This window comes from Phyllobates terribilis, unplaced genomic scaffold, assembly GCF_046119375.1.
Source record: "Phyllobates terribilis strain yellow unplaced genomic scaffold, ASM4611937v1 Scaffold_3__8_contigs__length_932513732, whole genome shotgun sequence".
Classification (NCBI taxonomy): Eukaryota; Metazoa; Chordata; class Amphibia; order Anura; family Dendrobatidae; genus Phyllobates; species Phyllobates terribilis.
Genome location: NW_027362763.1, coordinates 305657557 through 305729645, shown reverse-complemented (window position 1 = coordinate 305729645; position 72089 = coordinate 305657557). Strand labels below are relative to the sequence as shown.

General features: G+C 43.2%; 1 protein-coding gene across 5 annotated transcripts; it reads left to right on the top strand.

The window, feature by feature from the left end:
* Window positions 1–17032: 17032 nt before the first annotated feature.
* ZMAT3 (zinc finger matrin-type 3) lies at window positions 17033–63664 on the top strand. Of its 5 annotated transcripts, none has more exons than XM_073674938.1 (6): window positions 17232–17372; window positions 27323–27666; window positions 40654–40755; window positions 46220–46386; window positions 54716–54810; window positions 60739–63654. In XM_073674938.1, exons 2-6 carry the CDS (start codon window positions 27394–27396, stop codon window positions 60945–60947), a joined length of 846 nt encoding a protein of 281 aa, XP_073531039.1. In that variant the 5' UTR covers window positions 17232–17372; window positions 27323–27393; the 3' UTR covers window positions 60948–63654. The 5 variants fall into 5 exon arrangements, with proteins under 5 accessions (XP_073531038.1, XP_073531039.1, XP_073531040.1 ...); XM_073674939.1 differs by lacking the exon at window positions 17232–17372 and adding an exon at window positions 17403–17516 and having other exon boundaries at window positions 60739–63656; XM_073674940.1 differs by lacking the exon at window positions 17232–17372 and adding an exon at window positions 23583–23690 and having other exon boundaries at window positions 60739–63656.
* The last annotated feature ends 8425 nt before the right edge of the window (window positions 63665–72089 follow it).

Here is a 72089-nt window from a genome sequence, read left to right as displayed (position 1 = left end):
CGCACAGAAAATTTCTGTTTCAAATACGCATCGTGCGCACGTAGCCTTAGGGTGCTCTGATTTTTTTTTTAGATATAGGTTGTCTTTGTGATGGTTACAGGGGCTTTTGGCCTTACTCTTTTAATTTGGCAGCACATATTTTATCTCTAAAACTATTAAAAGTTCTGTTTTATACCTCACTTACTTTGCTGTTGATACATTGAATTGTGTGAGAGTACCTTCAGTGGATTTGTTCCCACTTTTTGCTGTACAGATTCGCATTAGGTAGCATTCACACAGGCACTGGATTCATGTGAAACGCTGTGATTCTTGTGAAACAATGTGAAATTTATTTCTACAGGTTGCTCATGTTTATGCAAACCATAAACATAAATTCCTAGCCTTGTCCAGGAGCTAACTACATAAAATAGACACAGGCTATTGAGACATGGCTGAACTAGTCCCACTTCGGTCAAACAAAAACAAAACAGCTATTGTTCATAGCTACCAGTGATACTTGTAGTATGGTGCACATGGCCTGTGCAGTCTCTCTTTAGCTCCAATATCACCCACTCTGGTCAGATTCCCCCCAGCAGACTGACTAAAGTGAACACCTAGCCTGATTATACGCAGAGCCAACCAGGTGCAAATAATCAGAACCTGCAGAGCTAGGATTTAACCCTGTCCTACCTGGCTTTGCTACAATGCTCACTGGATTTATATCAATCTCTTTTCATATGGTTACATTATTCTTAGATGCAAATTAAGAACACCTCAGCTGCAGCAAAAAAACATAATTCACACTTCAGCTGCAACGCCGAAAAAACAGGTCAATATAGGATATGGTGATGACAATGTAAACTTTATTGATCAAGCAGTTGGTGTGCGGTGATCATGCAACAAGATGAAAAACAGGCGCACATCCAGATAAAACAATGGTGTGAACAAATGTAAAACATGGTATAATAAAAGAAAGGGATTGCATGCTGTGTAATAGGATCCACATCTGAATTGGCGGATAATATAACATGGTAACATGACGAGAATAACACAGACCAGAGAAAGTCAATATCTAGAACACAATAGTATCTAAATACATAGATAATAAATGATAAATGTGTATGATGGTGGCAGGCGAAGAAGACTCCGAGTCAGCAAGGGGGTTGCTAAGTTGTTTTATATTTTTTATGTCTTTGTGTTATTTATATGATAAAGAAATGTTTGCTGTGTGTAATCCCTATGGCCGTTATTGTATGCCGGTTCTCGTACAGGCTCTGCCTAAAGCCCCCGTCTCACATAGCGAGATCGCTGCTGTGTCACGGTTTTGGTGACGCAACAGTGACCTCACCAGCGATGTCGCTATGTGTGACACTTTGCAGCGATCAGGCCCCTGCTGTGAGGTCGCTGATCGCTGCAAAGTGTCCTGGACCATTTTTTGGTCGTTGCTCTCCCGTTGGTCAGCACACATCGCTGTGTGTGACCAGCGGGAGCAGCGATCAGGCTGGTAACTATGGTAAACATCGGGTTACTAGGGGCACACGCGCACTTAGTAACCCGCTGTTTATCATGGTTACGAGCCTGCTAAAGTGAGCGGTAACCTCCCGCTCACTGTAGCAGAGTGGTAACCATGATAAACAACGGGTTACTAGGAGCGCGTGTGCCCCTAGTAACCCGATGTTTACCATAGTTACCAGCCTGCTCCTGCTTCAGCAGGCTCGTAACCAGGAGCAGGACATCGTGGAAAGATTCTTTCCACGATGTCGCTGCTCCCCTGATCGTTGGTGAGCCTGCCTGTTTGACAGCTCACCAGCAACCACATAGCGACGCAGCAACGATCCCTGACAGGTCGTATCGTTGTCGGGATCGCTGCAGCGTCACTAAGTGTGACGGGGCCTTAAGGCCGTCCCTGGGATGCGGGAGGTCTGCCCAGAAGGGGAACCATACAATAGGTAGGGATTTAGTTACACTACACTGCTTAGACACTAGAGAGAGTTAATTCAGTGGTTGTATCATTAACTGGGAGGGGTTTAGAACAGTTTTTACAGAAAACAAAACCGGGTTACAGACAGTCTGCTTAGGTTTAGATGAAATCATAAGTTTACATACACTATATAAAAAGACACATATGCATGTTTTCTCAATATCTGACATGAAATCAGAATAAACCTTTTCTGTTTTAGGTCAATTAGGATTACCATAATTTTTAATATTTGCCAAATGCCAGAGTAATGAGAGAGAGAATGTTTTAAGGCATTTTTATTATTTAAAAATTTACATACATTTCATTAGTATTTGGTACCATTGCCCTTAGACTGAATGACTTGGGTCAAACGTTTGGGATATCCTTTCACAAGCTTCTCACAATAGTTGGTCGGAATTTGGGCCCATTCCTCCTGACAAAACTGGTGTAACTGATCCAGGTTTGTAGGTCGCCCTGCCTTTCCAGATTTGCCCATAAATTTTCAATGTGATTGAGATCAGGGCTTTGTGATGGCCACTCCAAAACAGTGACTTTGTTATTCTTAATCCACTTTATTACAATTTTGGCAGCATGCTTCGGGTCATTGTCCATTTGGAAGACCCATTTCCGCCCAAGCTTTAACTTCCAGGCTGATGTCTTGAGATGTTGCTTCAGTATTGCCACATAATCTTCTTTTCTCATGATGTCATCTATTTTGTGAAGTGCACCAGTCCCTCCTGCAGCAAAACAACCCCACAACATGATGCTGCCACTCCATGTGTTTCACATTTGGGATGATGTTCTTTGGCTTCCAAGCTTCTCCCTTTTTCCTCCAAACATAACGATGGTCATTATGCCCAAAAAGTTCAATTTTAGTTTCATCAGACCACAGGACATGTCTCCAAAAATGAAGGTCTTTGTTCCTGTGTGCATTTGCAAGCATTAATCTGGCTTTTTTATGTTTCTTTTGGAGTAATGGCTTCTTCCTGACAGAGTGGCCTTTCAACCCATGTTGATACAGTACTCATTTCACTGTGGTTATTGACACAATCTTAACAGCTTCCGCCATCATCTTCACAAGGTCTTTTGCTTTTGTCCATGGGTTGATATGCACATGTTGGACCAAAGCACGTTCATCTCTGGAACACAAAACCCATCTCCTTCCTGAGCGGTATGATGGCTGGACATTCCCATCTTGTTTATACTTGCGTATAATTGTTTGTACAGATGAATGAGGCACCTTCAGGTATCTTGAAATTGTACCCAAGGATGAGCCAGACTTGTGCAAGTCCACAATTTTCTTCCTGATATCTTGACTAATTTCTTTAGACTTTCCCATGATGCTACACAAAGAAGCAGTGTGTTTCAGGTGTGCATTAAAATACATCTGCAGGTGTGTCTCTAATTAACTCAGATGTTGCCAAAAAAACTATCAGAAGCTTCCAAACACATGACATCATCATATGAGCAGTCCAGAATTGTTTAAAGGCATAGTAGTCTTAGTGTATGTAAACTTTTTACTTTGCAGTAAGTAATAAAAATGCATTAAAACATTCTCGCTCTCTCATTATTCTGGCATTTGGCAAATGTTAAAAAATATGGTAATCCTAATTGACCTAAAACAGGAAAAGTTTATTCTGATTTCCTGTTAGATATTGAGAAAAACATGCATATGTGTTTTTTTATATAGTGTATGTAAACTTCTGGTTTCAACTGTACTTATATCTTATATTCATTCCCCACCTAACAAGCACAGGGAAAATAATATACACTGGTTTATATGGGACATGTGTTCATTCCCTATTATCTACTGTGGTACATCGGCTCACTCGGCTATGCATTGAGGTTTAGACAGAACACTGTCTCTTTAAATTTTCAGTTGGTTTATTTGAGCAGCATAAACCAATGTAAAGTTCAGGAAAAGAAACACAGCCCATCTGGCCTAACGGCAAACAAAATAAGAAAAGAGTCCTGAAAAGTCCTTGCCCGGCCACTCCGGTTTAGTAAAAACCACACAGTTCAGGATTAGCAGGAAAAAACACACGCTCCTCTCTCTGGAGCTGGCGTCCAGATACTGACCACCTCCTGAGTCAAAAGGCTGTTTTTTGATAGCCCCTAAACCACGCCCTGGAGTGGAGATAGGGTGGGTAGCTTCCCTCCCAGCACTTAGCTTTCCACCTGTAAAGCATGCTCTTGTAACTCTGGCTATTAACCCTCTCTGCACCTAATGTGCAGGAGAAACCTCCATGTTTTACATCACTGAAGCAAAAAGTCTCAGAGATACGTATCTCCCCTCCGGTGTTCTGCCAGGGACTTCGTCACATATTCCCCCCCCTCTGCCCAAATCCGGGGGTTTGGGCACCTTCAGACACCAGACAGGGAATTCTAGAGAGGGCATCAGCATTTCCATGTAGTTTCCCGGACCTGTGCTGTACATGAAAATTAAAGTCTTGTGGCGCTAGGAACCACCTAGTTACCCGGGCATTTTTACCTCTCTTTTCTCTCAACCATCTCAACAGGGTATGGTCTGATATCAGTCTAAACTTCCGGCCTAGTAGGTAGTATCTACGGCCCATTTTATGGTTAGACACTCTTTTTCCACTATTGCGTAGTTTTTCTCGCAGGACAAGCGCTTCCAACTTAGATAGAGAATGGGATGCTCTTCCCCATTTATCTCTTGAGAGAGTATGGCTCCTAGACCAACTTCTGAAGGATCTGTCTGGACAATGAACTCTTTCTCAAAGTCTGGTGCGACCAGGACCGGCTGCTTACACAGTGCTAGCTTCAACTGTTGGAACGCCGTCGCTGTTTCCTCCATCCATTTCACTATTGTTGATCTGGTGCCTTTGAGGAGATCCATGAGTGGCGCGGCCATCATGGCAAAATGTAGGATAAGCCACCGGTAATATCCCACCATTCCCAGGAACTCTCTCACTTGCTTTTTGGAGAGCGGTTGTGGACAGTTCTGGATTGCGTCCACTTTGTTGACTTGTGGCTTTATCTCGCCTCTCCCGACGACATAGCCAAAGTTCTTGGCTTCTTCCTTTCCAATGGTGCATTTTATCAGATTTATTGTAAATCCTGCCTTCCTTAGAGCATCCAGAATCGCCTGTACCTTAGGTAGTTGACTAGCCCAGTCTGGGCTAAAGATCACAATGTCGTCAAGGTAGGCTGCAGCCTACTTCTTATGTGGGGCTAGGATCCGATCCATAGCCCTCTGGAAGGTGGCTGGGGCCCCCTGCAGTCCGAACGGCACCCGAGTGTGTTGGAAACACCCATCAGGTGTCGACTTGCCAGTAGCCCTTCGTCAGGTCGAGAGTGGTGATAGTCGATGAGATAGTCGACGCGGGGCATCGGGTATGCGTCACACTTGGACACCTCATTCAGTCGGTGGTAGTCATTACAAAACCTCCACTCCCCGTTTGGGTTTGGCACGAGGACGATGGGACTCGACGATCCACTCATCCACTCATCCACTCTTCAACTCCTCTATCACCCGAGGTCTAGCATTCTTTTCACCTCGGTTGAGATCATCTCTTTGCGTGCTTCAGGAATCCTGTAGGGCTTCAGGTTCACTCATATATGCGGCTCTGTTAGTACGTCATGCTCTACCACCTGAGTACGCCCCGGCAACTCTGAGAACAGGTCACGATTCCGCTGTAGTAGTTCTCGACATTATTGCTTCTGGGCCGGCGATAGAGTCTCTGCTATCGTGACCTCTTCCACTTTGCCTCTGGGAGCGGCTCCCAGACAAGGAGCTTCCACAGGTTCCCGGTCTCGCCGCTGCTTGAGCAGGTTCACATGGTACACTTAATGCATCTTTCTTCAGCCAGGTTGGTGGACTTTATAATTAACTTCACTGATTTTCTCCACCACCTCATACGGGCCTTGCCATTTGGCCAGGAACTTGCTCTCAACGGTAGGGTTTAGGATCAAAACACGGTTCCCAGGTTGGAACTGTCTCGGCCTCGCCGATCGATTATAGACCCTTGCCTGTGCCTCCTGCACCTGGAGGAGATGCGCCTTCACGACAGGCATCACTTTCGCCATTCTTTCCTGCATCTGGGCGACATGTTCAGTGATGCTCCGGTGTGGCGTAACCTTGGCTTCCCAGGTTTCCTTAGCGATATCCAGGAGCCCTCGCGGATGTGGTCCATACAGTAACTCAAAGAGGAAAATCCAGTGGAGGCTTGCGGAACCTCTCTTATCGAGAAGAGCAGGAACGGCAGCAGGTAGTCCCAGTAACGTCCATCCTTCTCTATGACCTTCTTTAGCATCGCTTTTAGGGTTTTATTAAAGTGCTCTACTAGGCCATCTGTCTGCGGATGGTAAACGGAAGTTCGCAGCTGGGTAACCTGGAGGACACTACACAGCTCCTTCATTTCCTTGCTCATGAACGGGGTCCTTTGATCAGTTAGTATTTCCTTCGGCAGACCGGTCCTGGCAAATATATGGACAAGTTCCCTGGCTGTGCACTTACTTGATGAGTTTCTTAGCTGTACCACTTCTGGATACCGGGTCGCATAGTCCATGACTACCAGAATGTATTGGTGGCCCCGGGCTCATTTGACTAAGGGCCCCACTAGGTACATAGCAATTCTCTCAAGGGGGACCTCTATCACCGGTAGTGGAACTAAGGGACTATGGAAATGGGAGGTGGGTGCGGTTATCTGGCAGGAGGGGCAGGACCTACAATAGTCTAAGATTTCCCGGTAACATCCTGACCAATAGAACCTCTTCATTATTCTCTCCAGGGTTTTCTCAACCCCTAGGTGTCCCCCCAGAATATGTGAGTGGGCCATGTCCAACACCCTCCGACGGTATGGCCCTGGAACCAACAGCTGTTCCATACCTCTTCACCTTTTAGTTTAGTTACCCGGTATAATAGCTCCCCCTGAACTGCAAAGTGTGGGTACCTGGTGTCCGCTCCTGGCTCTTGAGCAACACCATTACAAACAGTAACATTGTCCCACGCCCCTTTCAAGGTCAAGTCCTGAACTTGAGCTGACCCAAAGTTCTCTCCGGGCACCTCTAATTCAGGGAGGTAGGCCACCTCGGTCACAGTCTTGTCCTCGTCGCCTGCAAGAACACACAGTGGGAACTCATCTACTTCCGATGTCAACCGGGGTATTTCTCTTGGGTCATGGGTTTTGTCCACGTGACTCAGTCTGGATCCCTTCCCCCACAAGTCCCAGATAAAGGGAAAATCGCGCCCCAATATGAAGGGATGTCAGGTCCCTGACCACCCCGACCTCATGGGATTGGACGCCACAGTCTGTTCCGACTGTCACACTGGCCACTGGGTAATTATTGGCGTCCCCATGTATGCAGCGGGTGCCCACAGTTTTGGTAGGGAACAGCTGGTGGGGAAGGGTGACACTGATTATCACCAGACTCCCAGAGTCCAATAGTCAAAGCACCCTTACTGTTCTGGTGGAAGTACCTCTTGTTCTGCTACCCGTTCAAAAACAGAAATGCCTCCACATCATTCCCTGGGGTCATCTCTTGCATGACTCGTCTTACCATTTTCCGGATGCATGCACCATCTTCTGGAGTTGGGGGAGGGGCTGCCGGCTTCCCACGAACCGCCTCTGCAAGAAGCTCAATCTGCTGTTGCTGTCGGTACTGGTCTTGTTGATACTGCTGCTGTTGATGGTACTGATCTTGTAGCTGTTACAGCTGCTGTTGTTGGATCTGTTGCTTCAGTAGTTATTTGTCTCCTGCTGCTGCTCCCGTTGCTGCTGCTGTATGTTCTGCTGGCTCTACTGGTGCTACGTTTGCTGCGCCTGCTGTGCCTGCAACAAATGCTTAAGCAGGTCCTCCATTTTGTCCGGCGTCACTTGCTGGCTTACGGCCGCCTCACCCAGGACATTCAGCGCCTCTTATAACAGTCACACGTGTTTGCTGGGAATGCTGCCAGCATTCTCCACCAACTGTGGTAGATCGGCTCACTCGGCTATGCGTTTTGGTATAAACAGAACTCAATGCAAATCTCTTTAAATTTTCAGTTGGTTTATGTGAGCAGCATAAACCAATGTAAAGTTCAGGAAAAGAAACACAGCCCATCCGGCTTAAAGGCAAACAAAATAAGAAAAGAGTCCAGCAAAGTCCTTGCACCGGCCGGGGTCCGGCCACTCCGGGTTAGTAAAAATCACACGGTTCAGGGTTAGCAGGAACAAACACACGCTCCTCTCTCTAGAGCTGCCCTCCAGATACTGACCACCTCCTGAGTCAAAAGACTGTTTTTTATAGCCCCTAAACCACACCCTGGAGTGCAGACAGCACTTCCCTCCCAGCACTTAGCCATCCACCTGTAAAGCATGCCCTTGTAACTCTGGCTATTAACCCTCTCTGCACCTAATGTGCAGGAGAAACCTCCATGTTTTACATCACTGAAGCAAAAAGTCTCAGAGACACGTATCTCCCCTCCAGTATTCTGCCAGTGACTTTGTCACACTACATATTTTCCATGTTCATCCCCCACCTAACAAGCAAACTGAATATAATATACACCTGTTTATATGGGATATGTGTTCATTCCCCTATTATCTACATATATTCCATGTTCATTCCCACCTAAAAAGCACAGTGAATATAATATACTCACGTTTATATGGAATATATGTTCATTCCTCTATTATCTATATGTATTCTATGCTCATTCCCTGCCTCTCAAGCACAGGGAATATAATATACATCTGTTTATATAGAATATGTGTTCATTCCCCCATTATCTATATGTATTCCATGTTCATTCCTCACCTAACAAGCATAGGGAGCAGTGGCGTACTGCCAATGGCGGCAGGCCATGCCACTGCTATGGGGCCCTTGAGACGGGGGGCTTGGTGTCAGCGCTCGCACCGCCAGTCTGGCGTACGCACAAAATGATGATGATTGTGGAAGTGTCACCTGATGCTCCCCTCTCCACCTCCATCATCATTGCTCGCGCTAACTGCCGGAGCTCATGATGATGGGGTGGGGGAGCATTATACTGTATACAGGACCATGGGGGGTGCATTATACTGTATACAGGACCATGGGGGAGTATTATACTGTATACAGAACCATGGGAGTGTATTATACGGTATACAGGACCATGGGGGGAGCATTCTACTGTATTCAGGACCATTGGGAAGCATTAAACTGTATACAGGACCTTGGAAGAGCATTATACTGTATACAGGACTATTGGGGAACATTATACTGTATACAGGACCATGGGGGGGCATTATACTGTATACATGGCCATGGGGGAGCATTATACTGTATACAGGACCATGGGGAGTGCATTATACTGTATACAGGACCATTGGGAGTGCATTATACTGTATACAGGACCATGGGGGGTGTATTATACTGTATACATGACCATGGGCGGAGCATTATACTGTATGCAAGACCATGGGGGAGCATTACACTGTATACAGGACCATGGGTGGAGCATTGTACTGTATACAGGACCAAGGGGAGTGCATTATACTGTATACATGACCATGGGGGAGCATTATACTGTATACAGAACCATGGGAGGAGCATTATACTGTTTACAGGACCATGGCGGAGTATTATACTGTATACAGGACCATGGGGGGAGCATTATACTGTATACAGTACCAAGTGGAGTGCGTTATACTGTATACAGGACCATGGGTGAGCATTATGCTGTGCACAGGACCATGGGGGAGCATTATACTGTATACAGGACCATGGGGAATGCATTATACTGTATACAGGACCATGTGGGGAGCATTATACTGTATACAGGACCATGGGAGGAGCATTACACTTTACAGGACAATGGGGGAGCATTATACTGTATACAGCACCATGGGGGAGCATTATACAGTATACAGGACCATGAAGGGAGCACTATACTGTATGGCGGACCATGGGGGGAGCATTATACTGTATACAGGACCATGGGAGAGCATTATACTGTATACAGAACCATGAAGGGTGCATTATACTGTATACAGGACCATGGGGTGCGCATTATACTGTATACAGGACCATGGGGGGTGCATTATACTGTATACAGGACCATGGGCGTGTGAATTATACTGTATACAGGACCATGAAGGGTGCATTATACTGTATACAGGACCATGGGGTGCGCATTATACTGTATACAGGACCATGGGGGGTGCATTATACTGTATACAGGACCATGGGCGTGTGAATTATACTGTATACAGGACCATGGGGGGAGCATTATACTGTATGGAGGACCATGGGAGAACATTATACTGTATGCAGGACCAATGGGGAGCATTATACTGTATACAGGACCATTGGGTAGAATTATACTGTATACAGGACCATGGGGGGAGCATTATACTGTATACATGGCCATGGGGGAGCATTATACTGTATACAGGACCATGGAGAGTGCATTATACTGTATACATGACCATGGAGGGAGCATTATACTGTATGCAGGACCATGGGGGAGCATTATACTGTATACAGGACCATGGGTGGAACATTATACTGTATACAGGACCAAGGGGAGTGCATTATACTGTATACAGAACCATGGGGGAGCATTATACTGTACACAGGACCATGGGGGAGCATTATACTGTATACAGGACCATGGGGAGTGCATTATACTGTATATAGGACCATGGGGGGAGCATTATACTGTATACAGGACCATGGGGGGGAGCATTATACTGTTTACAGGACCATGGGGGAGCATTATACTGTATACAGAACCATTGGGGGAGCATTATACTGTATACAGGACCATGAAGGGAGCATTATACTGTATGGCGGACCATGGGGGGAGCATTGTACTGTATACAGGACCATGGGAGAGCATTATATTGTATACAGGACCATGAAGGGTGCATTATACTGTATACAGGACCATAGGGGGTGCATTATACTGTATACAGGACCATGGGGGTGTGAATTATACTGTATACAGGACCATGGGGGGGAGCATTATACTGTATACAGGACCATGAAGGGAGCATTATACTGTATGGAGGACCATGGGAGAGCATTATACTGTATACAGGACCATGGGGGGCGCATTATACTGTATACAGGACCATGGGGGAGCATTATACTGTATACAGGACCATGGGGAGAGCATTATACTGTATACAGGACCATTGGGGGTGCATTATACTGTATACAGGACCATGGGGGGAGCATTGTACTGTATACATAGTCATGGGGAGTGCATTATACTGTATACAGGACCATGGGGGTGCATTATACTGTATACAGGACCATGGGGGAGCATTATACTGTATACAGGAGCAAGGGGAGTGCATTATACTGTATACAGGAACATGGGGGAGAATTATGTTGTATGGAGGACCATGGGGGAGCATTATACTGTATTCAGGACCATGGGGGAGCATTATATTGTATGGAGGACCATGGGGGGAGCATTATACTGTATGCAGGACCATGGGGGGAGCATTATACTGTATACAGGACCATAGGGGAGCATTATATTGTATGGAGGACCATGGCGGGTGCGTTATACTGTATACAGGACCATGGGGGAGCATTATACTGTATTCAGGACCATGGGGAAGCATTAAACTGTATACAGGACCTTGGAAGAGCATTATACTGTATACAGGACTATTGGGGAGCATTATACTGTATACAGGACCATGGGGGGGCATTATACTGTATACATGGCCATGGGGGAGCATTATACTGTATACAGGACCATGGGGGGAGCATTATACTGTATACAGGACCATGGGGAGTGCATTATACTGTATGCAGGACCATGGGGGGTGTATTATACTGTATACATGACCATGGGCGGAGCATTATACTGTGTGCAGGACCATGGGGGAGCATTATACTGTATACAGGACCATGGGTGGAGCATTATACTGTATGTAGGACCATAGGGGGTGCATTATACTGTATACATGACCATGGGGGTGTGAATTATACTGTATACAGGACCATGGGGGGAGCATTATACTGTATATAGGACCATGAAGGGAGCATTATACTGTATGGAGGACCATGGGAGAGCATTATACTGTATACAGGACCATGGGGGGGGCGCATTATACTGTATACAGGACCATGGGGGAGCATTATACTGTATACAGGACCATGGGGAGAGCATTATACTGTATACAGGACCATTGGGGGTGCATTATACTGTATACAGGACCATGGGGGGAGCATTGTACTGTATACAGTGTCATGGGGAGTGCATTATACTGTATACAGGACCATGGGGGTGCATTATACTGTATATAGGACAATGGAGGAGCATTATACTGTATACAGGAGCAAGGGGAGTGCATTATACTGTATACAGGAACATGGGGGAGAATTATATTGTATGGAGGACCATGGGGGAGCATTATACTGTATGCAGGACCATGGGGGAGCATTATATTGTAAGGAGGACCATGGGGGGAGCATTATACTGTATGGAGGACCATGGGGGGAGCATTATACTGTATACAGGACCATGGGGGAGCATTATATTGTATGGAGGACCATGGCGGGTGCGTTATACTGTATACATGACCATGGGGGAGCATTATACTGTATTCAGGACCATGGGGAAGCATTAAACTGTATACAGGACCTTGGAAGAGCATTATACTGTATACAGGACTATTGTGGAGCATTATACTGTATACAGGACCATGGGGGGGCATTATACTGTATATATGGCCATAGGGAGCATTATACTGTACACAGGACCATGGGGGGAGCATTATACTGTATACAGGACCATGGGGAGTGCATTATACTGTATACAGGACCATTGGGAGTGCATTATACTGTATACAGGACCATGGGGGGTGTATTATACTGTGTACATGACCATGGGCGGAGCATTATACTGTGTGCAGGACCATGGGGGAGCATTATACTGTATACAGGACCATGGGTGGAGCATTATACTGTATGCAGGACCATGGGGGAGCATTATACTGTATATAGGACCATGGGTGGAGCATTATACTGTATACAGGACCAAGGGGAATGCATTATACTGTATACAGGACCATGGGGGAGCATTATACTGTATACAGGACCATGGGGAAGCATTATACTGTATACAGGACCATGGGGAGTGCATTATACTGTATACAGGACCATGGGGGAGCATTATACTGTTTACAGGACCATGGGGGAGCATTATACTGTATACAGAACCATTGGGGGAGCATTATACTGTATACAGGACCATGAAGGGAGCATTATAATGTATGGCGGACCATGGGGGGAGCATTATACTGTATACAGGACCATGGGAGAGCATTATACTGTATACAGGACCATGAAGGGTGCATTATACTGTATGGAGGACCATAGGGGGTGCATTATACTGTATACAGGACCATGGGGGTGTGAATTATACTGTATACAGGACCATGGGGGGAGGATTATACTGTATACAGGACAATGAAGGGAGCATTATACTGTATGGAGGACCATGGGAGAGCATTATACTGTCTACAGGACCATGGGGGGGGGGGCGCATTATACTGTATACAGGACTATGGGGGGAGCATTATACTGTATACAGGACCATGGGGGAGCATTGTACTGTATACAGGGCCATGGGGAGTGCATTATACTGTACACAGGACCATGGGGGGTGCATTATAATGTATACAGGACCATGGGGGAGCATTATACTGTATACAGGAGCAAGGGGAGTGCATTATACTGTATACAGGAACATGGGGGAGAATTATATTGTATGGAGGACCATGGGGGAGCATTATACTGTATGCAGGACCATGGGGGAGCATTATGTTGTATGGAGGACCATGGGGGGAGCATTATACTGTATGGAGGACCATGGGGGGAGCATTATATCGTATACAGGACCATGGGGGAGCATTATATTGTATGGAGGACCATGGGGGGAGCATTATACTGTATACAGAACCATGGGCAGAGCATTATACTGTATACAGGGCCATAGGGGAGCATTATACTGTATACAGGACCATGGGGGGAGCATTATGCTGTATACAGGAGCATGGGGAGTGCATTATACTGTATACAGGACCATTGGGAGTGCATTATACTGTATACAGGACCATGGGGGGTGTATTATACTGTATACATGACCATGGGCGGAGCATTATACTGTATGCAGGACCATGGGGGAGCATTATATTGTATGGAGGACCATGGGGGGAGCATTATACTGTATGCAGGACCATGGGCGGAGCACTATACTGTATACAGGGCCATAGGGGAGCATTATACTGTATACAGGACCATGGGGGGAGCATTATACTGTATACAGGAGCATGGGAGTGCATTATACTGTATACAGGACCATTGGGAGTGCATTATACTGTATACAGGACCATAGGAGGTGTATTATACTGTATACAGGACCATGGGGGGAGCATTATACTGTATACAGGAGCATGGGGAGTGCATTATACTGTATACAGGACCATGGGGGAGCATTATACTGTATACAGGACCATGGGTGGAGCATTATACTGTAAGCAGGACCACAGGGGAGCATTATCCTGTATACAGGACCATGGGGGAGCATTATATTGTATAGAGGACCATGGGGGGAGCATTATACTGTATGGATGACCATGGGGGGAGCATTATACTGTATACAGGACCATGGGGGAGCATTATATTGTATGGAGAACCATGGGGGAAGCATTATATCATATACAGGACCATGGGGGAGCATTATATTGTATGGAGGACCATGGGGGGAGCATTATACTGTATACAGGACCATGGGCGGAGCATTATACTGTATACAGGGCCATAGGGGAGCATTATACTGTATACAGGACCATGGGGGGAGCATTATACTGTATACAGGACCATGGGGAGTGCATTATACTGTATACAGGACCATTGGGAGTGCATTATACTGTATACAGGACTATGGGGGGTGTATTATACTGTATACATGACCATGGGCGGAGCATTATACTGTATACAGGACCATGGGGGGGAGCATTATACTGTTTACAGGACCATGGGGGAGCATTATACTGTATACAGAACCATTGGGGGAGCATTATACTGTATACAGGACCATGAAGGGAGCATTATACTGTATGGCGGACCATGGGGAGAGCATTATACTGTATACAGGACCATGGGAGAGCATTATACTGTATACAGGACCATGAAGGGTGCATTATACTGTATACAGGACCATAGGGGGTGCATTATACTGTATACAGGACCATGGGGGTGTGAATTATACTGTATACAGGACCATGGGGGGAGCATTATACTGTATACAGGACCATGAAGGGAGCATTATACTGTATGGAGGACCATGGGAGAGCATTATACTGTCTACAGGACCATGGGGGGGGGGGGCGCATTATACTGTATACAGAACCATGGGGGAGCATTATACTGTATACAGGACCATGGGGAGAGCATTATACTGTATACAGGACCATGGGGGTGCATTATACTGTATACAGGACCATGGGGGGAGCATTGTACTGTATACAGGACCATGGGGAGTGCATTATACTGTATACAGAACCAAGGGGAGTGCATTATACTGTATACAGGACCATGGGGGAGAATTATATTGTATGGAGGACCATGGGGGAGCATTATACTGTATGCACGACCATGGGGGAGAATTATATCGTATGGAGGACCATGGGGGAGCATTATACTGTATGCAGGACCATGGGGCAGCATTATATTGTATGGAGGACCATGGGGGGAGCATTATACTGTATGGAGGACCATGGGGGGAGCATTATACTGTATGCAGGACCATGGGGCAGCATTATATTGTATGGAGGACCATGGGGGGAGCATTATACTGTATGGAGGACCATGGGGGGAGCATTATACTGTATACAGGACCATGGGGGAGCATTATATTTTATGGAGGACCATGGCGGGTGCGTTATACTGTATACAGGACCATGGGGGAGCATTATATTGTATGGAGGACCATGGGGGGAGCATTATACTGTATAGAGGACCATGGGCGGAGCATTATACTGTATACAGGACCATGGGGAAGCATTATATTGTATGGAGAACCATGGGGGAAGCATTATATTGTATACAGCACCATGGGGGAGCATTATATTGTATGGAGGACCATGGGGGGAGCATTATACTGTATAGAGGACCATGGGCGGAGCATTATACTGTATACAGGACCATAGGGGAGCATTATACTGTATACAGCACCATGGGGGAGCATTATACTGTATACAGGACCATGGGGGGAGCATTATACTTTATACAGGACCAAGGGGAGTGCATTATACTGTATACAGGACCAAGGGGAGTGCATTATACTGTATACAGGACCATGGGGGAGCATTATATTGTATGGAGGACCATGGTGAGTGAATTATATTCTATGGATGACCATGGGGAGTGCATTATACTATATGGAGGATTATGGGGGGCGCATTATAGTATATGGAAGGCTATGTGGGGCCATTATAATATGTGGGGGTCCATTATACTGTATGCAAGCAATTATGCAGTGTGAAGGTTTTTGTGGGGCCATTATACTCTATGTGGGCCCCTTATAGTGCATAGAGAGCTGTGTGGGGGTCACAGTTGGGGGATCATACAATGTTGGGGTCACCATACTTTGCCCTGGGAGTTGAGGTGGGATACAGTAGGGTCATCATTCTGTGCATGTGGAGGGTAATGTGGAGGAATTCACCATGGGGGTATCATACTGTGTTTGGGGGGCACTTTTTTTGGAATCATACCTTATAGAGGCAATGAACGAGGAATCTAGGTCTTCAGCAGGAGGAAAATTACTATGTAAAGGCTGGAAAGTTGTGAGATCTGCTCTTCTGTGACCCCGACAATTATTTATTTATTTATTTTTTGGGGGTGGGGCCCAATTAGAACTTCCGCTATGGGGCCCCATGATTTCTATGTACATCCATGACAGGGAATATAATATACACCTGTTTCTATGGAATATGTGTTCATTCCTCTCTACACATATTTCATGTTTATTCCCAACTAAGAAGCACAGGGAATATTATATACGGTGAATTCTTATATGTTCATTCTTTTCTATTCCTTTTCTTCATTCTTTTTAATAGTCCCTGCTGCCTGGATCATGTCCCTGTGATCCCATATGCACAGTGGCACAGCCCGGGCATTAGCCCCTATGGCACAGCACACAGCTGCTGCCCTCTCTACACCTGGAGATGCCCTCAGCCCACAGTGTGACAGCTCCTCCAGCCTCACTGTCTATGGCAGGCGGCCAATGGGAGGACAGGAGGCCCCGGAAGCTCGTACACACAGACAGCCGGGGAGGAGGAAGGGGCTCTGCGGCTGCTGGGAGCACAGGAGCCGCTGCAGAGAAGGAAAGCAGCCGGCGTGTGCGGGGCCTCCGGAGGATGAGGGCAGGTCCGCAGGAAGCCCGGTGAGAGCGGGTCGTGGAGACGGCTCCCTGCCGCTGTGTGTGAGTAGTGCCGCATCCTGCCCTGTCCATCACCACATGTGTATGTGCTGGTCCATAGTGCAGCATCGTATGTTACCGGGACAGAGACGCATCATCTGCACACAGCAGAGCTACGGGAGGAGATCGCACAGCTCCACGGAACATGTTGGTGCTATACCACTTCTATCTATCTTATATCTTATCTATTTTATATATCTATCTATATACCTTACTTATCTTATCTATTATCTATCTGACTTTTATCACTTATGAAAGATTTCCATTGTAGAATTGTGTAAAGCATTAGTCCCAGCCATCCCTGACAGATGGAATTCTGTCTGTTGGACTCTGCGCCTTTATTAGGTAAATATCAAAATCTGCCCCCACAAGCTTATATTATGTCTTTATTAGATATATGTGACAACCTATAGGCTGCCGGTTTATAGAATTTCCCTTTATTAGGTCTATATCCCAGCCTGCACCCCACACGCTTATACATGTTCTCAAATGTTTGGCTTTAGTGACACAGTGACGTGTCATACACCCCGTATACATTGCCCTGTCACCCCCACTGATGTCTGGACTATATAGAGGTAACAATCAGATATTTGGTAGATATCAGAAATCTACAAAGCCACATGGTGCTTTGTTATACTGTATGGAGGACTATGTGGGGCCATTATACTGTATGGAGGACTATGTGGGGCCCATTATACTGTATGGAGGACTATGTGGGGCCCATTATACTGTATGGAGGACTATGTGGGGCCATTATACTGTATGGAGGACTATGTAGGGCCATTATTCTATATGGAGGACTATGTAGGGCAATTATTCTGTATGGAGGACTATGTGGGCCCCATTATTCTGTATGGAGGACTATGTGGGGCCATTATACTGTATGGAGGACTATGTGGGGCCATTATACTGTATGGAGGACTATGTGGGGCCATTATACTGTATGGAGGACTATGTGGGCCCCATTACTCTGTATGGAGGACTATGTGGGCCCCATTACTCTGTATGGAGGACTATGTGGGCCCCATTACTCTGTATGGAGGACTATGTGGGCCCCATTACTCTGTATGGAGGACTATGTGGGCCCCATTACTCTGTATGGAGGACTATGTGGGCCCCATTACTCTGTATGGAGGACTATGTGGGCCCCATTACTCTGTATGGAGGACTATGTGGGCCCCATTACTCTGTATGGAGGACTATGTGGGCCCCATTACTCTGTATGGAGGACTATGTGGGCCCCATTACTCTGTATGGAGGACTATGTGGGCCCCATTACTCTGTATGGAGGACTATGTGGGCCCCATTACTCTGTATGGAGGACTATGTGGGCCCCATTACTCTGTATGGAGGACTATGTGGGCCCCATTATTCTGTATGGAGGACTATGTGGGCCCCATTATTCTGTATGGAGGACTATGTGGGCCCCATTATTCTGTATGGAGGACTATGTGGGCCCCATTATTCTGTATGGAGGACTATGTGGGCCCCATTATTCTGTATGGAGGACTATGTGGGCCCCATTATTCTGTATGGAGGACTATGTGGGCCCCATTATTCTGTATGGAGGACTATGTGGGCCCCATTATTCTGTATGGAGGACTATGTGGGGCCATTATTCTGTATGGAGGACTATGTGGGCCCCATTATTCTGTATGGAGGACTATGTGGGCCCCATTATTCTGTATGGAGGACTATGTGGGCCCCATTATTCTGTATGGAGGACTATGTGGGGCCGATCTCTCAAGCCGGCAGTGCTGTGAAGGAGAGAATCCTGACAGTAGCTGGAGTCTGACAGGTGTATATTCAGCCCTATGGCAATAAAGGATGGAGCTAAAATGGATCTGAGTGGAGAACAATTCTAGAGAGCATCTCTCACTCTGGAGGACCTGTCCTGTCTAGCATTGCATGGACAATCTGGTGATTTGTCTGGTTCCAGCAGCTTATTACTCCTGTAAAGACCTGTACACATCAGATTTTAATCCTCTGACATTAAATCTAAGACAGAGCTTGAAACTTATGGGCCCCAATGCACAATCTTCAACAGGGCCCATAAATATCTGGTCTTTAATAGTATTGATCTTTCATATGAACCAAAGGCTCCAGGGCCCAGGTGAGAACACAATCCTTCCATCCAGTTACGTCCCTGGACAGGTGACATATCCCACTGCGGAGTAGACATACTGTGGTGTACGCCATGGATGGGCTTGCATTGTAATACTATGTCTAGTGGTATACCTCTGTAGAATAGTATAGTCTACAAAAGTATACCAGCCCAAAGGAGGACAAAAGTTGATGGGGTGGGGTAGGAACTTTTCTTTGCATCACTGACTCTTACACACAGCCATAAAAAGGCTCCAAAATGTGCGGCCTGTGATAGTGGTATCATAGACCTGCCTAAAGTCTCAGCTTTACCTCCATCTGGCGGTAACTACAGAGCTTGTCAACCATTTAACTACGAACCCTAGAAACTGGGGCATACGTGGTTACATGGAGGTATTCTTCTCGTGAAGCTTTGCTGCACACACAAGCTACTTCTCATCATTAGGCAATGGTCACTTGACCGTATTGTCTCTTATCCGAGAAAACCTGTCAGATTATGCAAATGACGCTGATCAGAGTGTGATCACAGTGTGTTCTGAATTTATCGGATGGGGAAAAAATGTCTCCATCTTCTCCATTCTGTCATCAGACTGCACTAAGATGTCATTCAAGTGAGGTCCAATTGTTACCACGGACTCATTGACTTGCATGGCCGAGTATGATCCAATTTACGGATGCAAATTGGGCATATTGCGACTTTTTTCCTCGGACAGATTCGGTCTGAGGAAAAAATCGGACATGTGCACGGCCCCATAGAATAACTTTGGTCCGAGTGCGATCTGATCTTTTGTTGGATCACACTCGGACAGAACATCCGGTCGTCTGCACGAGCCCTTGGGGTGTACGGTGTTGCAGGACCGGAGCTACGGGCCAGTAAGTTTGAGGTTGTGGAAGATTTCTCATGTCATGCTGTGAAGCTGCAGGGTTGCTGCACTTTCAATAAGCGCAGAATAGTTTGCAGTATTTCCCCTCCTCTCATATAGCACATTGGATGCATTCATTTTGTACTAACCCACGACTGACAGAAGGAGATGACTCATCCCGATCTCCACTCATCACGTTCTTCTATTACTCTCATGGGAAGATGAATTTGGTGCTGACCTATTACTTAATCAGCTCTTCCCCATGTACACAATATCCTAGAGAGTCAGTAATGATGTGAGAAAAGTAATATTCTCTCGTTGTGCAGGACACGGACATGCTATGTGTATAATACTCAAACAACACGCGATATTACAATTGATATATGGTATAGATGGGTCGGTTTAACCATTTATGTGCCCGGCTTTTTTTTTTGTGCCATAACTTTTTTTATTTTTCCATCGACAATGGCTTCACTTTTTTTGCAAGATGAATTGTACTTTTGAATGACTCCATTAATTTTTTTTTTACCATTCATTGTACTGGAAAATTCTTAAAAAAAAAATTCAAATGGTGTGAAATGTTGAAAAAAAACCTCCCTAAATGCCACCATTTTTAACCCCTTAATGACGGAGCATTTTCCGTTTTTGCGTTTTCGTTTTTTGCTCCCCTTATTCCCAGAGCCATAACTTTTTTATTTTTTGGTCAATATGGCCATGTGAGGGCTTATTTTTTGCGGGACAAGTTGTACGTTTGAACAACATTACTGGTTTTAACATATCGTGTACTGGAAAACGGGAAAAAATTCCAAGTGTGATGAAAATGCAAAAAAAAATGCAATTCCAGAGTTGTTTTTTTTACCGTGTTCACTGAATGCTTAAACTAACCTGCCATTATTATTCTCCAGGTCATTACGAGTTCGTAGACACCAAACATGTATAGGTTCTTTTTTATTTAAGTAGTGAAAAGAAAAATCCAAAGTTTGCTATAAAAAAAAAAAAAGAGAAAGCGTCATTTTCCGAGACCCGTAGTGTCTCCATTTTTTGTGATCTGGGGCCGGGTGAGGGCTTATTTTTTGTGCGCCGAGCTGACGCTTTGATTGATACCATTATGGGGTAGATCCGATGTTTTGATCGCCCGTTATTGCAATGTTGTGGCAACCAAGAAAATTTAATTCTGTCGTTTAGAATTTTTTTCTGTTACGCCGTTTACCAATCGGATTAATTCTTTTTTTTTATTGATAGATCGGACGATTCTGAACGCGGCGATACCAAATTTGTGTATGTATTTGTTTATTTTTATTGTTTTATTTTGAATGGGGCGAAAGGGGGGTGATTTTATATTTTTTTTATTTTTTAAAACATTTTTTTTTGCTTTCTTCTATAGTCTCCACTTGCCTGATCGGCGATGAGCAGATCGCCTGTTTGCAGCAGATGTGCTCACTGCGCTATGAGCGCCAAACACTGGGCGGCGCTCATAGCAATCTGGACATGACTACCACAGGGGTCTTCTGCAGACCCCGGGTTGTCATGCCAACCCATGGGTGACCTGTGATCATGTGATGGGGTCACCGATGGGCGGGGCCAATGACGAGCTTCCGGCGCAGCGATGTTAAATGCCGCTGTCAGAGATTGACAGCGGCATTTAACTGTTTAACAGCCGTGGGTGGATCACGATTCAGCTGACATGTGCCTGGTTTAGTGTGGGCTCAGCGCTAAACAGGGGTGATGACGTGGGGCTTACTAATACGCCCCACGTCATTAAGGGGTTAATATTGTTTTATATTTACGTCGATCATTCTGTGTTAAAAATGAGCTGGAAACATGTTTTTCCAGGTGAGTAGGATTAAGACGATACTAAACTTATAAGGTTTTTTAATGTTTTAGGAGCTAGAAAAATTCAGGACTATGTAAAAAAAATAATAATTTTGGTTTGTGTTGCCATTTTTTATTTTATTTCTCTATATTTTTTATAGTAATTTTAGGGACTTGAACCTGCAATCACTTAACCCCTTACTGACATATGATTTATATTTATGTAATATGCCAGCTCTCTGACTCAGGAATTGAACCCACATCTTTGCTAGCAGATGATAGCTTGGATATTCAGCCACCATCTGCCTATAGTAGGCGTACACAAATCAGTTAAATGCTGCCTTCAATCTCTGGCAGCGACATCTAGAGCATGCCAGTGCCCATCAAAGTCCCCAGGACTCCGATGGGCACAAAGAATGTTCAAGTCCCCTAATGGGACTATTAAATACAGTAAAAAGTGGGGAAAAAAGTTTTTGAAAAATAAATAAAAGTTATAATGGCATAATCAGAAAAAAAATTTAAACACCAGAATTATATTTTTTTCTGGCCTTCGGAACAATGCAATAATATGCGATAAGAGGTGATAAAAGTGTTCTATCTACCCCAAAATGGTATCAATAAAAACATTGGCACAGGGTACAAAAAAACAAAGTTCTCAAAAAGCTCCATCAACCGAAAATGTAAAATGTGTCAAAATGGCGCTACAAGAAATGTCATTTTTTTCATTACTTAAATAAAAAGCAACTATGCCATTATCGTACTGACCTAGAGAATCATATTGCTGATTATTTTTTACTGTATAGTGAACACTGTAGAAAAAAAACCCCAAACAATTGTGGAGTTGCTTTATCACAATTTCACTGCACTCGCAGTTTTCTCTCCTTTTTCCAGTACATCACATAATAAAATGAATGGTGTCATTGAAAACTACAGCTCATCCCACAAAAAACAAGCCCTCATGTGGATGTGTCAACAAAAAAATAAAAAAACTTCTTTGAAGAAGGAGAGGAAAAAGTGAAAACCCAAAAATGGAAATTGGCCACATTGGGAATGGGTTAATCACCTATGCAACACCAACAGGCTGGGCTTCATAGAACATTTCACATGGCAGACCTGAGGCCTTCAGGGGGGCCCTGGTTACCATGGCAACCAACATTTTACAACTATTGATATTTTTACTCCAGCTCTGCCAAATGGGTGGAGTTTAGCAGAGGGGTCATGACCTAATGTGCCCCGACAAAATCATTAAAATTTACACCACAAAAGTGGTGCAGATTAGAGCAGATGTGTTTCAATCCTAGACTAGAGGATATTTCTGTTTCTGGTTCACTGCAGGTGATCGTGGACCATATTCATTAAGAAACGCACGACTCTTATTGAATTTGACGCATCAAAACTGGCTCACAAATTGCCAGTCTTAATAAATCAACTCCTCAAAGGGGTTGTCCGGTCCAAACCGACAAGTCTGCAGTCACACAGAATCCCCCCAGCGCACCCACTGTGCACTGCTGGGAATCGCCGGTTTCAGACCTGGTAATGGAGGGTATGTATGAGTTATATGTTTCCCCTTTAAAGGGTTTTCCCCTGCTATAAATCTTTTATAAAACTTTTGTCTATTGGCTCAGTTCATTGCAAAAAAAAAACAAATGACACTTTTCATGAGCTCCCCTGGTCGAGTACTCTTTCTTCGGTGTTTCTCCATTGATTGTGCATAGGCTGCAGCCACAGTGTTAACAGTGCTACAACCCATCACTGAGCTCATTGGCTCAGCCAATGTAGACGGCACGAGCTGCTGAGCTCAGTGATTAGCTGAAGCTCTGTTCACTGTTGTAACTAATCAACAGTGACGAGGAGACAGCGCTGCAGACACAGTGCTGGACCCCGGAAGAGTAAATAAACTCAGGTTTGTTTTTTTCACATCTAACTAAGCCTTTGGGCAAAGTTTTTCTGAAAGGCGACAATCTCTTCCATGTTATTTTTTGTAAATGTTTTTCTTGAGGCTGCTGTATATACTTTGGAATCTGGTTTGGTGACCCCCAAAATGTAACAGAGTAGATTGCACAGAAGGGCTGCAGACACTCTGCATGTAACCATGGAAACTGCTCGCCTAATTACTCAGGTCTGGATATTGGGAACTGTAGACATTTGAAAATGAACCAAATTCCTATTCCTTTATTTTTGACAGGTCAGTGTTTTAGTATTGTGACTATTAACATCTTTATGGGTCCTTGTACTTGATGATGCGTGCAGAGAAATTGTTAAAGGGTTAAATGGTTATTCTGTATATGTAGAATAGGGAATAAATTGTTGAACACTGGGGGTTCAATCACTGGGACACTCAGCGATCCCAAGATCTGATCTATGGAACCCTGAGAACGTGGCTTTGTATCCCTATCCTGAATGTTGCAGAAGGATGCACACATGTCCTCCACCCCATTCATTGTCTATGGGACTGCTGGAAATAGCCCAGCACTGTACTCGGCTTTCAGTAGACAATAAATGGAGGCCTCACATGTGCACCTACCCTACAGTCAGGACGGGGTTGCAATACCGCGTTCTCAGTGATTTCAGGATTACTGAGGTCCCCGTGGTCAGAGTCAAATTGATCAAAAAGTTAGTCTGATGGCTAACAAATTACTTGATTTTTTTTAAATAACCCTTTAAAGGGACACTACCAGTTGGCTCATTATTATTTATTTATATAGCGCCATTGATTCCATAGTGCTCATCCCTCCTAAACCGTCTAAATGGACATGCAGGTCATTGAAAGCGGAATAAAATTATATCTTGATATTTGCCATCCGATGTCTTTTTCGAGAAATCCACATTTTCCTTATATGTAATTGAGCTGTTAAGATTTATGGGCCACACGGATCTGAATGAGAATATGCTTGCGGAGATTTTTTTTTTCAATGAAAGGGGGTGATAACAGTATGATAACAGATATGTAATGTCTGACAGTCTGCTCTCCTGATCTACATGTCTCACACTGGTAGCTCCCCCTTTAATTGAAAATAAGCTCTGGGGGCAGATTCTCAGGAAGATCTGTGCCCAGCCCATAGATCTTAACAGCTCATTTATATATTTAGAAAAATGTGGATTTCTCTGGAATTCTGAAATAAGACATTGGATGACAGATGTTAAGGTATCATATTATTCTGCTTCCTATGACCTACATGCCCATATAGACGATAGATGGCTTAGGAGGGTTGATCGTACTGACAGATTCCCTTTAACAATGAAGCTGAAAGTAGCCTGGGACTGCTGTCTTCTCTTCCTTGTAGTGGCCTCCTGACATACGGACTTGTTCTCTTTGCATGTGGACCAGGCTTCAATTTGTGCAGTTAACTTGTTTTTTAAAAAAATGGTAAAAATACAAAGGTACATGTTGTAATGGGGAAAATACATAACATATTCTTTGATTTGTTGCATGTCATATTCCTTACTGAATTGTAGAGCTTACTGGCCCATTTAATATTTTATTCAAGCCATAGCGTAATATGCTTAAAGGAGTTTTTCGGGAATAGAAAAAAAAATAAAGCAAGAAAATAATAAAGTTCTAAATAGCTTCAATTATGCAAATCACATTTGCTTTGTCTAGGTATGGAATCGCTATATAACATTGAAATGTCTGCCGTCTTGGTGTCTTAGAATGTTAATAGCGCAGGTGCTTGTAAACATGTGCAGTATGGACTTGCTCTAAGTTTTCTGTACTGCCACAGCTATGTACCCCTTCCCTTCATGTATATACTTGGAGACACCAGGAGTGCTGAGGGTAAGAAGATGAAGCTCACACTGCTGTCCACCTGGTCTTTCTGATACAGTACTGGAGATTCAGGGGTTCAGAAGTAGGCAGAGGCTGCTCACACTGCTGTCCACCTGGTCTTTCTGATACAGTACTGGAGATTCCAAGGGCACAGAAGTAGGCAGAGGCTGCTCATGGTGCTGTCCACTTTGTTTTTCTGACCTATTACTGGAGATACCAGAGATACTGAGGTAAGAATAGGCTGGTCCCATTTTTGTTCACCCTGTTTTCTGACCTAATACTGGAGATACCAGGAGTGCTGAGGTAAGAAGAGACTGCTCACACTGTTTTCCACCTTGTCTTTCTGATATAATACTGGAGATACCAGGATACTGAGGTAAGAAGAAGCTGCTCACACAACAGTCCATCCTGCCTTACTGATTTAAAATTGCAGATACCAGAAGAGGCTGCTCACACTGCTGTCCACTTTGTATTTCTAAATATTGAGCCATTATTGTGACGTGGTGATAGCCTAACAATGAATAAAGAGAACATTTCAGCTCACCCCTGAGATGTAATCCCAGTCTGGCATGGAGCACGGAGTCCTCGCTGCTGCACAGCGCCTGGGTCAATGAGGAAGTGAAGATGGATCCAGCTCAACACACCGGGCAATTAATTAAAATTCAACAATCTTTATTGGCATATCGCATCTTTTATACACACTACCCCATAATATACGCTTTGTCGTCTGAGATGTCCATTTTTTGTCTTTTCTACAAATTTTTAAAAGGATTTGCCAATACAGATTGTTGAATTTTAAGTAATTGCCCGGTGTGTTGAGCTGGATCCATCTTCACTTCCTCGATAGCCTAACAATGCACGGTATGGGTTATTTCCAGATCACAGTACCGAAGCTACTTTCTGCACATGCTCACCAGCATTCTAGCACAGGTTTCTGTCATTTAACAAGACAACGGTAACTTTAGCAAATGCAATTTCTTCAAAGATGCTTTCCCTATTTAAAAGGTATTTAGGATTGTGATGGGGAAAGCCAAGCACTGTGCCTGCCAATTCCCCATCAGTTGGACCCCCAGCAGTCAGACATCTATTACCTATAACCTATTTATGTTTCTGGGACTTATAGTAGCAATCTGACAACTACCATTGTCAGCCATATTAGTTATCAAGGGGCTGATTTGAAGATTCCTTCTTTTTTTTTTCCTTAGCAGCAAATCAGTCAGAGAACCCTGTCCTCATGATGTAGTAATGGAGGGACCATCTAGATAAAGCTAGCAATTACAATATAAATGCATGAAAATTGCTTAGTGATTTTGTTTTAATTAATGAACTCTAGCAAAGTATCTTTAAAATATCAGGATATATGCCTCATGTATTAATTTTGATTTTTTCATTTCTGTTCTTCCTTCAAGTAATCTTCACAATCACTGGCGAAGGAATTTCCTTCTTCATTCAATACTGACTTTGCACAATACCCAGACAAATGATTGTGTTACAGCATGCCAGGCCACCACCTCAAACAGAGCCGTCTGCATTTCCAGCCACCATAGGAATTGGCAATAAGCAATTGGTACTTCCTGTACCGCCTCATTCAGACAGAAGACCTGCTCTTGCATCTCCACCTCCTTCTCTGGAAATCACCCAAGAAGAAGTTGTGGGGCAAGATCCATCCTTGGAAGACCTGTGTAAACCACTCTCTTGTAAGCTGTGTAATGTCACTTTAAATTCTGCACAGCAAGCTCAGGCACACTATCAGGTAAGGGGAGCTGAGGCAGGCATCTTACATTGCCCATTTAAAGCTTTCCTGGCATACATGGTAGTGTACATACTTTGCTAGAGACTAGCTGTCCTGATAATGGATAGACATCTGTGTAAAAAAGCTTTCATATCTTTAAAAATTGTGGCCAAAATTTCTACTTCCTCTTTGATGATGTTCAATTGAGAATCCCAGTGCATGCTGGGATATTCAAATGAAGCGCCATCAGGGGACAGAGGCTGCTGTCACGGCCCAAGACTCTGCCCCCTCCTTGAAGTGATGCGTCATCAGTCACGTCTGTTTCAGGAGCTGGGCTAGTCCCTGCTCTACAGAGCATGTGTCAGTTGTCGCTTCCAACATATGCTCAGTAGATTTTTCTACAGTGCGCTCGGTCACTGGCACTGATATCAGAAGTAACAAGCCAGCAGGAGAGCGCACCGCCAGTGCACATTGTAAGAATACCTGGCGTACAGAGATCAGCGGCACCAAAAGTGATATGATAGGAGCTCTCTCTTAATGTTCAGGTTTGCATACGTAAGAAAGCTTAAAGAGAATTTGTCATGTTGAAAATGGTATCTGATCTGTAGTCGGGATGTTATAAAACAGGAGGAGCAGATCAGATTATATATATATACACTTCTCAAAAAAATAAAGGGAACACTCAAATAACACATCCTAGATCTGAATGAATGAAATATTCTCATTGAATACTCTGTTCTGTACAAAGTTGAATGTGCTGACAACAAAATCACACAAAAATCATCAATGGAAATCAAATTTATCAACCAATGGAGGCCTGGATTTGGAGTCACCCCCAAAATTAAAGTGGAAAAACACACTACAGGCTGATCCAAATGAGGCTCAGTATTGTGTGTGGCCTCCACGTGCCTGTATGACCTCCCTACAACGCCTGGGCATGCTCCTGATGAGGTTGCGAATGGTCTCCTGTGGGATCTCCTCCCAGACCTGGACTAAAGCATCCGCCAACTCCTGGACAGTCTTTGGTGCAACGTGACGTTGGTGGATGGAGCGAGACATGATGTCCCAGATGTGCTCAATCGGATTCAGGTCTGGGGAACGGGCGGGCCAGTCCATAGCTTCAATGCCTTCATCTTGCAGGAACTGCTGACACACTCCAGCCACATGAGGTCTGGCATTGTCCTGCATTAAGAGGAACCCAGGGCCAACCGCATCAGCATATGGTCTCACAAGGGGTCTCAGGATCTCATCTCTGTACCTAATGGCAGTCAGGCTACCTCTGGCGAGCACATGGAGGGCTGTGTGGCCCTCCAAAGAAATGCCACCCCACACCATTACTGACCCACTGCCAAACCCGTCATGCTGAAGGATGTTGCAGGCAGCAGATCGCTCTCCACGGCGTCTCCAGACTCTGTCACGTCTGTCACGTGCTCAGTGTGAACGTGCTTTCATCTGTGAAGAGCACAGGGTGCCAGTGGCGACTTTGCCAATCCTGGTGTTCTGTGGCAAATGCCAAGCGTCCTGCACGGTGTTGGGCTGTGAGCACAACCCCCATCTGTGGACGTCGTTCCCTCATACCACCCTCATGGAGTCGGTTTCTAACCGTTTGTGCAGACACATGCACATTTGTGGCCTGCTGGAGGTCATTTTGCAAGGCTCTGGCAGTGCTCCTCCTGTTCCTCCTTGCTCAAAGGCGGAGGTAGCGGTCCGGCTGCTGGCTTCCTCCACGTCTCCTGGTGTACTGGCCTGTCTCCTGGTAGTGCCTCCAGCCTCTGGACACTATGCTGACAGACACAGCAAACCTTCTTGCGACAGGTGTAGAGTCCGTCTCATGCTACCACGAGTGAAAGCACAACCAACATTCAAAAGTGACCAAAACATCAGCCAAAAAGCATTGGTACTGAGATGTGGTCCCCACCTGCAGAACCACTCCTTTATTGAGGGTGTCTCAATAATTTCCATCTATTGTCTATTCCATTTGCACAACCGCATGTGAAATTGATTGTCAATCAGTGTTGCTTCCTAAGTGGACAGTTTGATTTCACAGAAGGTTGATTTACTTGGAGTTATATTCTGCTTTTTAAGTGTTCCCTTTATTTTTTTGAGCAGTGTGCGTGTGTGTGTAATATATATATATATATATATACACACACACACACACACACACACACACACACACACACACACACACACACACACACACACACACACACACACACACACAAAAAAAACCCCTTTAATAATATGTATTGAAATCCCTGGTGTTTGTATGCATAAGAGTACAGTGGGTGGTCCTATACAGTAATTGACAGCTTACTGTATAAATGGTCATATAGGAGAGACTGTCAATCAACACCAAGCACAAGGGATTTCATTTAATATTATACAAGATATACAATGACTTGATTAAGTGTTCATATCCCGTGAACTTTTCCACATTTTTTCACGTTTCATTCACAAATTTAAATGTTTTTTTTTTTAATTTGGCTTTTATGTAATATACCAACACAAAGTATCAAGGATTTGTGCAGTGTTAAGGAATGATGGTTTTCTAATTATTTTAAAAATATAAATCTGAGCATTGTGACATGCATTTGTATTCAGCCCCCCTGTTCTGCCCTCGCTACATGTACCCTGAGACGTATGTGAAGTCTGAGGCTATGTGCCCACGATGCAGAAATGAAGCAGAAAATTTCTGCAGCATTTCTGCATCTCCCTGGCAGAAAAAAGGCATGCAGATTGTGCATGCGTTTTTCCTGCGGAATACATGCGGATCCACATGCGGATTCACATGCGTTTCCGCATGCAGATTGACAAGCGCTTTCCAGGCGATAGCATCACTTGGAAAGTGCTTGACAACTAGGTCACACTGTATAAATCCATGCAAACAGCATGGATTTATACAGTGTGAACCGTAAAAATTAAAACAAATAAAGCTATACTCACCCCCGATGTCCCGGCGTGGCTGCAGCGCTCGTTCCTCTCTGCTTCCTGGATGCCGGCATATCGCGAGACAGAGCGGTGAAGGGCCTGCGGTCACATGACTGTGACGTCACCGCAGGTCCTCAAGCGATGCCGGCATTCAGAGAGAAGCCGCCGGACAGGTGAATATAAACTTTATTTGTTATTTTATTCTTTTTTTACAGGTACAATGGTACCCAGGTGTGGATGAGAGTCTCCTCTCCTCCAGAACTGGGTACCATCCGCACATAGAGACGCATAGAAGCCGCTTGTACAAATGTACAGTCGCGGTTTCTATGCGTCTCAATGCAAGTCAATGGCGGGAGTTCCGCTGCGCTTCCGCAAAATTAAATGACATGCTGCGGATTTTTGTACGCAGCATAAACGCTGCGGAAAAATCCGCAGCATGTGCATAGAACATGCGGAATCCCCTTGGGGACCATGGGGTGCGGATTACCTAGCGTTTCACAAGCGTTTACGCTGCGGAAATTCCGCAGCATAAACGCTTGAAAAACGCTACGTGGGCACTCAGCCTGACATGCAGTTAAACCGATCTACTATAGTCCAATGAGAAGAATGGTTCCTGAAGTCTGTGCAGTTTATTGAACGTTAGTAAATGTATTTGGGGAAACTAAAAGCAGTAAAATAACAAGGTATCAGTACATGTATAAAGGCAGCACGGAAATACATGAGACAAAATGACTGAACAGTGTATAAACAACATGCGTCATACCAGCCTGCTATCCAGTCTTATAAATGCAGCTGACTAATTCAGGAGTGAGAGACTTGTGTATCTGGTGGCTGCATACAAATGCCACAAAATCTGTTACCGGTGATGCTATCACAAGGGGGGTAAATTGGTGGATGCCCTCTATACGTCAGTCTCTGAGGGAATGAGCTCTGTCTTTCCACGTTGCACCGCTTCAGGGCAAGGTGATGGGAAAAGCAGAGGGTCAAAAAGCTAGTGGCAATAAGCAAATTCAAGCACTGGAGGTAGCCTATATGCTGTGAAAAAAACTCCGTATTGAAAACATGAAATTCAAAGGCATGATACCGCCTGAGGCAATACGTTGTAGGACCACCTTTCAGTGCAATTACTGCTGCAAGTCTTTTGGGGTATGTCTCTACCAACTTTGCATATCTAGAAGCTGAAATTTTCACACATTCTTAGCAAACTAGCTCTAGCTCAGTGATATTGGACGGAGATTGTCAGTGAACAGCAATTTTCAAGCCTTGCCACAGATTCTCAATAGGATTTAGTTCTGCACCGTGACTGGGCCATTCACACACATGAATATGATTTGATCTAAACCATCCATCGTAGCTCTGGCAATATGTTTAGGGCCATTGTCCTGTTGGAATGTGAACATATACCCAGTCTCAAGTCTTTTGCAGCCTCTATCAGATTTTCCTCCAGGATTGTCCTGTATTTAGCTCCATCCATCTTCCCATATTTTGCACCTGAGCTGTGGATCTCTGCAGATCCTCCAGATTGGCTATGGACCTTTTTTCTGCTTCTCTAATTAGTGCTCTCCTTGCTTGGGATATCAGTTTAGGTGGATGGCCATGTCCTGATAGGTTTACAATTGTGCTGCACTTCCTTTTTTGAATGATGGATTGAACAGTGCTTCGTGAGATGTTCTGAGTTTGGGCTATTTTTTATAACCTAACCCTGCTTTACTCTTCACCATAACTTTATCCCTGTTTTTTTTGGTTTTCATGATGCTGTTTGATCCTTAATGTTCTCAAACAACCCTCTGAGTTCTTCACAGAACAGCTTTAGTTATACTGAGAATAAATGACACACAGGTGGACTCAATTTACTAATTATGTGACCTCTGGAGCCAATTGGTCACTCAGGATTATATTTAGGAGAATCAGACTACAGGGGGCTGAATACAAATGCACTTCATAATTTTCAGATTTATATATTTTAAATAATTGGAAAATCATGTATCATTTCCTTGACACTTCACAAATACTTGCCACTATGTGCTCGTATATCACAGAAAATACATTTAAGTTTAGGGTATAAGGTGAAAAGTTCACGGGATATGAATACTTTTTCAAGGCACTGTATGTATCATTCTGCTTAGCTTCTTGTTCACTATGCCATGTTGTCACAGATCAGTCTGCATGTACAATGTGACAGGTTCCCTTTAAAACTGAAGGAAGAAAAAAAAGAAGCAAATACAGAGATATCACGAGTCAACAGGACATGTTTTAATGGACCTCACTTTCACACAAGTTCATTTTCATGTGTAAATAATAAATTGTCACAAAATTTGATGTTTCCCTTACTGAAAAAACAGTGTCCCGCTAATACCAAGAAACCCACCTCAGTCCAATACGACTTCATCACTAAACTTAAAGGGGACACATCTGGGCTTGGATGCATGATATGAGTGGCTGGAACATGGTTGGCCTCATAATTTTGGACATTTTCTATATTTCTATTAATTTAACTCAAAATATTTACACTCTGAAGTTTAAATAATAAAAAATACAAGTCATTAATTCCAATAAAATGCATTGTATATTTGTGTTTAGTAGAATACAATGCTCATTGTTCTCCACATCAGCCAGATGTTGAGGATAACTACAAATGAGTCCAGAAGTATTTGGACAGTGACACAGGTTTTGGCATTTTAGCTTTTAACCAAAACATATTTAAGATACATTTATATAATTAATATGGGCTTAAAGTGCAGACTCTCAGCTTTAATTTGAGGGTATTCACATCCTAATTGGAGTAATGGTTTAGGAATTACAGCTCTTTAATATGTAGCTGCCTCTTTTTAAAGGGACTAAAAGTAATTGTACAATTATCTCCAAAGCTCTTTAATGGGCTGCATGGACTAGTCCTTCATTAATTCATAGTCATCTAAGCAGGTAAAAGGTCTGGAGATGATTCCAGTGTAGCATTTATATTTGGTAGCTGTTGCTGTGAACCCACAACATGCAGTCAGCGGAGCTCTAAATGGAAGAGAAACAGACCACCATTAGGCTGAAAAAAAGAAGAAATCTAATAGCAGAAATGTTAGGAGTGGCCAAATCAACAGTTTGGTACATTCTGTAGAAAAAAAAGTGCTCACTGGTGAGCTTGGGAACTCAAAAAGGCCTGGACATCCATGGAACACAACAGTGGTGGATGATCGCAGAATTCTTTCATGGTGAAGTAAAACTCCTTCACAACATCCACCCAAGTGAAGAACACTCTCCAAGAAGTAGGTGTTTCAGTATCTAAGTCTACCATTAAGGAAAGATTTCATGAGGGCAAATACAGAGGGTTCACAACAAGGTGCAAACCATTAATCAGCCTTAAAAATAGCCCAGATTAGATTTTGCCAAAACACATCTAAAAAGCTAGCCCAGTTATGGAAAAGTATTTTTTTGACAGATAAAACAAAGATCAACCTGTACAGAATGATGAGAAGAAGAAAGTATGGAGAAGGCTTGGAGCTGCTCATGATCCAAAGCACACCACATCATCTGTAAAACATGGTGGAGACAGTGTGATGGCATTGACATGCATGGCTTCCAATGGCACTGGGTCACTAGTGATGATGTGACTGAAGACAGAAGCAGCCGGATGAATTTTGTAGTGTACAGGGCAATACTTTCTGCTAAGATTCAACCAAATGCAAGGTTGATTGACGGCGTTTCACAGTCCTGTTGGACAATGACCCAACACATACTGCAAAAACAACCCCAGAGTTTTTAAGGCAAAGAAGTGGAATATTCTGCGATGGCACTAGATCGCAACCCCATCGAGCATGTATTTCTCATGCTTAAGACAAATCTTAAGGCAGAAAGACCCACAAACGAGCAACAACTGAAGTCAACTGCAGTAAAGGCCCGATAAAGCATCACAAAGGAGGAAACCTAGCGTTTGCCTAAAGTCTGGAAGCCATGGACGTCACCAATCATTTCCTGAAAAGGATTCTCTACAAGGTATTAAAAATGAAATTTTATTCATGGTAAAGTTTATTTGTCCAATTACTTTTGAGCTCCTGAAATGAGGAAGCTTTGTAGAAAAATGGGTGCAATTCCTAAAGGTTTTACAGGATATTTTTTGTTCAACCCCTTTAATGAAACCTTTAAGTCTACACTTCAATTGCATCTCAGCTGTTTCATTTTAAATAAAAAGTAGTGGCATTCAGATCCCAAATCACCAAGATTCGGTCACTGTCCAAATATTTCCGGACTCAACTATATGCAACAATTCACCACTTTTTTCATTCATTTGCAAAATCATTTACACTTTTTGCCATTTTACTGACTTATTGACAGTTTTCTGAATTTAGTGCAGCAGCCAGATGTCTCATCATAGTAAATTGTACTCTGAAAAACCCTGTTGACACAATACAGTTATAAAACACATGGGCACGCAATGGATATTTCTTTTAATTAAGAATAGATATATCTTACCTTAACAGTTACCATGTCGTCTTGTTGTTTTGTTTGTTTATTTGACTTTCTCGGGGCGAAGCTATCCTAAAGCTTCTTTGTTTAGGCTACGTTCTGACGTGTATTTTCGGGCAGTGTGCGGTCTATGTTCACCACCGACTGCACACGGACAGCACACTGACCTATGTTAGTCAATGTGCTAGTGCACACGAGTGATTTTCTGAAAGCTGTATTCTTGTCCAGAGCCAGTCACATCCGCCATATGTTCAAGAATTATAATGTTGTGAGAGTGTGAAGTCTTAGAAAACACCCAGACAGAACTTTTGTCAAACTGTGTAATTAAAGGGAATGGAGAACTGTTGTCAAACAGTGTGTAATTAATGGGAATGTGTAATCAGGAAATTACCAATTGTTAAAATCAGGTTTTAAGTTAAATTTATATATTCTATTTACATTTTTTTTGTTTTTCTCAATTTTACATATCACTTTTCTATATATAAAAAATAAAGTCCATAGTTGAAATTGTATGGTAATGAGTTGCAAGTGCAGTGGGAGGGCCGTGCACTTACAGCTCTCCTACTTTTCTACATTTACTCGCCTGCTGTCTGTCTTTTACCTTTGACTGACAGGAGTCTGAAACATGAGCGACCTGTCAGTCAGAGACAGGAGACAAGCAGAAGAGCTGCAAGTGCAGGGCCCACCCACTGCACTTGCAACTCATTACCAGTTGCAACTCATTCAGTTATAATTTCTACAAGCAAGGTAAGGATTTGCACAGCATCACAGCAGCTTTACATATACAGTGGGGGAAATATTTATTTGATCCCTTGCTGTTTTTGTAAGTTTGCCCACTGACAAAGACATGAACAGTCTATAAATTTAAGGGTAGGTTAATTTTAACATTGAGAGATATAATATCCCCCCCCCAAAAAATCAAGAAAATCACATTGTATAAATGAGATAAATGTATTTGCATTTTGCAGTGAGAAATAAGTATTTGATCCCTCTGGCAAACAACACTTTATACTTGGTGGCAAAACCCTTGTTGGCAAGCACAGCAGTCAGATGTTTTTTGTAGTTGATGATGATGATTGCTCACTTGTCAGGAGGAATTTTGGTCCACTCCTCTTTGCAGATCTCTAAATCATTAAGATTTTGAGGCTGTCGCTTGGCAACTCTGAGCTTCAACTCCCTCTATAAGTTTTTTATGGGATTAAGGTCTGGAGACTGGCAAGGCCACTCCATGACCTTACTGTGCTTCTTTTTGAGCCATTCCTTTGTTGCCTTGGCTGTATGTTTTGGGTCATTGTCTTGCAGCAAGACCCAGCCACGACCCATCTTCAATGATCTTACTGAGGGAAGGAGGTTGTTGGCCAAAATCTCGTGATATATGACACCATCCATCTTCCCTTCAGTACGGTCCAGTCGTCATGTCCCCTTTGCAGAAAAGCATCCCCAAAGTATAATGTATCCCCCACCATGCCTCACGGTTGGGACGATGTTGTTAGGGTTGTACTCATCCTCCTTCTTCCTCCAAACTTGAGTTAATGCCAAAGAGCTCAATTTTTGTCTTCTCTGACCCCAGCACCATCTCCCAATAACTCACAGAATCATCCAGAATCATCCAATCATCATTGGCAAACTTCAGACGGGCATGCATATGTGCCTTCTTGAGCAGGGGGACCTTGCGGGCACTGCAGGATTTTAAACCTTTAAGGCGTAATGTGTTACCAATGGTTTTCTTGGTGACTGTGGTCCCAGCTGCCTTGAGATCATTAACAAGTTCCCCCGTGTAGTTTTAGGCTGATCTCTCGCCTTACTCATGATCAAGGATACCCCACGAGGTGAGATTTTGCATGATGCCCCAGATCGATATCGATTGACAATCATTTCGTATTTCTTCGATTTTCTTACTATTGCACCAACAGTTGTCTCCTTCTCACCCAGCATCTTACTTATGGTTTTGTAGCCCATTCCAGCTTTGTGCAGGTCTATGATCTTGTCCCTGACATCCTTAGAAAGCTCTTTGGTCTTGCCCATGTTGTAGAGGTTAGAGTCTGACTGATTAATTGAGTCTGTGGACAGGAGTCTTTTATACAGGTGACTATGTAAGATAACTGCCTTTAATGCAGGTAACGAGTTGATTAGGAGCGTCTAACTGGTCTGTAGGAGCCAAAAACTCATAATGATTTGTAGGGGATCAAATACTTATTTCTCACTGCAAAATGCAAATACATTTATCTAATTTATACAATGTGATTTTCTTGATTTTTTTTTTTTGGATATTCTGTTTCTCAATGTTAAAATTAACCTACCCTTAAAAATATAGACTGTTCATGTCTTTGTTAGTGGGTAAACTTACAAAAACAGCAAGGGATCAAATACTTATTTCCCCCACTGTATGCTATTAGTTTGGGGTTTAAAATCCTAATGACAATTTCTCTTTAAAAGGGTATACCCATCTACAAGATCTTATCCCAATGTGTAGTAGATAAAATAATAATAATTTTAGCAAATATCTCCAATTAGAAATGTAGCATAGTTCTTCTGATGCGCTATGTCGCTTACCCCATGTGCAGGGCATTGCAGTATCTTAAGTATCCATGGTTACGACCACTCATATAGTGACAGTTAATTAGCTGTTAGTGGTTATAACCATGGATACCTAAGCTACTGCATTGCCCTTCACATGGGGTAAGCAACATAGCGCATCAAAAGAACTATACTACATTTCTAAATGGAGGTATTTGCTAATAATATTATTATACCTTCTGCATATTGGGATAGGGTCTTGGAGATGGGAATAGCCCTTTTAAGTCAGTAGGTTGAGTATATTCCTGATTTATATCCATGTGAAGAAAAGTAAGTAGAATTCTAACATTAGGCTTAGTGGGCAGTGTGAAAATTAAAGATTTATGTTTTTTTAATATAGATATTGATACGAGAGAAAAAAAATCGAACATTAAAAAATTACTTTTAATATAAAAACCTGATTTAAACAATAGGTAATTTTTTTTTTTAAAATCATTTTTTGTTGCAGGGAGTATGGCCAGGACCTGAGGAAGAGGAGTGTCCGCCGTGCCACATACGTAGTCACAGAGAAGCATCAAAAACAAATATCCTTAGTGGCCTTCAGCCTCTTATTCCGCCACTACATTTTATAATCTTTTCATTTTTGTCACTTTTGCATAGTTTCAATTTAGAGCTATGTACTTTGCCAAAATATGTGACTGAGGTTCTGAGAAAGAAACCTAATTTTTTCGTGTAGTAGTGATACCCACTGCTGTGCCACTACCCCAACGGTACATCTGATGTCAGCTCTATTGTTCTTCATGAACAGATTTCAAACAGTCTGTTCACCAGTCCTAGACCTGAGCCTGAACATGGTCCTTTTTAACTTTAGAAGAATGGGAGAAAAAAAAGTCAGAGATTTATCAAATTTAGAACTGGTATGTGGTTTCTGTTGGCAATTGGATAACGTCCAAATAATAGTATACAAAATACACGTACAGTGGCTTGCGAAAGTATTCCCCCCCTTTGCATTTTTCGTGTTTTGATACCTCACAACATGGAATATCATTGCTTGTTTTTATTGAGGGTTTGCATCAGTTCATAAAAAGAACATGCCTACAACTGTGAACATTTGGTTTTCTTTTTTGTGAAGCAAACAACAAATAGGACAAAATAACTGAAAACTACAGTGTGCATAAGTATTCACCCCCTAAAGTCAGTACTTTGTAGAGCCTCCTTTTACGGCAATTACAGCTGAAAGTCACTTTGGATAAGTCTCTATGAGCTTTCCACATCTTGTCACTGGGATTTTGCCCATTCCTCAAGGCAAAACTGCTCCAGCACCTTCAAGTTAGATGGTTTCCTCTGGTGAACAGCAATCTTCAAGTTTCACCACAGATTCTCAATTGAATTAAGGTCTGGGCTTTGACTTGGCCACTCCAAAACATTTACGTGTTTCCCCTTAAATCACTCGAGTGTTGCTTTAGCAGAATGCTTTGGGTCATTGTCTTGTTGGAAGGTGATCCTCCGTCCCACTCTCAAATCACTGACAGGCTGAAACTGGTTTTACTCAACAATATCCCTTTATTTCGTACCATCCATCTTCCCCTCGACTCGGACCATTTTCCCTGTCCCTGCTGCTGAAAAACATCCCCACAGCATGATGCTCTGTCACCATCATGTTTCACTGTGGGGTGGCAAGCTGTGTTGGTTTGGCCCCAGACATATCATTTATTTTAGTGGCCAAAAAGTTAAATTTTGGTCTCATCTGACCACAGCACTTTTCTCCATACATTTGGGGAGTCTCTCATGTCTTTTGGCAGACTTTAAATGAGCCTTACAATTTGAGTGTAAGTAAAGGCTTTTTTTTGGACTCTCTTCCATAAAGGCTACCTCAATGGAGTTTAGGGCTTATTGTGGTCGTATGGACACATACTCCAGTCTCTGCTTGGGAACTCTGCAGCTCCTTCAAGGTTACCTTTGGTCTCTGTGCTGCCTCTCTGATTAAACACCAAATTGCTCAGAGAGCAAATAAATCCCCACTATTAAGGGACATTAAAACTTTACCTTTATTTCATTATTCATTAAAAGGTCAAACGTATAATTAAAATAATATCAGCATAGGTTGCCTCTCTCACTTATTATTGAGGCACCGTTAGGTGTCCATTTCATTGGTAGCAATTCTCCTTATACATATCTAAATATCCTAGCTGCTGCTGTAGCCTGCGTTTTTGATTATAGGATATCTTCACTATTGCTACCTAGCTTAACCTATGTTGTATTAAAACATGATGTGGCCACCCTTAATAGTGGGGATTTATTTGCTCTCTGAGCAATTTGATGTTTGATTAAGGTCTGTCCCTAAGGGGATGTTTGCACTCCCTGTGTTATGGCCTCTCTGATTAATGCCCTCCTTGCCAGGGCTGAGAGTATTGGCGGGTGGTCCTCTCTTGGCAGGTTTGTTGTGGTACCGTGTTCTTTTCATTTGATGATAATGGATTTAATGGTGCTCCAGGGAATCATCAAAAAATGGGATCTTTTTTTATAACCCAACCCTGACTTGTACATCTCACAAACGTTGTCCCTGACTTACTTGGAGATCTCCTTGGTCTTCATGGTGTTGTTTGGTTAGTGGTGCCTCTTGCTTAATGGTGTTGCAGCCTCTGTGGCCTTTTAGGAAAGGTGTGTATATACTGACAGACCATGTGACACTTAGATTGCACACAGGTGGACTTCCTTTCACTAAACCTGTAACTTATGAAGGTAATTGGTTGCACCAAAATTTTTTTAGGGGCTTCATAGCAAAAGGAGTAAATACATATGCACGTGACAATTTTTAGCTATTTGATTCCATAAATTTAGTTTATGCCATCACACGCACATCAGATTATAAAAATATTTAAACACAGGTTGTAATGTAACAAAATAGGTAAAAAGCCAAGGGGGTGAATACTTTCGCAAGCCATTGTATAAAAACATGCTTATAATACAATGGTGATACCTATAGATGTCATTAGAAAAAACCATGAGCTAATTGTTTCAGTCCTTTTTATAGGTGTCTATATACTGTATATATGTATTGTAGATTTATACTCATATATTTATAATGTAACCTATGTGTTCTAGGGCAAAAACCACAGCAAGAAGTTACGGAATTACAGTGCATCGAGTAGTTGTCCGGCGTCATCAAGACACACTTTACATACAGTATCATCCGAGTCCCCAAATGTAAGTGTCATCAAGTAGAATGGGACTAGCTGTAATAATAATCTCACGTGCTACTAAAAGTATGAGGCCGTGCAAACAATCAAACTTGACAGTGGCATGTATGCTCCCAGTGTGCATCTGGCATGTATGCTCCCAGTGTGCATCTGGCATGTATGCTCCCAGTGTGCATCTGGCATGTATGCTCCCAGTGTGCATCTGGCATGTATGCTCCCAGTGTGCATAGGCTCAATGGGTCCTAGACCCCAATAGACCCCAGCATACAGTTTTTTCACTAGGAACGCGTAGCCTGCTTCATCTTCCCATACAGTCTTCAACTGCAAAGAATATGTTGTATGTGGATTTGTCAGTGGTGATATGAAAAAAGCATTGTACTGGTTGCTTCTTGACTTAGAGCCGAAAAGTTTACCCTGCGTCTTATATTCTACAATATTTTCTGCAACTTGCTTAAATGTCTGAACATTAAAGTGCAGATCCCTCTTTAGTAATTTTTTTTTTAAATAAATAAGTTATCCCAAATAATTTTATGCAAATCTGTAGAGATTCTTTTCCTTTTTTTAAAGAGAAAATTTTATTTTCATGCTGGTCAAATGCAGAGAAGTTTTATCCATCAGTGTCCACTGGAGGGCGCCTAGAGTTTAGTTCTGCGTTAGAAGAACACCCTTCTGCATACTCCGACTGCAGCGTGTTGGCACAAAACCCTGCCCTCTTACATCTCACTGCATTGATGTACAAATAGGCCGGATGGATAAGGTCCTGCATGACTGATGTAATAATACAGAATCAATTCTTATGTCAGCCCTAATACCCACTAGTACGATATATGCAGCAAAAACCTCTCCTAAATCTCCTGAAACTTTGAGGATCGGACCACTTCATTGCTTGTTCTGTGGCCAGTGACAATGCGTTCCATTATATATGACATCTAGAGCGTGGATGTAGCCATCATTAGCTCATAGAATATGACATATGCTTACAAAGCAGATAGTGACTCAATTTTGTATATATAGAAAAAGGACAACATTTTTATAGTGAGAATAAAATAAAAACTGCCAGTCAGACAGAGCCTTTTTTATGAGGGACAGTGCCATAATAAAGCTCAGTTGAATGCTGTAATGCATCCATTAAGCACAATGCAAAGAATCTTTATTGCACAGGGAGGTATACTATATACATACTGTATACTAATGCAACGTTCAGAAATGCCAATGTACAGTGCTGCTCACCATTATTGGCACCCCTTCTTTTTTTTTTATAGACTGTACAAAATCTTCAGAAAAATAAATGGAAATGTACCAAAGTTATATCCTCAGGATTTTTTAATTAGTGGTCCAAAGTAATACAACAATAATACATTGTTTTTCAACTTCCATGTTACAGTTTCAAAGAAAAAACAATAAACAGCAAGTGCAGCAAAAAAGGCACCCCTAATGCTTGGTTGCACACGCTTTGGCATTGCTGACAGCCTACAAACGTTTAAACATTTCTAGTAGCCATCTATTAGCTTTTTGCACTTCTCAGCTGGAATTTTCTCCCACTCTTCCTTTGCAGTTTGTTCAAGCTCTTGAATGTTCTCAGAGTTCTTTTTCCCAATGGCAAATTGCAGCTCACCCCAAAGATTTTCAATGGGATTGAGATCAGGAGTCATTGCTGACCATTTTAAAACAGTCCATTTTTTATTTTTCAACCATTCCTGCGTACTTTTGGATGTGTGCTTTGGGTCATTGTGTTGCTGGAGGACCCATGATCTTCGACTTCAACCAAGTTTTCTTACAAGTAGGAAATTTCGCTATAAAATCTTTTGATAATCATGATTCCTGTGATACGGTCAAGGCCTCCAGTACCAAATGCATCAAAGCAACCCCAAAGCATTATGGATCCTCCTCCATGCTTAACTGTTGGTTAGGTGTTCTTTTCCTTATAAGCTTCATTGCGCCGTCTGTAAACAAACTGTTGCTTTGCATTGACAAAAAGCTCTACAGTGGTGGCCAAAAGTATTGGCACCCCTGCAATTCTGTCAGATAATACTCAGTTTCTTCCTGAAAATGATTGCAATCACAAATTCTTTGGTATTATTATCTTCATTTAATTTGTCTTCAATGAAAAAACACAAAAAGAATTGTCCTAAAGCCAAATTGGATATAATTCCACACCAAACCTTAAAAAGGGGGTGGACAAAAGTATTGGCTCTGTTTGAAAAATCATGTGATGCTATTCTAATTCGTGTAATTAACAGCACCTGTAACTTACCTGTGGCACCTAACAGGTGTTGGCAATAACTAAATCACACTTGCAGCCAGTTAACATGGATTAAAGTTGACTCAACCTCTGTCCTGTGTCCTTGTGTGTACCACATTGAGCATGGAGAAAAGAAAGAAGACCAAAGAACTGTCTGAGGACTTGAGAAACCAAATTGTGAGGAAGCATGAGCAATATCAAGGCTACAAGTCCATCTCCAAAGACCTGAATGTTCCTGTGTCTTCCGTGCGCAGTGTCATCAAGAAGTTTAAAGCCCATGGCACTGTGGCTAACCTCCCTAGATGTGGACGGAAAAGAAAAATTGACGAGAGATTTCAACGCAAGATTGTGCGGATGGTGGATAAAGAACCTCGACTAACATCCCAACAAGTTCAAGCTGCCCTGCAGTCCGAGGGTACAACAGTGTCAACTCGTACTATCTGTCGGCGTCTGAATGAAAAGGGACTGTATGGTAGGATACCCAGGAAGACCCCACTTCTTACCCCGAGACATAAAAAAGCCAGGCTGGAGTTTGCCAAAACTTACCTGAGAAAGCCTAAAACGTTTTGGAAGAATGTTCTCTGGTCAGATGAGACAAAAGAAGAGCTTTTTGGGAAAAAGCATCAACATAGAGTGTGCAGGAAAAAAAAGAGGCATTCAAAGAAAAGAACACTGTTCCTACATTCAAACATGGCGGAGGTTCCCTGATGTTTTGGGGTTGCTTTGCTGTCTCTGGCACTGGATTGCTTGACCGTGTGCATGGCATTATGAAGTCTGAAGACTACCAACAAATTTTGCAGCATAATGTAGGGCCCAGTGTGAGAAAGCTGGGTCTCCCTCAGAGGTCATGGGTCTTCCAGCAGGACAATGACCCAAAACACACTTCCAAAAGCACTATAAAATGGTTTGAGAGAAAGCACTGGAGACTTCTAAGGTGGCCAACAATGAGTCCAGACCTGAATTCCATAGAACACCAGTGGAGAGATCTCAAAATGGCAGTTTGGAGAAGGCACCCTTCAAATATCAGGGACCTGGAGCAGTTTGCCAAAGAAGAATGGTCTACAATTCCAGCAGAGCATTGTAAGAAACTCATTGATGGTTACCGGAAGCGGTTGTTCGCAGTTATTTTGGCTAAAGGTTGTGCAACCAAGTATTAGGCTGAGGGTGCCAATACTTTTGTCTGGCCCATTTTTGTAGTTTTGTGTGAAATGATCAATGATTTGATTTTTGCTTCATTCTCTTTTGTGTTTTTTCCTTGCAAGCAAATTAAATGAAGATAATAATACCAAAGAATTTGTGATTGCAATCATTTTCAGGAAGAAACCGAGTATTATCTGACAGAATTGCAGGGGTGCCAATACTTTTGGCCACCACTGTATGTTTGTTTCATTTGTCCACAAACATTTTACCAGCAGGATCGTGGTTTGTCAAGGTACTCTTTGCCAAAGATCAGTCGTTCCTTTTATTCAGCAATGGTTTCTTCCTTGGCCTTCGACCATAAAGTTCTGCTTGGTTTAGTGTGCGGCGTATGGTACTTGTTGAAACCATGATCCCAGACTGTTCCAGGCTGGCCTTCAGGTCTTTGGATGTTTGACATGGTGTTTTTCCAAAATTCGCACCAACCCTTGCAAGACATCTTTTGTCAATTTTTTTCTTTCCCCCATGTCCAGGGAGGTTCTTGACGGTTCCATGCTTGGTAAACTTCTTAATAACATTGTGCACTATTGAAACTGGGATACTAAGGTCTTAGGAGATGGCTTTATACCCTTTAGAAGTCTTGTGTTTACTTATAATAGAGGACAGCTCCTTTGTCTTCACCATTGTGACAAAGGAACAGGTCCTACCATGTGGCTTTTTAAAACACTGAAGTCATGATTCATTGGCTAATTCATGTCACATGGGCACCGACAATTATAGGTGAATCTCTTCTGTGATTTACCACAGGAGAGTCAAAATGTATTTCCTACTACTAAATTAATGTAAAGGGTGCAAATACCAGTGTCACAGCAAGCTCTTGGTTTTTCTAATTTTCCCTCTCATTGGTTTTTGTTTTAAATAATTTTTTATCGTTTGCTCTTTTGTATTTAACACGGGTGCTCTATACAAAAAAAACTGTTTCACTTGATTCATTTTTTTCAGGAGATATTCCACATTATGTACTTAAACTTCATGGGTGCCAATAACAATGAGCTGGACTGAATTATTTTACTGGTTCTTAATGGGCCGTGTGTGTATTGTCCATTACGGCATCCTTTCCGAAGTTTTTCAGATAATTATTTTATTTCTCCTCCTTGACTAAGACTGCATTGGAGACGTAAATTTTTCTCTCCACTTCACTTCTCTTTTGGACTGAACATTCACATTCTGCCCAGCCGAACATGCATGTTTATGGGGAGACTGAGAGTGATGACTGCCAGCTGGACAACTCTCAACCAGCAGTCCTATATTGCCTATGGCCACCTTTATATTCAACAGTTGCAAATTGGTCCCTGAATTTGCACCTAGGGTGCCACTTAGTTGGTACAAAGGCACCTACTAATCATTATCTTGCGGATTTCCTAATTTAATGTGTTTCATACTGGCAACAGACTACAGCGATGTAGACAATTAACAGCTATCGTATTTATCAGATCCTGTAAATGGTGCCAACCAAAATATGTTTTCTGCGGATTGAAATGTAAAAAGTATGTTCTATTAAATGTAGAAACTGGTAATAATCAGTTAAAGGAGTTTTCTCATGATAATAAACGGTAAAATTGCAAAGTGTTTGTAGAAACATTATTAACATTCTCTCTGTTCTCAAGATGGAAGGGATTTGTAATGCTATAGTTTACCATTGCCTAGATTATTGGTTACCTCTGCAGTCTATCAGCAGTGGTCGGTCTCCTAGGCAAGGGGCATATGAGCTCTTTGTTGTAGAGTTTGTAAGTGCGGCACAGAAGTTGACTGGATCACGGGATTCACACAGCTTCAGTGCTCCTGGACTCCTCCAATACTGTAGGGGCAAAACTGCTTCTCTTTCCTGATCGGACCAGCAGCACGACCAGCTGTCATCAGGAGCACACCTCTCCCCGTCTAGCAGGAAGCCAGGAGGCAGGTGAGCGGTGTGCTCCTGAAGATTGGATGTGAGACATCCCTTATGTATCTTCATAAATTGTATTTTAATTCATTATTTTTGATGATTTTCGATGATTTATCTCAAATATTAAAGTTGTGTTTAATCATGCAGGTGACAGCCCCTAAAAGTGGGGGGCGAGTGATTCTTGCTACTGAGGATGACTACTGCAAACTGTGTGACGCTTCATTCAGCTCCCCAGTCGTAGCTCAAGCACACTACCAAGGGAAGAACCATGCCAAGAGATTGCGTCTGGCTGAGACACCAGCTAATACTGTTATGTAGGTATAAATAAAACCATCCCATAGAAACAAATTTATTCCTTTATATTTTCCATCACTTTATTGAGTTAAAATTGCATTGGGCATTATACATAAGCCTAATAGGGTAGGATATAAGCCATCTAGCATATATCTTTACTACTGTGGTCACACAAATAGGATGGCAGATAATTCCTGTAACTGTGGTCTCTGGCAGAAAGGCTGAATTATTTTGTCAGCACACCTGGTCATAATAGTGGCACATTACATTGCCAAAGATGGCTTGCTAAACTTTTGCTTAATTTCGAGTTGTGCAAACATTTTGCCTCATTTCAAGGATTTACAGATAGAATTCTGGCAAGAACTTAATGGACCTGGGTTAAAGTACTTTTAAGTGCGATCATTTGCAAACTGATGAAGAAGTAATCTGTGAACGCAGCCTGACTGCTAATAAATATAACATTTTCAAGAGTTCACATATCTATATTTAAATAAATGGTACATATACGCAGTAGGTATCTAGACAGAGAATTTGTGTCTTTACAGTAGTAGCATTGTGAATGAGGATTTAAGAGAACTCGTGCACGCCCGGCGAAAGGAAGTCTGCAATGTAAATTAACATGTGATGCAAATTTTAAATACTTATAGGTGACAAATCTGCACTAGTTCTGCCACCATTATGCTGAGGATTTAAAGGGAATCTGTCACCGCCTGGGACTTTTCAGACCGCCAATATGGCCATACTCACCTGCAGGCGCTGGGAAGGCAGAGTGACTCACCGGCGCCTGCGCACAAGTTCCCTGCTGCACAACACTACACTGACAGCAGGGAGAAAAGCGTCGCCCGTACAGAGGTTACTAATGGCAGCTGGGTGCCTACTGAAGACCTCCATGGCTGCTATCTTGGTTTGCCTACAAAGTCCATTACTGCCATCTTGGCATTCTGGTGAAGCCCAGCCAGAGGAGAACATCATTTACACTATATTATAAAGTATAAGTGATTGAATGATCGCAGGCTGAAATCCCTGTAAGGGTACTAAAATAATAAGTGAAATAAATAGTGTTGAGCGAGTATGTTCTGTCCGAGTATGCTCGGGCCGAGCTCCGAGTATTTACAGCTGCTCGGTGATATGGTTGAATCGCTCCCGTGCGCATGATTTGCAACTGTTTGACAGCTTTATTACATGTGAGGAATGTGTAAGAAATAGACATTTCTCACATGTAATAAAACTGTCAAACAGTTGCAAATCATGCACATGGGAGCGATTCAACCATATCACCGAGCAGCTGTAAATACTCGGAGCTCGGCCCGAGCATACTCGGCGAAAGGGTTAACAGAACATACTCGCTCAACACTAGAAATAAACAGAAAATGTGTGAAAAAAAAATAAAAACAAATAAAAAAATATATAAAAGTTTAATTCACCTTCTTTTTCCCCTTCAAAAACAAAGAAATTAAAACATTTTAAATAATAAACATATTTGGTATCATCGTGTTCGTAAAAGTCCAGTCTATGAAAATATAAATATTTAAAATGTACGTTAAACGGCAAAAATAAATTTTTTTTGAAACGACAGATCTGCCATTTTTGATAGCTGCAGTTCCTAACATAGATTAAAATAAAAAGCAAATCAAAACGTCATATGTCCTCCAGAATAGCATATATAAAAACGACATCTCAACGCACTAAAACAACATACAGGTCCGTCAACTGAAAATCCAAAAAGTTACAGGTTCCATAAACTGACAACACAAAGAAAACATCTTTTACAGGTTTCTGAATGTGTTTTAAGCCACTAAAACATGCATAAACCTTATAGGTTTGGGGTCAGTTGCCATAATCATATTGACCTAGAGAATCATATTGCAGGTCACTTTTACTGCACAATTAGCCCCGTAAAAACAATGTCTGAATTGCTTTTATTTCACCATTTCAGCCCACTTCACATTTTAGCTCATTTTCAGTACATTATATGGTAAGAGAAATGGTGTCAGTCAAAACTACAATTTGATTTGCATAAAACTACCCCTCAAATGGCTAAGATGACGGAAAAATAAAAAAGTTACGGCTTTTGAGAGAAGTGGATGAAGAAACAAAAGGGCAAAAAAGAAAAACCGCCATGTCATAAAGGGAATCTGTTAGCATGTTTTTGCTATGTAACCTGAGGACAACACGAGGTAGGGGTTAAAAAACAGATTTTAGCGATGTGTCACATGTCCGACTTTGTGCTGTTGTTTACCTAGATTGAAGGTTTTATCACCTTGTGATTATCATTGTCAGACTACAGAACTGCATGATTCCTGGTCTGACTCTGCCCCCTTATGTGATAAGCAGCTCACTGTCTATAGGTATGTATGTAAGGAACCTGGTGTGGGCGGGGTTAGCTTTCTCAGTTCTGCTGCATCTAAACACTGATTGTGTTAGAACAGCTGCACCCAGTAACGTAAGTGATACATCGCTGGAATCAGGGTCTCTTTTCCTACATCAGGCTGCATTTAGATGAAGTAGCATAAACTTGCTGACAGATTCCTTTTAAAATAGTTACCAGATTTTTGCTACCTCATCTGAGAGATTTATGATGTAGTAGCAGAGACCCTGTTTATAGTGAGGTATCACTTACTGAGCTTCTTGCCCGTACTTTAGATAAAATCACTGTTTTATCTGTTGCAGATCTACCAGTTCTCTAATGCTGAGCTCTGTATAACCCTGCCCTCACTACTGATTGTCAGCTTTCTGTGTACACAGTGCATAGGCAGAAAGCTACCAGTGGTGAGGGCACAGTTATACAGAGCACATTAGTATGGAAGACTATATGGCAGCAGGTTTACTAGTTCTTTACAATCTCCTGCTGATAAAACTGTCAATTTTTCTAAACTACAGCAAACAGCCCTGTAAGTGACACATTGCTGGAATCAGGGCGTCTGTCTCTACATTATGCTGCTTTCAGAATAGGTGGCAAAAAGCTTGTAAGGGTACGTTCTCACGATCTGGAAATACCTGCGGCCCCAACGCTGCAGAGCAGCGGCGCGACTTCCACCCTTATTTATGCAAATGAGCGGCCGCAATTTTATTCTCAAATGCGGACTTTCCTCATGGATGTTAATCTATGGGGAAAGTCCACATGCGGACCGGCAAGAGAAATTGACATGCTGCGGGTCTGAAAGACGTGACACATGTCAGTTTCCCCAGGTGATCCGCAGCCTCAGATGCACGCATAGTAGGCATGGGATTTTTAGAAATCCCATCCACTATTCTGTAACATCTGGACGTTTCTGGTTTGATGCTTCATAAACGCGCAGCTTCAAACCCGCAGCGGCTCCTGATCGTGGCACATACTCTTAGGCTATGTGTGCACATTCAGGATTTGATTGTAGAAATTTCTGCAGCGTTTCTGCATCTCTTGGCAGGAAAAACAACGCAGAAAAAAGGCGCAGTTGTCCGCGTTTTAGACGCATTTCTTAATGCTTTTTATGATGCGTTTTTGTACATCAGTGAATGCTTTTTGCAGCTAAATAAAGATAATTAAAAAAAGAAATGTTGGACATTTCTTTAAAAACCCTTGGATTACCTTCAGACCTGGGGTGAGTATATTGGTTAATTTAAATGATTAAAGAATGTGTCTGTTGTATTTCAAATAAAGTGTTTACTCTGTGTGTGTGTGTTTATTTAACTCTTTACTTTAATTAGGTTTAGTAACGAAAGGGTCTGATTGACACCTTGTCACCACTAAACAAAAGGGCTAGGTGTCAGCTAATCCAATAAACCTAAACTCATTAGCATATCCATTCAAGTCATTTCTTAGGCATCTGAGAGCTGCTATTTTTAGCTTAGGAAGGCGCCATTAGGCAAACATGTTCCCTGGCTATTAATAACCGGTCACAACTGTTTCTTTAGCCACTGCGTCCCCCCGATCAGCAACCAGAAGCGCTTTGGACTCAGCGTATTTTTGCTGCGTCCAAAATGCTGTGTTCTAATGCCGCACTTTTGTTGTCCGTACATGCGGACATTTCAATCAGTCAAAATCTGCAGCGGAGACTAGCGTGTTTGCTACAGAAATTGACATGCTGCGGGTGAGTTTGGGTACGGGCCCACGATCAGGAGCCGCTGCAGGTTTGAATCTGCGTATTTATGCAGCGTCAAACCCACAGCGTCCAGGTGTTACAGCATAGTGGATGGGATTTTTAGAAATCCCATGTCCATTATGCGCGCATCTGAGGCTGCGGATCACCCGTGGACACTGACATGCAGCACGTCTTTCGGGACCGCAGCATGTCATATCCTCTTGTGGAGTCGCTAGTCTCTGCAACAGAAATTTGACCACTAGAATGTATTTAATGCGGTAAATCTACATGGTTCAGTGAACACATGCGGATTTACCTGATTTCAATAGAACGCAGCGTTTTGGACGCAGCAACAATATGCTGCTTCCAAAGCGCTGCTACGACCGGATCGTTGGCACATATCCTAAAATTTAAAAATAATAGCGTGGGCTCCCGCGTCATTTTCATTACCAGCAGAGGGAAAGTCGACCGCTTGGAGCTAATGTTAGTATCTGGGGAAGGAGCCATTAGCCAGAAAATGTTCCCTGGCTATTAATAACAGCCCACAGCTCTTTGTTTAGCCTCTACTGGCTAGATTACAGGGGTACCCCTATAAAATCTAACCAGAAAAGGCTAAACAGACAGCTGCTGGCTGACATTAATAGCCAGGGAAGGTGCCATGGATTCTGGCCCCCTCCACGGCTAATAATATCAGCTCCCAGCCGCCCCAGAAATGGCACATCCATAAGATGCGCCAAATCTGGCTCTTTGCCTCCTCTCTTCCCACTGAGGTGTAGCGGTGTCGAGTGGGTTAATAAGGTTGGGCTTCATGTCAGCTTTGTATTGGTGGCTGACATGAAGCCCAGGTTAGTAATGGACAGGCGTCTATAAGACGCCTCCATTACTAACCCCGTAGTAAGGTTTACAACGCTTTTTCAATAAAGACACCGCCAGAATAAAGTCTTTTAATGAAATAAAATGACACACTGTTTTAATAATTTATTTATTATTCTACTAATCCCCAAATCGCTCATCTCCTGTAAAAAAAATAAAATAAAAAAATAAAAAACAACCATATCCTTCACCTGTCCGCCGTCATGACGTAATCCAGAGTGTCCCACGGCGATCCGGGTCACTTCTACAGCAGCCACATCAATCACTGATGTGACTGCTGTAGAAGACAGCACTATACACTGACAGGAGTGTGATCACTCCTGTCCGTGTACATCGCTGTGCTACAGGCAGAGTTCACCTGAGTTCATCAGCTGATAAGCTTCGGTGACCTCATTTACTGCATCAGTGTTGGTGGGAAAATTCGTGAGAATATTTCCACGCTGCATCGGTGCCATAAATTTATCTCCAGCTGATGAACTCCGTTGAACTTAGTCCTGGCAGTGCAGCGATGTGCACTGCTGGGAGCGAGTGCGCTCCTGTTATTGTACCGCCGGCTGCTGGGTGATCGAGTCACCTGGGGACATCATGAAAACGCCTGACAGGTGAGAATAAGGTGTTTTTTTTATTTTAATATAGATTTTTACTTTTTTTTTTTTTACACCGCACACAGACGCCGGCCCGGCTGAGGAAACACTGGGTCGGATGATGGGAGAAGTAGTCTTCTTCCCCGGCCTGGGTACCATTCTTTGTGCATTTTTGCTCTGCAGAAATGCTACAAAGAAGGGACATGCTGCGGATTTAAACGCAATGACAATCCTGTGCTGAAAATCCCGGATCACGTGCACAACACATCAGGATTGTCATTGCATTAGCTCCCAGACGGATTACCTAGCGTTTTTGGTGCATTTCCACGCAGAAAAAATGCAGCAAAAATGCACAGTGTGCACATAGCCTTACAAATTCCCTTTAAAGAAGCACTCCTGCAATTGTTTAATCTATATAGTGCAGAATAGGCTTTTATTAAAGACTTACTGTGAGTCTCTTGTGTATACCTGTTTTAGTTAATGTGCCATTTATGCATGTTCTGAGATCATGATTTTTTCTATAATTCCCTTAAAGGAGTTGTCCGGTCCAAATCAATAAGTCTGCAGTCACTCTGTGTGTCTGCAGACTTATGAATCCCCCCAGCGCATGCACTGTGCGTTGCGAGGTTTCGTCGGTCTAGGACCGGAGGATATGTATGAGTTGTACATACTTCCAGCCAGTGGGTGTGGGCTCGCTCCATACAAGTTTTATGGAGAGCGAGGCGGTGCCCACTGGCCGGGAGTATGTATAACGCATTCATACCTTCCGGTCCCAGGTCTGAAACCGGCGAATCCCCACAGCGCACAGTGCATGCGCTGGGGGGATTCATAAGTCTGCAACTCCTTTAATACTTCGTCATTTCCATGATGCCTCTGGCTTGCTCTACCCAAGTGCAGTGTGATCAATGGCATAGACACATAGAATACCCTGAGTTCTATCTCCTCTGCCTCCTACTTTTGATAGGTTTCTCCCTGTCTGTAGACGGAAGACATTTTCAATTTGACTTTCAAAGAAATACACTGGAGATTATGTACACAGCTCACACAGATATTGTGAATCAGGGGAGTGTTTTTCTTTTTTAACTCTGCAGCTAATCATTGTATGAGTGCATCTAATATATCTCTGAACTTCTGCTTTCTTCAATATGGCAGAAATGATACCTTTAGTAGCACTCTGTGCAAGGAGGGACATTGAGAGGAAGCAGGACAAGGAAGCATGGCAAAGAAGGAAGGTGTCTGAGAGCTGTCAGGGGCGGTTAGGTTCACAAGGGTTACTGACATCCTGTCTACACAGGAGAGCATGTGAAGGACTGCTGGCCACACTTGAGGTCACGTGACTAAGTTGCCCAATAAAGTTCAAAATGTACGGATGAAAACGGAGAAGGGATTAAATAAATTATGTCTCCAGCATATTACTGATGAGTTAGCTATATACATATACAGTGGGGAAAATAAGTATTTGATACACTGCCGATTTTACAAGTTTTCCCAACTACAAAGAATAGAGAGGTCTGAAATTTTTTCGTAGGTGCACTTCATCGTTGAGAGACAGAATCTTAAAAAAAAATCTAGAAAATCACATTGCATGATTTTTACTGTGTGTTTCGGGTTATTGTCATGCTGGAAGACCCAGCCATAACCCATCTTCAATGCTTTTACCGAGGGAAGGAGGTTGTTGGCCAAAATCTCGCAATACATGACCTCATCCATCCTCCCATCAATACAGTGGAGTCGTCTTGTCCCCTTTGCAGAAAAGTTCTATTTTGGTCTCATCTGAACACACGACCTTCTCCCATGCCTCTTCTGGATCATGCAGATGGTCATTGGCGAACTTCAAAGGGGCCGGGACATGTGTTCGCCTGAGTAGGGGGACCTTGCCTTCCCTGTAAGATTTTAATCCATGACTGCATAGTGTGTTACCAATGGTAATGTTTGAGACTGTGGTCCCAGCTCTCTTCAGGTCATTGACCAAATCCTCCCATGTAGTTCTGGGCTATTTCCTGACCTTTCTCAGAATCATCCTTACCCCACGAGGCCAGATCTTTCATGGAGCCCCAGAACGAGGAAGAATGACAGCCATTTTTTGTTTCTTCCATTTTCTAATAATTGTGCCAACGGTTGTTGCCTTGTATAGGTCTACAATTTTGTCACTGGTGTCCTTAGACAGCTCTTTGGTCTTGGCCATGGTGGAGAGATTGGACGGAGATTGATTGAGTGTGTGGACAGGTGTCTTTTATACAGGTAACAAGTTCAAACAGGTACAATTAATACAAGTAATGAGTGCAGAGTAGGAGGACTTCTTAAAGAAAAACTAACAGGTCAGTGAGAGACAGAATTCTTATTGGTTGGTAGGTGATCAAATACTTATTTCATGCAATAAAATGCAATTTAATTATGTAAAGATCATCCAATGAGATTTTCTGTTTTTTATTTTTAGATTCTGTCTCTCACAGTTGAAGTGTACCTACGATTAAAATTACAGACCTCTCCATTCTTTGAAGGTGGGAAAATTTGCAAAATCGGCAGTGTATCAAATACTTATTTTCCCCACTGTATATAATCATATACAGTGTGTGTGTGTATATATAGATATACACCGTGTCTATAATATCTTAACATATACTAAAGATCTGATTTTTATCAATTTCTTCTGAATGATCTCTAAGTTTCTCCTTAACTAATAACGGAATAAGACTGTTGTGTGCTTGGTTAGTTTTTACCAATTTGCTACTAATATGAATATTACTCCGTCTGATTGGTATATGAGCACATGAAGGGCTGCTTGTATTTTCATCAGAGATGCCATGTAATGTGGTTTTTGTCTCACTCAGGGACTCTGAATGCAAGAGAAGAGCTCGGAAAGAAGGCAATGAGCATAAAATGATGCAGAATCGGAGAAATGTCTGCTCTCTTCAGAATAATACAGGTATTCTATCAGGGAGACTTGTCCAGGCTGGTTCATAGGCCTGATAGAGAAATGGATTATGGTCACCATGGTAACAGATGAAGGATGTGGTTGCCAGGTTCATGTTACATGCATAGTGTATAGTGAGGTGCACTTTTCTGTAGAATTAAATTGAATTTCAATGAACTGCATCTACCTGATACATACTAAAATATCATCCCCAATCGTGTTTCAATCAAGATTTCAGAGGAACCGATCTTTATTCCATATGTAACTTTCTTGGCTGGTGAGAACTAGTTTTTACTTTTGCAATCTGTTACCTTTGTAATGATCTGTAGGATAATTGAACTAACCATCGCCTTACATTACCATTATTGAAATCCCCCAGGACCTGATCTTACTGTATTCATGCTACGTTTGCAGAAACGAGCCTTAATAACAATTATTTTTAATGCTATTGCTGATACCATATGGCAGGCCGCTATTTCTTGGTAGTATTTTTTATCTGTTTTACATTATTGTTTAAGTTGAGTTTTAAGTTGCTGAAATGAAATGTACTGATGGAACCAAATACAATAGAAACCTGCAGTCCATATTGTGTATGTACCACGGCAGGGATCCAAAGCGCTCTCTCCCGGCTCACAAATGGAGTTATACGACATAGAGACAGACGCGCTTTACATTTATGCTAGTTTTTAATTGTCCAAGTTGTGAAGGGTCTTTAGCTCAACGGAGTCCTCATTACTTTTGTGAATTTTATAGTTACTACTATTACATTCTCATTCTAAATATATATGCATGAAATAAGAGAGCAGATACAGATCGCAATAATAAACTCTGCCTTGCCTCATACTTTTACTTTATCTTTTGACTTTCAAATGTACTTCTGTATAGTAAGTCTTGAAAATAAGATGAAGGGTATACATTACATTGCATGACATTGTTATATCACGTGACCGCTGCAGCCAATCAGCTGCCACTAATTAGCTGCAGCCTTCACTATCCCGTCAGAGTAGACGTCCGCTCTGATGGAATATTGAAAGGCTGCCACCTTTCATAAGCATAAAATTACATCTTATGCGTAGTGCTAGTTAATTAATCCAGGGATTTAATCTGACTGCCAGATTGGAGTCGGGAAGTGAATTTTTCCTCAGTGATGTAAATTGGCCTATACCGCATGTTTTTTTTTTGCCTTCCCCTGGATCAACGCTGCGGAATAGCTGCAGTGCACAAGAAATAGGCTGAACTTGTCTTTTTTCGGCCTTATAAACTATGTAACTATGTAATTTGCTGTAGCGGCCGTGTGACATCATGATATCATGTGATCGCTGGAAATCGGGCTGCCGATATCGCAAGAGCAATGCCACTTTGGGAGCTATGAATGTTTTTTTTTAATTTTAGGTGGGGACCTTAAGCAATTAAGGAGTTAAAAGGGGTTATATGGTTTATAAAACTTCTTTTTGTATAACCTTTTAGAAAACGCTGATGTTATATACATCATGTTCCAAATTATTATGCAAATTTAAGTGTCCTAAAGATGTAATGTTTTGTTTTTCCAATAAACTCATGGATGGTATTTATTGTGTCTCGGGGCTCTTTGGATCACTGAAATAAGTCTCAAACACCTGTGATAAATCAGTTTGCCAGGTGAGCCTAATTAAAGGATAACTACTTAAGAAGGGTGTTCGACATTATTAACCCCTTTACAGCCTGGGACGTATTAGTACGCACAGGCTGTAATCCCCTGGTTCAGTGAGGGCTCCGGCACTGAGCCCGCACTGAACCAAGCACATGTCAGCTGATTCTTACAGCTGACATGAGCCCGCAACAGCCGCGGGTGGAATCGCGATCCACCCGCGGCTGTTAACATGTTAAATGCCGCTGTCAATCTCCCACAGCGGCATTTAACGTGCGCTTCCGGGAAGCGTGTCCTAAGCCCCGCCCATCGGCTACCCCCGTCCCGTTATCGCGGGTCACCGATGGGTGGGCATGACAACCCAGGGTCTGCAGCAGACGCCTGCGGTTGTCATGAGCTGGTTGCTATGAGCGCCACCTAGTGGTCGGTGCTCATAGCACAGGACCATTTCTGCTGCATACAGGGGATCTGCTGATCCCCTGTATGTAGCAGAAGCGATCGGACAGTTGCTGCTTCTAGTCTCCTCTGGAGACTATAGAAGCAAGCAAAAAGTGAAAAAAAAAGTTTTTAAAAATATAAAAAAAATGTAAAAAATATAAAAGTTTAAATCACCCCCCTTTCGCCCCATTCAAAATAAAATAATAAAAAAAAAACCCTACATAGACATATTTGGTATCGCCGCGTTCAGAATCGCCCGTTCTATCAATATAAAAAAAGAATTAATCCGATCGGTAAAAAGGGAAACGAGAAAAAAATTCTAAACGCCAGAATTACATTTTTTGGTCGCCGCAAAATTGCAATAAAATGCAATAACGGGCAATCAAAACATCGGATCTACCCCAAAATGTTATCAATAAAAACGTCAGCCTGGCGCGCAAAAAATAAGCCCTCACCCAGCCCCAGATCCCGAAAAATGGAGATGCTACGGGTCTCGGAAAATGGCGCTATATATATATATTTTTTTTACCAAATTTTGGAATTTTTTTTCACTACTTAACCCTAGAACGCATACCTGTGGCCTCGCAGGCCCGCCCTGTTAATTGTTTTCTATTTTCTGCAAGATTTCTTTAGTTAGAATTTTGAAACTCTAGGTATTCCTCAGGTATATAGTTGTTTGTCATTTCCAGTTGGTCATTTATTTATTATTTGCACACGGGCCTAAAAGGCCCCAGGTATGTGAAAGTGTAGATTTTTATGGTCATGCGTTCTAGGGTTAAATAAAAAAGAACCTATACATGTTTGGTATCTACGAACTCGTAATGACCTGGAGAATAAGAATGGCAGGTCAGTTTTAGCATTCAGTGAACGTGGTAAAAAAATAATTAAAAAACAACTGTGGTATTGCACTTTTTTTTGCAATTTCACTGCACTTGGAATTTTTTTCCCGTTTTCCCGTACACGATATGGTAAAACTAGTAATGGCGTTGAAAAGTACAACTCGTCCTGCAAAAAATAAGCCCTCACATGGCCATATTGACCAAAAAATAAAAACGCTATGGCTCTGGAAACAAGGGGAGCAAAAAACGAAAATGCAAAAACGACAAATCCCAAGATTGCGAAAGGGTTGAGCACGTAGTGATGAGTTCAAGTGCTCGTTACTCAAGTTTGCCAAGTGTACTCAGGTATCCACCAAGTATCGTGGGTGCTCGAATGAGATGTTCGAGTCCCCGCGGCCACATGTTTCGCAGCTGTTAGACAGCCACAAAACATGCAGGGATTGCCCGAGCAGCCTAGGCAAACTCGAGTAACGAGGCCAGAGGTTTCAAGCAATATGGGATAGAAAAGGGATCTCTCTGCTGCTGAAAAACATCAAATAGTGCAATGCCTTGGACAAGGTATGAAAACATTTGATATTTCACAAAAACTTTAAAGGGGTGGTCTGAAGGTCAAAGAAATTTTAATCTAAATTTCAAAATATTTAGTGCCGTAATCTAAACTAATTTCTGATTATGCTTGCATTAAAAAATTCCTACTGTACCCTAACTACACTATCTAACAGCTATTACATTTTTTTCCCTACTTCCTGTGTGATGGTGCTTCGTTTCAGAATACCCAGTGCATGCTGAGATACTCAAACGAAGCACCATCAGGGGGCTGAGGCTGCAGTCACTGCCCCAGTCTCTGCCCCCTCCCTGAAATTAATATTTATCAGTTCTTATTTGATTAAGAGAACCGCTGCTAAAATACCATTACAAAGAAGCAGACAGATGTTAGAAGTTGATGGTGCCTCTAGAGTCTCGCGAACCTCAAGGTGTAGGATCCTCCAGAGGCTTGCAGTTGTGCTATCCCTAAATGGTGCTCAAAAGGAGAAACAGATGCAGTGGGGCCCAGACATACATGAAGAATAATTTTAAAACAGTCTTCTTTACTGATGAGTGCTGTGCAATCCTGGACGGTCCAGTTGGATGGAGTAGTGGATGGTTGATGGATAGCCACCATGTCCCAACAAGGCTGCAACGTCAGCAAGGAGGTCTCTGAGTCCTCTTTTGGGCCAGAATCATGGGGAGAGAGCTTTAGGGTCCCTGAAGGTGTGAAAATCACCCTTGCAAAGTATATAGAGTTTCTGGCTGACCACTTTCTTCCATGGTACAAAAAGAACTGTGCCATCTGTAGCAAAATCATCTTCATCCATGACAATGCACCATCTCATTCTGCAAAGAATACATCTGAGTCATTGGCTGCTATGGGTATAAAAGGAGAGAAACCCATGGTGTGGCTACAATCCTCCCGGACTTAAACCCTATTGAGAACCTTTGGAGTATCCTCAAACAAAAGATCTATGAGGGTTTGAGGTTCACATTAAAACAGCAGCTCTGGGAGGCTGTTCTGGCAGCTTGCCGAGAAATTCTAGCAGAAACTATCGAAAAGCTCACACGTTCAATGGATGCAAGAATTGTAAAGGTGATATCAAAGAAGGTGTCCTATCTTAACATGTAACTTGGCCTGTTAAGATGTTTTTGATTAATGCTGCAAGTTAAACAAATGACCTTTTTCAGTGCTTTACAACTTATACAATGTTTGAAAACTCTGTTGTGCAGAATTGGAACAGTGCATTTTAAGGCTTTTTAGTTTTGAAAAAAGGAAAAATACTGTTGTGATTGGGAGGTTTGTCCAATAAAATTTGATTTATACGCTAACGATTGATGATTTGAACATTATACTGATTCATTTGCATCCACTGTTTTGGAAAATCAGAGAAAATTAGCATTTATATAATAATTTGGAATGCTGTGTAGGGATGTCCAACGGAACAAAGAGCATCTCTTGCTCTAAAGGATCTGTCCTGTCCTGGTTAACACAAAAAAATCATTGATTTAAATGGGTATTATGTAATGCCTACTTTCCCCTGTGCTAGGAAGTTAAACACCTACTGACTTACAGTTTTCAGCACCACTGATGAACGCTGAGGGTTTTGACAGGGGGACTATAATACATTTTTATGTGAATGTGAAGTTTGAGTTGAGAAGTCAAGTGGATCATAAAGTCAAATGTGATATAAGAAGGTCCAAACATAAACCAAAAAAGCTGATCAGACATTTGGAAATGTTTCTCCAAAGTCAATGTATTGGTAGGCCATTAAATGGTTATTCCTATCTTCATAAATGGGTATTGTTGATGGGGCTTGTAAATTTGAAAATTCCTGCTTATAAAAGTTTTCAGCTGTTCTATAGATACTACCATGTTTCTTTTGCTCACAGCTTGCTGCTTTGGAGACCGGCCAATGCTGCTAGATAGCAGAACACGCACAGGGCGTACAAGCTCTTTTCTATTGAGCTCGTAAGCACTGTTTTAAAGATGGCCAGAATCCCTGGAGCACGCTGTAGCCCCCTAATCCTGGTCAGCTCCAGTGCAGTGCTTGCAAACTTGACAGCAGCGGTGGTCGGTCTCCTGTGCAACGAGCTGTAAACAAAAGTGTTAATCTCAAGAATGTCTGCAAATTATAATATGCAGTAAACGCTCTCTGAAAATATCTATTTCTGAAGATGGGAATAACCCTTAAAACCTGTCTTTATAAAGAATGTCTTGGCACAAACATCAGGCTGTTAAGAGTGCTCCTTGGAGTGGCACAGAATATTAAGCCATTTTAGATCAAAGTCGTGTGTCGCTACATGAAGGTTTCCCTAATTACAAAGAAATAGACAAAGTTAATGGACCAAGCAATCCAAATTGTCTTTGTTGTAGGGCATGCCGATGAAAACTTATGAGGTCATTGACTTTTTCTATAAAAGTCACTTCACATTCTTTACCAAGATATTATTATAATTTTTGAGGTTTTACCGCTATAAAATAATTTCTTATTTTATATCCTTTAGGTCCATATTTTAATCCTCGGTCTCGCCAACGGATTCCTAGGGACCTGGCTATGTGTGTAACACCCAGTGGACAATTCTACTGCTCAATGTGCAACGCAGGAGCCAGTGAGGAGCTGGAGTTCAGGCAACATCTGGAGACCAAGCAGCACAAAAGCAAAGTGTCCGAGCAGCGCTACCGCAGCGAGATGGAGAATTTGGGATACATGTAGTAAATAGATCAGATGGTGGTTCTAAGCTGTTGCTTTAATCTTTTTGTTACTACCAATTTACCTTGTAATCATTTCACATGTTGGAAGCCTTTCAGATACTGACTTTGATTGCCAGATATGGGGGATGGCTTACTTTTACCATCTTTGGTTTTGAGGCAAAGCTGTACCATTCCCAGGGGTAACAGGTTTAGCATGACAGTACCAAACAATACACTGTCATATATTTCTCATGAGGTATGCCAAGAAGGCCAGTCTTCATGCAGTGCTTTTACTGGGGGTAGATTGCTTGTTGAGCTGCTCATAATAAGATACAATGTTTTGGTGAGATAGACCGTATTTCACTGTGGAAACTGTTTCTTCTGTACTCACAGTCTCTGCATACAGTCGAGGCCAGTTCAGAATGGATGCAGCTATTTTTAAAGGGATTTAGCCAAGTTTTTTAAGCAGTAGTTTACACCTAGTAAATGTACTTTGAGGTTACTGTGTACTAAATATGTCAGTTGTAGAGATCCTACCATGGATATAGTGATTATTGGCTTTGCATTGTACTATTTGCCGCAGCACACTATTATTTACACTGTGTGCTTAGTAGCCAAAGAGCCCCCTTTTGGAAAATGATGAACAGCTTGATAGAAAACGTCTACATGCTCTAAATCATGTGCGTCAAACTCTGGCCCGTGGGCGAAATCTTGCCCGCAGAGTGGCTTATTTGGCCTACGACACCAGAACCGCCACCCCTATGTGGGGCCATTATTCTGTGTGGAGAACTATGTGGGGCCATTATTCTGTGTGGAGAACTATGTGGGGCCATTATTTTGTGTGGAGAACTATGTGGGGCCCCATTATTCTGTATGGAAGAATATGTGGTGCTCATAATACTGTATGGAGAACTATGTGGGGCCCATTATTCTGTATGGAGGGCTATGTGGGGGCCATTATACTGTATGGAGACCTATGTGGAGCCATTATTCTGTGTGGAGAACTATGTGGTGCACATTATTCTGTATGGAGAACTATGTGGGGCCCCATTATTCTGTATGGAAGAATATGTGGTGCTCATAATACTGTATGGAGAACTATGTGGGGCCCATTATTCTGTATGGAGGACTAATGGGGGGGCCCATTATTCTGTATGGAGGACCATGGGGGATCCATTATTCTGTATGGAGGACTATGTGGGGCCATTATACTGTATGGAGGACTATGTGGGGCCATTATACTGTATACTCGTTGTACTGCAACTTTGTCCGAGATATTCATTTTCGCCCTCTGTGTGTTTGAGTTTGACATCCCTGTTCTAAATGGACCATGAGACGACCAGAAATGGCACAGACATGTACAGCATGTGGATCTGAGCATGGTTCCGAAAATTTTGTGTATGTTGTATATTCCTGTGGAACGCTCCAGAACTCATCACTGTGTTTTCCAACAAACCTTAACGGATAATTTCTCTTAATGGGTTGTTGCTGTTGGGCATTTAATCAATTACTGTGCAATGAACTGTATTTTATGTGTCTCTTGATAGGTAAATTTATATTCTTCACTTTGCACTTAAAGGGACTCTGTCAGCACAGAATGACTGTTCACACCAAATACAGGCACTCAGTGCACCCACTTAAGATCACCTTCCCACCTACTTGTTTTCCTTCTACCCCCATCTTCCCATTCTTTGATTGCAGCTCTGGCTTTATAAAGCCAAAGAAGGGCGAAGATAGCTGGAAAACAAGTAGGTGGGAAAGTGAATTAAATTGGCCATGCAAAGGGTTCACTGAGCGCCTATGCTTGGTTTGAACAATCATTCTGTGTGGACAAAGTCCCGTTAAATCCTTTGCTGCTGTAGGTATTGTATTAATGACAGAAAAATTTAATGGGACTTTGGTCAGTCAGTTAAGAAAGGGTATATTTAATTTTTTGTGATATAAAAGTTACATTGCCTATTTTGGTCATGATATAAAACAGCTTTCCTATTTTTGTGATGTCTGAACTGCATAATATACTTGTATTTTAAACACCTCCTCTACTTTTTCTTACCCACAGTATCTTAACGCTGGGACAGAATTGACCAGCTCTGCTCTTGCACCTGTTCTTTCTTCTTTAACCCTATTAATACTCATGTCGGGTAACGCGACATCAGGTATTAACTCATAGCGGAGTTTGATGAATCTTCCCATCTGTCTCTTGGCTTAGACTATCACATTAGAAGAGATACAAGGTTGCAATGGGCAGCCTTTTCGCCTCTTCTTTTATCCACAATCCATAATGCAGAAATTCAGAGGTTAACCAAATAAAATATTGCTGCTTCTGTTGCACATTACTGCATAATCCTGGCCCAAATGATTTATCTAACATATCACTTATGTGCGTAATACCTTTATCTTAGAAAATGAAGGATTTTGACATGAACCTGTTTTTCTTTTTAACTCTAACGCACGTTGTTGCTGTGTGGTACCATGTGTCTGTTCATAGGATGTGTAGTTTTGCTGTTCATGTATGTTGATGAAATTATATTTTTCTTTATAACATACAAAAATATATAAGAATAAACTACTAGTTTGGACATGTGGCTGCTTAAAGTAATAAAACAGAAGCATTATATTATTTTTTATTTTATCTGCAATTCATCGTATGCACAAATGCAAACGTCAGTGGTCAACCAAAATCCAATCTCCGTTGTAATGATTAGAGATAATCCAATCTTTTGAAATTCAATTTTGCCAGGTTCAGCAAATTTTTTATTCAATTTGATTTCTGGCAATTAAATTTGCCACGAATCGCAGATACTCTAATTTCCTTGAATAAATGGGAATAATACTGTTGGGTCGCCAGCACTGTAATCAATCCCTTTCAAGCTCTTTAACACAAATTCAGCGATATTAATGTCAAGTGATTTCACCATAGAATAGATGGTAACCGGTATTAATCAACTGCCCAATTCATAACTCGATACACTGACTGTCTTTAAATGTTTTTTCAAAATTTAGAAATAGTCCAAAAATTATCCCTCTTAGTCATTTATGATTTTGTGCAGAATAGTTACTCAAATTGATGGTGTTGCTGTCATAGGTAATATCATACTGCGATGATTGAGACGAGTGATGAAAATCCTATGATAGATGACATGATCAGGGATACCAGAAATTCTCGATAAAATGTCATACTGCCTAACCCAGCAGGAAGTACAGCTCTGCATTAAAATCACTACAGTAGACAAATCACCGGATCCGGATGACATACACCCCCAAGTACTGTAAGAATTAAGTACCATGATAAACAGACCATTATCTCTAATATTCAAGGATACCATAATAACATTGTCTGTGCCACAGGACTGGCGTATAGCAAATATAGTGCCAATAGTCAAAATGGATACAAAATCTGAGCCTGGAAATTATAGGTCAGTAAAATTCTTGAGGGGGTTCTAAAGAGATGCTGTCCTGGAGTATCTCAAATAACAATAACCTGATGACTTGTTGGTTTATGAGGGATAGGTCCTGTCAAACTAGTCTGACAGCTTCTACGATGAGGTTACTTTCGACTGGACAGTGGTAATGCCATGGATGTTGTCTATCTTGACTTTTGAAAGGTGTTTGATACAGTGCAATGCAAAGGATTGGTAAATAAAATGAGTAATGGGACTAGGGGAAAATATGTGAAACTGGGTTATTAACTGGCTCAGTGATAGGAAACAGAGGGTGATTATTAACTGAATAAACTTGGATTTGTTAACCGTGGGGTACCAGAGGGGTCAGTATTGGGCCCTCTCCTTTTTAACATATTTAGTTAAGACCTCCTAGAGGGCATACAGAATATAATTTCAATATTTGCAGATGATACTAAACTCTGCAGGATAATCAACACAGGAGGATAATTTATTGTTTCATAAGGATTTATGTAAGCTGGAGGCTTGGGATGTTAAATGATAATCAAAATTTAATATATGTAAATATAAGGTCATGCACTTGGGCAGAGGAAATGAAATGTATAATTATGTACTAAATGGTAAAACAATGGGTATCATGACCATTGAAAAAGACTCGCGTATGAGTGGATGATAAAATAAACTTTATTGACCAGTGCCAAGCAGCTGCTGCCAAGGCAAATAAAATTATGGGATGTATTACAAGAGGCATAGATGCTCATGACAAGAACGTAGTTTTGTCTCTATACTAGTCACTAGTATGGCCAAGCTTAGAATATTGTGTGTAATTTTGGGCTCCAGTTTTTAAGAAGGACTTAGCTGAACTAAAGCGGATGCAGAGAAGAGCAACTGAGGTTGTTAAGGGAAAGGGTGGACCACAATACCAAGATAGGTTATTAAACTTGGAGTTATTTAGTTTGGAAATATGATGGCTTAGGGGCAATCTTATTACATTGTACAAATACAGTTAGGTCCACAATTATTAGGACAGTGATCGAATCTTCATGATTTGGGCTCTGCATGCCAATATTTCTGATTTAAAATGAAACAACTGAGATACAATTGAAGTGTAGACTTTCAGGTTTAATTAAAGGGTTTGAACAAAAATACCCTGTGAAACGTTTAAGAATTGCAACCATTTTTCTACAAAGCCTCCTCATTTCAGGGGCTCAAAAGTAATTTGACAAATTTAAATCTACCATAAATAAAATGTTCATTTTTAATGCGATGTAGAGACTCATTTGCAGGCAATTACTGCCTGAAGTCTGGAAACCATGGAAGTCACCAAACGCTGCATTTCCTCTTTTATGATGTTTTGCCAGGCCTTTACTGCAGCTGACTTCAGTAGTTGCTTGTTTGTGGGTCTTGCTGCCTTAAGTTTTGTCAAAAGCATGTCAAATGCATGCTCGATATGGTTGAGATATACTGATTGCCATTGCAGAATATTCCACTTCTTTGCCTTAAAAATCTCCTGGTTTGCTTTCGCAGTATGTTTTGGGTCATTGTGCCTCAAGCGTTGTCCAGTCAACCTTGCTGCATTTCGTAGCATCTGAGCAGAAATTATAGCCTGTACACTTCAGAATTCATCCGGCTGCTTCTGTCTTCAGTCACATCATCAATTGACACTAGTGACCCAGTGGCAATGGAAACCTTGCATGCCCATGCCATTCTTCCATCATGTTTTTACAGAGGATGTGGTGTGCTATGGATCATGAGCTGTTCAAAATCTTATCGATACTTTCTTTCCAGCAGCAGAAGGGAAGGAAGGGAGACACAGATTCTCTACTTCGTGGGTAGGCGGAGCCCCATAGGATAGTCACCTCAGATTGGAAAAAGACGACCGGCCCCTCCAGTATATAGGCTCCTCCTACTCCCATGTTCATCAGTCTTTTTATCTGAGGTCTCAGAGGATAGTCGCTGCTTCGGCAGCTCCTCAGAAGAGTTGTTATTTTATATCCAGCGAGTCCTTGACCCCCCGTGGTCTAGGGGTCTCTGGTGGTCTCGGCGCTGCTGAGACCCCTGACCCTCCCCTGGCAGCTCTGTGTACCCCTTGAGGAGGTTCCCACTTATGCCTGCCGGCCCCGGGGGATACAGGGGGGCGCACACCACACATCAGAGAGGGTCCCTGCGTGCTCCACCATAGGGGGGAGCAAAGGGCCATGGCGCCACACATCCCTGAGGATCCCTGTGGCGTTCAGCCGGGTAAGTGCTCTTTGGTCTAGGATGGCCGAGCGTTCTAAGGCACTGCGTTCAGGTCGCAGTCTCTCCTGGGTGTTTCTTGTCTATTTCAGACGCTGCCTTGACTGGGGAGCAGAGACGGAGGCCAGTAATTTTTATTTTTATTTTTTATTTGCGCATGCTTTTTCGTTTTTGCTTCCTGCCTTCATTGAGGCAGGAAGCTCCCTGTATTGGCGCGCGTTTTCTTGCTTTTATTGACTTGCTTCCTGCCTTCATAGAGGTAGGAAGTTTTCTGCCCTCATTTTTTGTTTGAATAAGGCGGGGGGCGTGGCCTAGCGGGGGCGTGGCCTAGTGGGGGCGTGGCTTAGCGTCTCCTGGCTTCCTGCCGTCATTACTTAGGCAGGAAGCGCTTGGTTGAGCGTGCGCTGGCGGTCCCTGCTTCTCCCTCCGGCGTCCAGCGGCGCCTCCTGCTCTCTGCTCCCCATCCGTCCACACACTTAGGAGGAGCAGTCGCCGCAGTACCGGTGAGTCCCCTCTGCCTCTGGCAGGGGTTCTTTGTCAGTGCTGTCTCTCCAGGCTACCTATTAGGAGTCCTCAGGAGCACTGCCGCTTTCTCTCCTAAAGCTATTTACTTCACTGACCTTTTAGGCTGTGTAGTATTATAGTTGCTGTGATGTTAACCCCTTCTGAAAAAGTGGAACTTTAGGGGAAACACATGGTGTTTAAGGGAGTTTCCCCCTATTGATTTTTTGCTCGGCATTTCTGGGGTAGCTCTTTTCTAAGGGTGAGCTTTAACCCTTCAGAGCCTGTCGCATATATAAAATAAATAAATAAATAAAAATATTAAAAAAAAAAAGAACTGAGTTTTGAAAACAGGCTGTGCAGCTTTCACACTTTTTTGCCATCCTTGTTGTACATCCTGGCATCTGGTGTGGGTGGCATGTCGGATCAGGGGCCTGGGAGTGCGGATCGGTCTCCTGATCCGTTTCAGGTTCAGTCGCACGCCTCTGATACACTCAGGCCTTCTACTACATCAAGTTCAACGTTCAGTGATGTTAAGGTGGAGGCGCTCACTCGCTCCATTGATAGTCTCTCTAGTCTCCTGGGACAGTGGGTGTCAGCTAGATCACACCCAATGCCACGAGGTAAAAAGCGCCGCAAGACTATGGTGGCGTTGTCTCCCTCGCAGAGCGCATCAGAGGCTTCGGATTCACCAACAGATTCGGTTGATGAAATTTCTGAGTCCGAAGAGGAGGATCAACAGGATCGCTCTGTTTCTCTTTCTGGTCGCGTAGATGGGCTTATTAAGGACATGCGGGAAGTATTAGAGCTGTCTGAAGAGCCGACAAGACCGTCTAGGTCGGGCCGTCTGTATCAGAAGACGCGCCGTGTTCGTTCTACATTACCTGCGTATGAGGAACTTAACGAAGCGGTGGAGAAGGAGCGTCAGTGTCCGGATAAACGCTTCCGAGGAACGCGTTTTTTTGATGCCCTATATCCCTGTGCCAAGGAGATGGTTACTAATTGGGTTCCCTCTCCTGAGGTGGATATATCTCTGTCTCAGCTGACCAAGTCTTCCCTGCTTCCTGTTAAAGGGAGAGCTAATCTTCAGGATCCTTTGCACAGAAGATCGGAGTCAGCGGCGAAATCCATCTATGAAGCCACGGGTCATGGTTTCCGAGCGGCCTTGGGGGCCATGTGGGCCGGTGAGGCTTCTCTGCGGTGGTTGGATCAGCTGCGTGCGGCGTGGCAGGATGGGACTTCGCGTTCAGAAGTGGAAAAGCTTTTTCAGCGAATGGAAGAAGCTATGTGTTATGGCAGAGATGCAGTACTGGACACTGCTTCAATTCTGTCCAGGGCTCAGGTTTCGGCAGTCACGATTAGAAGAGTTGTGTGGCTTAAACAGTGGACCGGGGATGCAGTATCCAAACAGGGATTGCTTAATCTGGCATATAAGGGCGGTCAGCTCTTTGGTTCAGATCTTTCGGAACTAATTGCCAAAGCTAAAGCTAAGGATGTTACTCTGCCTGGGAAAAAGGCAGTGGCATCCACAGCCGGCAGGACATTGCCCAGCAGAGGTATTCAGTCCTTTCGGGCCAGGGGACGATTCAGTCAGCCTTCTTGGAGATTGGGTCGTCCCTCATCCTCCGGCAGATCCGCCCAGAAATCTTGTACTCCTTGGAAGCAACGGTCCCGTCAGGACAGACGGGAGGTTGATAAAAAGTCCGCTAAGGCTGACTGACGCCAGGGATCCCCCCGAGGGCTCTCGGGTGGGAGGTCGTCTGCTACAATTTGGGCCGATCTGGGCATCCCACATAGCAGACGCCTGGGTGACACGGGTTATGTCGGCAGGCTATTTCATAGAGTTTCATTCGCTGCCTTCAGACAGGTTTCGTCTGACGGGCATTCCGTCCGTGCCAAGACTGGCTGTCGCACTGTTTCAGGAGGTCGACTCTCTCCTACAGCAGGGTGTGGTGGTTCAGGTTCCTCCGGAAGACCAGGGAAAGGGTTTTTATTCCAACCTTTTTGTGGTCCCCAAAAAGGAGGACAAGTTTCGTCCGGTGCTGGATCTCAGGGATTTGAATATTTACGTCCGGACACGGAAGTTCCGCATGGAGTCTCTCCGATCGGTGATAGCGACCCTGTCGCAGTACGATTTCTTGGTGTCCATAGACATTCGCGACGCCTATTTGCATATCCCTATCGGCAGGGCTCACCAGCGTTTCTTGCGTTTCGCTATAGGTCAAACCCATTACCAGTTTGTGGCCCTGCCTTTCGGGTTGGCCTCAGCTCCCAGGGTTTTTACAAAAATTCTGGCTCCTCTCATGGCGCTTCTTCGAAGACAGGGGGTTACGATCCTCCCCTACCTGGACGACCTGTTCATAGTGTCACCCACAGCGGAGGAGGCAATAGCGGCTCGCGATCTCTCCCTTCAGTACCTGATGGACTTCGGGTGGCTGATCAATTGGAAGAAATCGTCATTGGAGCCAGCACAGTCCATTCTTTTCCTGGGGATGCAGTTCGATACTGTTCGGGCAGTTGTGTCCCTGCCTCCTGTCAAACAGACGAACCTTCGTCTTCTGGTCCAGGCTATGAGGTCGGCGCTGTCAATGTCCCTTCGGGAATGCATGCGCCTTCTGGGTCAAATGGTGGCAACTATGGAAGCAGTACCATTTGCACAATTTCATTCCCGGGATCTCCAGAGCCTTATTCTGACCCATTGGGATCGATCGCTAACTTCTCTGGATCGCTCGGTCATTATCTCCCGCAGGGTGCGAGAATCTCTTGGATGGTGGTTACGTCCGGAGACTCTATCCGTGGGGAAATCCTTCCTTCCTCCGAGATGGTCGGTGGTGACAACCGATGCCAGCCGGACAGGCTGGGGGGGGAGTTTGGAACAACCTCTGGATTCAGGGAGTCTGGTCGCCAAAGGAGTCGTCTCTCCCGATCAACATTTTGGAGTTGAGAGCAATATTTCTCTGCCTCCAACATTGGGCGGTCTTATTGAGCGGTCTACCGGTCCGGATCCAGTCGGACAACGCTACGGCTGTTGCGTACATCAACCACCAAGGCGGGACGAGGAGTTCCAGTCTCATTTCGGAGGTCTCTCGGATCCTGGTCTGGGCCGAGTCCAAAGTTCCAGCAATCTCTGCAATTCACATTCCAGGGGTGTTGAATATCTCGGCGGACTTCCTCAGTCGCGAGCAAGTGGACCGTGGGGAATGGAGTCTCCATCCAGAAGTGTTTTCTCTGCTGTGTTCCCGTTGGGGGACTCCTCAGGTGGACTTGATGGCATCCAGGCTGAACGCCAGGGTTCCGACGTTCATGTCCAGGTACAGGGACCCGGAGGCGGTGGCGGTGGATGCTCTAGTGGCCCCATGGGGTCAGTTCAAGCTGATCTATGCGTTTCCGCCGATATCCTTACTACCTCTGGTGATCCGACGGATCAAACTCGAAAGGGTATCAATAATTGTGATAGCACCAGACTAGCCGCGGAGGACATGGTATTCGACGCTGGTGTCTCTTCAGGCGGCACCTCCGTTTCCGCTGCCCCTTTGCCCGGACTTGCTCACTCAGGGGCCCATTCGTCATCCGGACCTGAGGTCCCTTCGTTTGATAGCGTGGCTCTTGAGACCGAGATCTTGACCCGTCGCGGTTTTTCGCCCGAGGTCATTGCTACCTTGCGGGCGACCCGGAGTCCAGCTACGTCCAGGATTTATCACAGAACTTGGGAGTCTTTCTATTCATGGTGTTCTGAATCCTCAAGAAACCCGAGGGTTTTTTCCATCCCCAACTTCTTGGCCTTTCTGCAATCTAGTCTGGCCAGGGGTTTGGCAGTTAGTACGGTGCGGAGACAGGTATCTGCTCTTTCCGCACTTTTTAGGAAGGCTATTGCCTCTCGTAGGGATGTGCGCTCTTTTTTTCGCGGAGTCGCACGTCAGTTTCCGCCACGGAGGGCAGTTGTGGCTCCATGGCGGCTTAATCTAGTCCTGGAAGCCCTTCAGCATAGGCCTTTTGAGCCTATGGATTCTGCTAAACTTTCACTACTTTCTTGGAAGGTGGCCTTCTTGGTGGCAGTCACCTCTTTGAGAAGGGTATCGGAATTGGCAGCACTTTCTTGCTCACCTCCTTTTCTGGAATTTTTTCCGGATCGCGTGGTGCTTCGTACTCGGGAAGTTTTTTTGCCTAAGGTAGTGTCACAATTCCACATTAATCAGGACATTGTGTTGCCTTCTCTTTGTCCAGGACCTAAGAATCCAAGGGAGCGGGCCTTGCACTCGTTGGACTTAGTGCGGGCATTGAAGTTCTATCTTACGATCACCCAAGGTTTTCGGAAGTCGGACTCTCTTTTTATAATTCCGGCAGGTCGTCGGCGTGGTCAACGTGCTTCCAAAGACACGATAGCTCGGTGGATCCGTTCAGCTATCCTGGAAGCGTACCGGCTCAAGGGCGAGCCTTGTCCAGTTAAGGTTAAAGCTCATTCCACGAGAGCCATTGGCTCATCGTGGGCTTTTTGTCAGGGGGCCTCAGCAGCGCAGCTCTGCTGGGCGGCCACCTGGCGCTCCGTTCACACCTTTACTAAGTTTTATAAGGTGGACGTAAGTGCTTCAGCCGATGCGGCCCTGGGACGCAGGGTCCTGCAGGCGGCGGTAATTTAAGTTATCCCTTTACTTAGTTTTCCGTTATTTTAGCTCGGTTTGCGCTCTTGCCTAAGTTTTGGGGTATGGAAGCTTCTGCCTCTATTTCCCACCCTTAAGTAGGTACTGCTTTAGGACGTCCCACGAAGTAGAGAATCTGTGTCTCCCTTCCTTCCCTTCTGCTGCTGAAAGCTGGATTTTGGTAAGAACTTACCTGTAAAATCCTTTTCAGCGAAGGAAGGAAGGGAGACACAGCACCCTCCCAGGGTAGAAGTGTTTTTTTGTGTTTCTAGATGCAGCACGTCTCCTTCCTGATGTCGATCTTCTGGACTGGGTTTAGCGCTCTACGGCTCTCCTTCCAGTTTCGCCAGCTCTACACAGTTGTCAGGTCCAATGGGAAATGCCTAA

Bases quoted from the DNA above. Each gene is read 5' to 3' on its own strand.
- ZMAT3 (XM_073674937.1), top strand. From the start codon at position 17,043: ATGCACAGTGGCACAGCCCGGGCATTAGCCCCTATGGCACAGCACACA. The intron at 40,756-46,219 runs GTAAGTGTCATC...TTAATCATGCAG, and splicing joins TATCATCCGAGTCCCCAAAT to GTGACAGCCCCTAAAAGTGG. The intron at 54,811-60,738 runs GTATTCTATCAG...TATATCCTTTAG, and splicing joins CTCTCTTCAGAATAATACAG to GTCCATATTTTAATCCTCGG.